Genomic DNA, 69252 nt, shown 5'->3' with positions numbered 1-69252 from the left:
CTCGTCTGATCTCGGAAGCTTAGCAGGGTCGGGCCTGGTTAGTACTTGGATGGAAGACCGCCTGGGAATACCAGGTGCTGTAAGCTTTTTTGTTTCATTGTGAGGAAAGGGCCTCTTTGAGTCTTTGGGGACCAGCATGAGCGAGCTTCCCTCACACACCTTTTCTTGAAGCGCCCTCCACAGCTTTGGAATGGAATGTCATGCAGTGGTTAATTTGAAGTAGACAGATGGCAGATGCAGTACTTTTCTCTAGATGACATCAACATTCTTTTCTTTTATTGACAGGACACCGATTTGGCGTGTGAAAAGACCCTGAGGCTGTTGCGCATCACTTTTTTTCTGAGGTTGTAAATTGTGTGAAATGGATATAGAGCCCATGTGTGTGAGAGTCAAGGGCTTACGGCCATACCACTCTGAACACGCATGCGCCAATCAGACGGTACGCTGACAGCACGACACACGGAGGTCGCGGACTCCGCTTTTCCCATTTCTTTCGTTTTTTTCAGCCTTTTTCATTGTTCTTCCTTATTTTCCGTGCATTTTTGGTTCGTTTTTAGAGTGAACATTTTTTCCCCCCGACAGTTTTTATACTGATCGGGGGAGGTCAATTTGAGTTTTTTTTTTTTCCTAATGGAAAACTTTCGGACGGACCAAATGGATTTGAACTCTGCAAACGGATTTCAGATTACGAGCATGGAAAACGGACTTGACATAAACGCACAAACAGGTGAAGAAAATGAAAAATGGTTGCTTGTTAAAAGAAACAATCAGAAACGAAACATGAAGAAGTCGGAAGGAAAACTGCCGGAGGGAAATGCGAGAGCGGCTTCCGCAGCGACAGCGGGGGAAAGACGGCGAGCAGCGGCTGATTCAGAGGAGATGAGCGCTGGAGCCGGTCCACAGGCAACGAGAGCTGGTGGCCTGAAGAACAGAGCTGAAGACGTGGTTCCGAGAAGACCTGGGCAGCGAGGAGCTACTGGAGAGGCGGCGGAGAGTGAGAGAGAATTGGCGGCGGAAAGAGATGCGGCGTCTGGTGGGGAAAGGCAGCTGCAGCAGCGACATGGAGCGGCGAAATGTGCGGGTGGCGACCACAAGTATGACAGAGAACTGACGGTCAGTGTCGAGGTAACTGGGCAGGATGAAGTCCCAGTTCTCGAATTAATGAGATGCATAAGAGCACTGTGTGGAGGTTTAATAGCCTGTAGGGCGACAGGGCCGCAGAAATATGAAATTACCATGTCACACATCAAAGGGAAAGAGAGAATCCTAGATGGTTTCAAAATTGGGGACAACACAGTGCATGTCAAAGATCTGTGTAATGATGAACTCATGGTTTCTTTTTTAAGCTTACCAGCTTACATCAGAGATGAGGAAATTTTACAAAAGCTAGAAGGGTGGGGAGTCTCAGCTGCATCAACTATAAGGAGGAGGATGTGGCCGGGTACGCAAATTGCTGATGGGACGCGGTTTCTCAAAGTAAAGTTTACAGATAAAGTCCAATCTCTGCCTTATTCAGCACGGTTTGACACAGCAATGGGACCGGAATATTTCAGGGTCATACATGATAGGCAGGCTAGGGTGTGTAGGATGTGCCTCCAGCCGGGGCACATCCTAAGGGACTGTCCTGAGTTCTCCTGCCATAAGTGTGGTGTCCAGGGGCATTATGCAAGGGAGTGCAACAGGAAACCTAATAAGATACAGAAATGTGAGGTGTGTTGGAACAAAATTGATGAATGTAATTGTAATTATAGTGATGAGGATATTGTGGTGGAATCTGGATCTGAGGAGCTGTACAGTGAGATGGAAGGTTTAAGTGAGGGAGGAACGGAGGATGAGGAGGAAGATGACGAGGTGGGTAGTGGCGCCGCCAAGCAGGCTGCTGGTGAGGGTTACGCCCCTCAGAGAACCCAGAGCCCTCCTAAAGTGGTGCAGAGCCCAGGCACAAGGCTTGGTTCAAGTCTGAATGACATGAGCACTGACTCAGGCCCACAGCAGAGAGGAAAGGATGGAGGAGGAAACGGGTCCGAAAAGGAGCCGGAGCCTTCTCAACTCCTGGAATCAATGGAGGTGGGGGATACCCCAAGAGAATTGCAGCCGGCGGCAGCCACATCCACCAGGGTACCTACCTTAAATGTGCCCTCCACCTTCCCTCCTCAGAGTAGATCAAACAGTGACTCGGAAATGGACTTTGCCACAATAAAAAATATTCGGAAAAAGCACACCTCAATAAAAGATGCTGCGATGAAGAAAAAACAGAAGAAAGAAGGAGGGAGAGGTAAAAAATCTTGAGGGAAAATTGGCTGTTTAAAGGTTTTTTTGGTCTGACCATGTTTCTGCTGCACTCCCTTAATGTCAATGGACTCCGCACTTATGGCAGGATGACCGCCATTTTACTTAAAAGCAAGTGTGACATTCTCTGCTTACAGGAGACAAGGTGGGAAGGGGATAGCGTGGCGGCAGCAAGCAAAATGTGGGAAGGAGATGTCTTTTTTAGCAACGGCACAAGTAAATCTTGTGGCGTAGCTATTTTAGTAAAAAAGACTATAAGTACCAATAGCAAGTTAATATATCATGACAAGAAAGGTAGAATACTTATTATAGATGTTTGCATAAACAATAGAACATACAGAATTGTTAACATATATGCCAGTAACTGTGAAAAGGAAAGGAAAATGTTTCTAAATAGTATAAGCAGATGGATAGATCATAGAACCATAATAATAGGAGATTTCAATATCGCATTAACTAAGGATGATATATCAATTAACAATGTATACAAGAATGACACAAGCAGAACTGAGCTATATAATTTAATGAATATTCACAATTTGACAGATGTATGGAGAATTCACAACCCATTCAAGAAAGAGTACTCCAGAAGACAGGTTGTGCAGGGAAAAATGAAACAAGCCAGAATAGATTTATGTCTAGCGGCCCCTGAAGCAACAAAACAGATCAATAAAATACAATATAATTATAACGCATGGAGTGATCACGCAACAATTGAGTGTTACTTGGGTGCTGCAGGAGGTTTCAGGGGGGGAGGTACCTGGTGCCTCAACTCCAGCCTCCTGGCAGATTCAACTTACGTTAAAAAAATCACAAAACTGCTTGATTATGCAAAAATTGAAATGAAAATAGAAAATAATTTTATAGAAAAGTGGGAAATTCTAAAGCAAAGAATTAAAAGAAGTAGTATAAATTATAGTAAAGAGAAAAAGTGGAGAGAGGAGCTGGAAGAAAATCGACTAAGAAAATTAATCAATCATGAAATAGCATTATTTGATAAAGAACCTAACAGAAACACAGAAAACTATGAATTATATAAAGCAAAACTAGGAAACATAGAAAAAATAAAATGCAGAGGTGCAATGATAAGAAGCAGAGTTAAAAATTTAGTAGAAGGAGAAAAATGCACCGCATATTTTTTGGGGCTCGAAAAGCAAAAACAAAACAAAACTATAATAGAAAAAATCAACGATATAACTGGAAAAGAATATGACGATCAAGAAAATATACTAAGAGTAACTACAGAGTTTTATAAAGAATTATTTGATAATGGATATAGCAATAGCGAAGAGGTAGACAAGTTGTTATCAAATATCCAAACTAGTATTTCAGTGGAGGATAAGGAATGGTCTGATGCACAAATTACTATTAATGAGATAAAGACGGCAATAGATAGCTTAAATAAAAACAAAAGTCCAGGGGTAGATGGTTTAACAGCAGAATTTTATATTTGTTTCAAAGAGCAGATAGCTCCCCTGTTGCTGTCATTGTACCACTCAATGGAACGGGAACAGAGAACATCCAATACATTCACTGCAGGAATAATTTCACTTATCTACAAAAATAAAGGTTCAAAACAGGATATAACAAACTATAGACCAATAAGTTTACTCAATACAGATTACAAGATACTGACCAAAACACTGGCAAACAGGCTTAAACTTACAATAGGAACCATTATTGGTAATACACAGGCATACGGCATACCAGATAGAGACATCATAGATACGATCCTTACAATAAAGGATACCGTCAGGACAATGGCAGCACAGGGGGGGTATCTGCTCGGAATTGATTTGGAGAAAGCATTCGACAGAGTAGAACATCTTTTCTTATATAAAACTTTAAAAAGATTTGGATACGGTGAAGGCTTTATTAGATGGATTAAATTATTATACGATAACGCATACAGTCAAATAAAGATAAATGGACAACTAACAGAAAAGATCAAATTAAAAAGATCGGTAAGGCAAGGATGCCCGCTTTCAGCTCTTTTATACAGTATTGTTGCTGAGCCACTAGCTTTAAGTATAATGAATGATAAGAATATTATAGGTATAAAAACATATAGAGACAAAGTCGTTAAAATAGCACAATTTGCGGATGATATCAATATAATGTTTAAAAATGAAGAAAATTTAAATTATATTATAAAACATCTAGAAAGATATGAAAAAGCATCAGGAGCTAAGGTTAACAGAAATAAGTCAGAAATGATGGAATTCGGTAAAAATAGTTTAAAAAATAATTGGGGTTTTAGCACTAAAGAATACAGGAAAATACTGGGTGTATACATTGGTAAAAATGAAGGGGAAGCCAGGGACTTAGGGTGGAGAGAACTTGTAAAAAAGGTAGAAAATACACTTAATTTATGGAGAAGTAGGGGTTTAAGCCTGAGAGGAAAGGTAATTGTCATCAATGCCTTAATACTGTCAAAAATTAATCATGTTTTGGGGGCCTGTGAGCTACCGCAGTGGGCACTAAATTCGCTCAATGAAGCGATCTCCTCCTTCCTTTGGAGGGGAAAGGGAAATTCGATCGCTCATCGGGTGATAATTGCTAATAAAAGGGAGGGGGGATTAGGACTAATTGACATCAGTGCAAAAAAAGATGCACTCAGGGCCAAATTAGTTAGAAATTTTCTCGATTGGAACAGGCAGTACCCCTGGGAGGACACAATGGCGGGCTACCTGGCTGAGTACGGGGAGGGGGAGAAACTCCCTCTTTATCACCTCCTTCCTGGGAAAAGCCATGGCTCGCTACCGATGTTCTACCAGGAGGTGCTAGAGGCATGGGGCAAATTCCTGCCCCACCTCAGGCCTAAGTGCAGTCAGAAAAGTCATGTGCTGCAGTTACCTTTTCTCGAAAGCACCTTTTTCACACACAATGGTAGGACACTTAAATGCAGGGCACTTCAGCAACATAATATAACAAGGGTCGGTCAAGTGGTGGGGGAAAGGGGTCTGTTCAGTCTCAGGAAAGTCACAACCCAACTCAAAAAAACAGGGACACCGTGCAGAAAGGATTACCTAAATGGACTAGGTAACAAAATCAACAGAAACATAACCTCACTGTGGAGAAACTTAATCATCACGGACAAATCGAGAGCAGACCCCGAACTCCCACCGCTTGAGCTTGTCACACAGTACACAGGGAAAGAGCTGTCACAGGTGAAAACAAAGGACTGGTACACCATAGGGATTAACTCAATTAAACGCACTCCAAAAGCAGAAAAACACTGGGCACAATTATTCAAGGGAATACCGATAGGAAAAATCTGGCAAAACCTTAACATACCTTACATGGACAGCAATACTTTCAAGCTAGAATTCAATATCAGACACAGGAGAATTTTCACAGGAATCAAATTACACCAGATTAATAAGGAAAACTACAGTAGGACATGCCAAATCTGCAATAAAGAACCGGAAGACCAGGAGCATCTATTCATCAACTGCAAGGAATCGGATAAATTCAGGAATTTCATCAGGATGCTACTGCAAGAGCACTGCAATTTCAGTTTGACAGATGAAACACTATGGACATGGACTCTTCTCTTTGGTACAACACTGAAACAAAAGGATCAGAACAGGACTCTCATAAATACCATACTCACTTTTGCAAAAAAATCAATATAGACAACTAGAAACTACGCTCTCTATGAAAAGAAGAAAATAAACATATTTGGGGTTTTTTACACAACACTCTTGACGCACCTACAAATCTTACATGACATGGACAAGGATATTTTTGAAAACACTTTCTGCAGGAAAAACACATTTTTCAACATAGCAAATGGCAAAATTGAAATAAACAAGATTGACAATGGTATGTTTTCTCTTCAAATTCCCAGCTAAGTAGTCTCTTTTTTTTATAAAGCAAAGTATTTTTCAAATTTAATAAAGGGGTGAGCAAATTGGGTGGTTTATGTTTTTGGTGTGTTTAACATTTCATTTTGATAAAATTTCATTTAAAAAAAAAAAAAAAAAAATTGTGTGTGTGACACTTCACGACAGGAATTTGTTCTTTTTAGTCCCATGAGTTTTTTTTGTCTCTCTTTAATTTTTATTTATTTTTTTTTGGAATGACCTGCATTGCTCCAGTGGCTGTAGGCACATAGTGTTGGTTTATTTGTCTAAATTTAACTTAATTAAAAAAAAAAAAAAAAAAAAACTCTGATGGTGTTTTCATCAAGTTCGAGGTGTATCAAGGGTGGGGTTTTTTTTTTGGTAAGATTTCTTTCCTGAAGGAATTTATTTTTTATATAATTGTTAAATTTTGTCATGTAAATAAGAATGTACAGTTGGTAAAAATGTATGATGTATTTTTGATAATAAAAGACAAAAAAAAAAAAAACACCCCCGATCTCGTCTGATCTTGGAAGCTAAGCAGGGTCGGGCCTGGTTAATACTTGGATGGAAGACCGCCTGGGAATACCAGGTGCTGTAAGCTTTTTTATTTCTTTGTGAGGAAAGGGCAGCTTTGAGTCTTTGGGGACCAGCATGAGCGAGCTTCCCTCACACACCTTTTCTTGAAGCGCCCTCCACAGCTTTGGAATGGAATGTCATGCAGTGGTTAATTTGAAGTAGACAGATGGCAGATGCAGTACTTTTCTCTAGATGACATCAACATTCTTTTCTTTTATTGACAGGACACCTATTTGGCGTGTGAAAAGACCCTGAGGCTTTTGCGCTTCACTTTTTTTCTGAGGTTGTAAAGTGAGTGAAATGGATATAGAGCCCATGTGTGTAAGAGTCAAGGGCTTACGGCCATACCACTCTGAACACGCCCGATCTCGTCTGATCTCGGAAGCTAAGCAGGGTCGGGCCTGGTTAGTACTTGGATGGGAGACCGCCTGGGAATACCAGGTGCTGTAAGCTTTTTTGTTTCATTGTGAGGAAAGGGCAGCTTTGAGTGTTTGGGGACCAGCATGAGCGAACTTCCCTCACACACCTTTTCTTGAAGCGCCCTCCACAGCTTTCGAATGGAATGTCATGCAGTGTGTAATTTGAAGTAGACAGATTGCAGATGCAGTACTTTTCTCTAGATGACATCAACATTCTTTTCTTTGTATTGACAGGACAACTATTTGTCGTGTAAAAAGGCCGTGAGGCTGTTGCACATCACATTTTTTTTGAGGTTGTAAAGTGAGTGAAATGGATATAGAGCCCATGTGTGTGAGAGTCAAGGGCTTACGGCCATACCACTCTGAACACGCCCGATCTCGTCTGATCTCGGAAGCTTAGCAGGGTCGGGCCTGGTTAGTACTTGGATGGGAGACCGCCTGCGAATACCAGGTGCTGTAAGCTTTTTTGTTTCATTGTGAGGAAAGGGCAGCTTTGAGTGTTTGGGGACCAGCATGAGCGAGCTTCCCTCACACACCTTTTCTTGAAGCGCCCTCCACAGCTTTCGAATGGAATGTCATGCAGTGGTTAATTTGAAGTAGACAGATGGCAGATGCAGTACTTTTATCTAGATGACATCAACATTCTTTTCTTTTATTGACAGGACACCTATTTGGCGTGTGAAAAGACCCTGAGGCTGTTGCGCTTCACTTTTTTTCTGAGGTTGTAAAGTGAGTGAAATGGATATAGAGCCCATGAGTGTAAGAGTCAAGGGCTTACGGCCATACCACTCTGAACACGCCTGATCTCGTCTGATCGCGGAAGCTAAGCAGGGTCGGGCCTGGTTAGTACTTGGATGGAAGACCGCCTGGGAATACCAGGTGCTGTAAGCTTTTTTGTTTCATTGTGAGGAAAGGGCAGCTTTGAGTGTTTGGGGACCAGCATGAGCGAGCTTCCCTCACACACCTTTTCTTGAAGCGCCCTCCACAGCTTTCGAATGGAATGTCATGCAGTGTGTAATTTTAAGTAGACAGATTGCAGATGCAGTACTTTTCTCTAGATGACATCAACATTCTTTTCTTTGTATTGACAGGACAACTATTTGGTGTGTAAAAAGACCGTGAGGCTGTTGCACATCACATTTTTTTTGAGGTTGTAAAGTGAGTGAAATGGATATAGAGCCCATGTGTGTGAGAGTCAAGGGCTTACGGCCATACCACTCTGAACACGCCCGATCTCGTCTGATCTCGGAAGCTTAGCAGGGTCGGGCCTGGTTAGTACTTGGATGGAAGACCGCCTGGGAATACCAGGTGCTGTAAGCTTTTTTGTTTCATTGTGAGGAAAGGGCCGCTTTGAGACTTTGGGGACCAGCATGAGCGAGCTTCCCTCACACACCTTTTCTTGAAGGGCCCTCTGCAGCTTTGGAATGGAATTTCATGCAGTGGTTAATTTGAAGAAGACAGATGGCAGATGCAGTACTTTTCTCTCGATGACATCAACATTCTTTTGTTTTATTGACAGGACACCGATTTGGCGTGTGAAAAGACCCTGAGGCTTTTGCGCATCACTTTTTTTCTGAGGTTGTAAAGTGTGTGAAATGGATATAGAGCCCATGTGTGTGAGAGTCAAGAGCTTACGGCCATACCACTCTGAACACGCCCGATCTCGTCTGATCTCGGAAACTAAGCAGGGTTGGGCCGGGTTAGTACTTGGATGGGAGACCGCCTGGGAATACCAGGTGCTGTAAGCTTTTTTGTTTCATTGTGAGGAAAGGGCAGCTTTGAGTGTTTGGGGACCAGCATGAGCGAGCTTCCCTCACACACCTTTTCTTGAAGCGCCCTCCACAGCTTTGGAATGGAATGTCATGCAGTGGTTAATTTGAAGTAGACAGATGGCAGATGCAGTACTTTTATCTAGATGACATCAACATTCTTTTCTTTTATTGACAGGACACCTATTTGGCGTGTGAAAAGACCCTGAGGCTGTTGCGCTTCACTTTTTTTCTGAGGTTGTAAAGTGAGTGAAATGGATATACAGCCCATGAGTGTAAGAGTCAAGGGCTTACGGCCATACCACTCTGAACACGCCCGATCTCGTCTGATCGCGGAAGCTAAGCAGGGTCGGGCCTGGTTAGTACTTGGATGGAAGACCGCCTGCGAATACCAGGTGCTGTAAGCTTTTTTGTTTCATTGTGAGGAAAGGGCAGCTTTGAGTGTTTGGGGACCAGCATGAGCGAGCTTCCCTCACACACCTTTTCTTGAAGCGCCCTCCACAGCTTTCGAATGGAATGTCATGCAGTGTGTAATTTTAAGTAGACAGATTGCAGATGCAGTACTTTTCTCTAGATGACATCAACATTCTTTTCTTTGTATTGACAGGACAACTATTTGGTGTGTAAAAAGACCGTGAGGCTGTTGCACATCACATTTTTTTTGAGGTTGTAAAGTGAGTGAAATGGATATAGAGCCCATGTGTCTGAGAGTCAAGGGCTTACGGCCATACCACTCTGAACACGCCCGATCTCGTCTGATCTCGGAAGCTTAGCAGGGTCGGGCCTGGTTAGTACTTGGATGGAAGACCGCCTGGGAATACCAGGTGCTGTAAGCTTTTTTGTTTCATTGTGAGGAAAGGGCCGCTTTGAGTCTTTGGGGACCAGCATGAGCGAGCTTCCCTCACACACCTTTTCTTGAAGCGCCCTCTGCAGCTTTGGAATGGAATTTCATGCAGTGGTTAATTTGAAGTAGACAGATGGCAGATGCAGTACTTTTCTCTCGATGACATCAACTTTCTTTTCTTTTATTGACAGGACACCTATTTAATTTGAAGTAGAAAGATGGCAGATGCAGTGTACTGGGCTTCTCTCTACTCCTCTCTCTCCTCCTATATGTGTCATACATTAATTATACTCATAGGTATTACTAACTTGTCTCCTTTTCTGGAGCCTTTTTGGCTCCTCTCATTCCAGATCTGGGTGCTGCTGGAGGAGGCTGCAGAGCTGAAGAGGCTCAAGCTGCCACCCGTAGCTCCACCTACTCACATCACCGTCTTTCCATCAGTCTCTCTCTCTCTTTATCTCTGTCCCTCTCTTTCCTTCTACATATCCGTCTTCCTCCATTATCTGTTTTGTTCCTGTTCTCTTTCCCCCCAATCGGTCAAAGCAGAAGGCCGTCCCCATTGAGCCTGGATCTGCTCGATGTTCCTGCCTGTTAAAAGGAAGGTTTTTGTCGCCGCTTTTGCAGGATGTGCTTGCTGATGGAGAATTGTTGGGTGTAGATTCATTGAAGCAGTTTGGTACTGGACCTGCTCTACCTGTAAAGTGTCATGAGATAAGTTTTGTTGTGATTTGGTGCAATATAAATAAAATTAACTTGACCAGTGTCATTTGTGGTCTTTCGTTAATTGCATGCCACATGAAATTATTATTAGTCACTTTTATCTCACATTTGACCTGCAGCTGCAGTCTCACAGTGGCAAGACGAGAACACTTCTACTTCTGATGATAACAGTTTGTTCAACAATGAACTTCATCCAGTACCATGTTGTTAAACACTGGAACACCAGCATAGCACCTGAACAGGGACTTTAACCCTGGACCCTCAGATTAAAAGTCTGATGCTCTACCGTCTGAGCTACTCAGGCTCTTCCTTCAGCATTTAGACAGGAAAAGAAACACCTGTGAAGGTCAAACTGCTGCTTTCTTGACTTGTTCAATCCTCCATGTTCAAGTCCACCATGCTTTTGATTGGTTCTGATTCTCTGTGGCAAAATCCAACAAGAGGCTCCAAAAATGTCTTGAATGTCATAAGAATGCACAGGACAAGATGTTCGTTTCCTTCATGTCTGCAGTTCCTCCACTGGAAAGTAAAGTCAATGCTGTTCCTCTGCTGAAACCTGGGATCGGACCAGGGACCTTTAGATCTTCAGTCTAACGCTCTCCCAACTGAGCTATTTCAGCTCTGAGGGAGGGCCCTGCTTCTCTCATTTTATAATCTCTTCCACTCTCACTAGAACTTAGAGAGGATTTGAGCTTCTGAAGTCATGACACATTGAACAGTTCGACAGGACCATTTTTGATGAATGTCTGAATCAAACAAGCCTCTTTTGTTTGTCTTCTTCCCAGTTGCCTCAACATTGTGTGAGCCAATAATTCCACATCTGTACCAGACACACCTCTGGTTGGTGGGTTTTATGGATCTTTCTGTTCTAACAGTGTCTTTTATCTTAAATATGCCACTTTCACATGAAAACATCAATAACAGGACAATATCAAAACTATTATTGCTGCTGTTGCTGTTGTTGGTTGTGTGTCTGTCTTCCATCCCCCTGTCCCCCTGTCTTTCTCTCTGCTTGTCTTTCACCCTCATCTTGTTCCCATCTTTTTGTCATTCTCTCCCTCATTTCTCTCTGTCTTTTGTCTTTTCTTCTCTATATTTGTCTTCTGCTGCTCCAGGATCAGCTCCTATCACACAGTGGTCCAGAACCATTATGAAGCCTGATCATGAATGTGAGCAAAGCTCTTAGAACAGGCCTGCTGCCACCACAACTAAGATCCTGCAGGTCACTAGAAACTCCAGTGTCCAGCTGACAAGTGGACTTTCCTCTGATCTGTGGTGGTGCTGAGTTTAGCAAACATCTCCAACAAGAAGATGAAGGAGGCCATCAACTCCTCCAAGCTCAACATCTATACTGGCTTTACTGGGAGATCAGGAGGTCAAAGCAGATCTTCACCCTCCACCTCAGATGGTTTCTACTCACAGAGATGAGGGACCAGTTCAAACCAGCTACCTGGAGCTCCCTTAAGCCATTGTCCCCATCAGCTAACATCTGGATCTGGACCTGCACCGGTGCTGATTTGTGTCTTGAGTCCCCAGAGTTTGTTGAACCACAGAAGCTTCAACTGGTGACGGTCGTACAACCAAGTGTGAAGGTGAGCCTGCATTGTCTGATCTGGAGCTAACAGGGGAATTAGCAAGTGCTCTGACTGTTCTAGAGTTGCTGCTTAGTTGAATTTGAATTTATTTGTTGAAATGTTCCAGTTTCTATGAGGTCAGGGAAGATTTGTGTGGATCTAAAGGTCCCTGGTTGGATCCCAGGACATTGTTTTGGCTCATTTGAACATTTTCAAACCCTCGTTGCTCAGATTTTACATGAATTTGATCATGACTTTTGGACAAATGTCTTGTTTATTAATTAAATAATCACTTCAGTTATGAATTTAGTGAGTCACCCAGACTTGGTCAATAACAAAAATAAGTCTGGTTATTATTCAGTTTCCAGTCAGTAGGGACACACGCACACACACACACACACACACACACACACACACACACACACACAGCCTGTCTTTGGTATAAAATGGTCTGTCACGTTCACGTTGGAAGATTTCTCTGACTCAATTGTGAATAAAGAGATTCTTCATCTGACACCTGAGTCTTGATCCACTGATTCCTCTGATCCACCTCTTTCTGCTCCAACAAGGCTGACATGGATCAGGTGGGTCCATGTCATCCAATCAGTAGGTTTCTCTTCTCAATTAATTTTCTTCATCCCAGTTTAGATTGATTCTTCTCAGCCTCATGAAGGAGCATCTGATCAGGTGTTTGACTGCTTGTTGGTTGTAATTCCATAGATTTTAATTTCAGATGTTATAGAATTAATAAGAACATCTTAAAGACCTTTGTCCAACACTTGAAACTCACCTGTCTGTGGAGGCCCAACTGGCCTTTGGTCGTGAGGTGGTGGATGCATGTGAATGAAATGAGGCTCGTGTTGCTGTGAGGAGCCACTAGAGGGAGACACCTGTCGTTCCTCCCAGCTGACAATGAGGCTTCACAGCTGCATTTGAAGCTGTCCTTTATGAGTCACAACTGTCTTGAGCTCAGGAGCCAAACTCACCGAAAAAATATGCAAGTGGCTTTGGACAAAAGCGTCTGCTCAATAAAATTGTAGGATTGTAGAATTCTATAAATGTATAATATAATTGTAGAAATGCTCTCTCTCACCACTCCCCAAAGTCTGTGCCAGGGTCTCTGGCCAGTGGTCAATGGCTCCTATCACCTGCCCAGGATGGATCCAGCTTGCTTGTCTTTGTAATTCTGCACTTATTAGAGACCTGGAAACAAAGGAATGCGGAAAAAGAGAAAATAGGACCTCACACAAATGGGCTTGTGACACAATTTTAAAGAGTTGTGTCAATGTGAATCTTTTACAAATGTGTGTGTGAATGTGGTTGTTGTGGCCGAGTGGTGAAGGCGATGGACTAGAAATCCATTGGGGTCTCCCTGCTCAGGTTGGAGTCCTGCCAACAACGTTAAAGTGTTGATGTTCTGGAGGAGACAACATCTGATCTTTTTAGATCCACGAGTCAAAGGTTTTCTTTAAAGTGCTGCAGCAGCTGAGGATGAGGGAGAGACAGAATTTCAAACCATCTTCGTGAGGACATTTTGAAAAATGATGATATTTGCCACAGTTATTATTGACTTGGAACACTGCAAAAATATCCCCTCTCCAAAAACCCTCCTCTTCAACTTTGTACCCAAGTTGTCTCCTCATCAGGCACCACAGTGTCCAGGATGTTCAGTCAAAAAGTCATTAATGATTTTAAAAATGTCCATCAAACACAAAATAAGGCTTCAAATAGGTAAAATCACCATCTGTAGACTGGACCAATATGCTGATGTGATCCTTTGATTAGTTTAGGATCAGTCAGAGATCAAAGACTGAAGCAGGAGATCAATGCTCAGAACCCAGAGATCAAAGACAGAATTCAGACATCAGAGAAAGAATTCAGACATCAAACACATACCTGATGGAGGCTCCACCCCCCCCCCCAGACAGTTTCCATGTAAGTCGTAAGTTTTATTTTTAAAGCGCCAAATCACAACAAGTGTTATCTTCTTTTTATTCTTTTTATTAAAGATTGAAGCTCCATACAAGACAGTTTGTAGACAAGAACATCACAGCCTGGGAAGCTTTCACTTCTTTTGATGGACAGCTTTGATTTCAGGTTCTACCTCTGTAAAATTGAAAGTAAAGTAAATGAAGCACCTGTGAAGGTAAAACTGATGATGTCATGACTTGTTCAGTCCTCCAACGTTAAAGTCCAACAAGCTTTTGATTGTCTCTGATTCTCTGTGGCAAAATCCAACAAGAGGAAACAGAAAATCTTGAGGTCATTTTCTATGATTTTCTGGAGGTTCATTTGATCATTTTTTTAACTGAAATCGAGGGTTTACTGACTAAAAAAAGGTCCAGAGGCCCACAACAAAATATTCCAATCAATATTTCCATGGATAAGGAAGCCTAACAAGGTAACCGGGAGATGGGAAACAACTTGGATGATAGAAAATTGTTTTTAGTTTATTTTACAGCTGATTGAAGACGAGGGTCAAAACTGACCTGTTAACATCAGAGATGGGAACAGAAAGCTAACACAAGAGGAAGGTTGAAGCTATGAAAAAGGAGTTTGATAAAAATCTTGAACTGACAGTAGAAATATCCTTTTGTGTGTTTACCTTTGTTGACAGAAGTCACTTTAGCTTGGCAGTGAAAAGAATCTCTGCTAGCTTGACAAATAAGTGCACAAACTAGGTTCAAGCTGGACTTTGGACACTGGTATCTGCAACAACTCCCATCAACTCCTAATCTAGCATCTCTGCTGTGGTCAAACTATTTTACAGAACATTTGACAGACCTGTGGAGCAGTGAGGACAGACATGAGTTGATGCACATGATCCACTGAAGCGCCATTTTACCCTGCCACTGAGGTCACCAACATGAGCTGGAGTTGGGACTCTTGAACTGAACCTGGTATCACAGCGACACCTACTGCTGCAAAATGGAACAGCAACATTGAACCCAAGTACAGGATTGGAGGGAGACTGATGGTCGCTGTTTGGGTTTTTGAAGAACAAGGAGGGCGTTGGTTCAAGCTGGATTCTCAGAGACTATTTCCCCAACCTCTACATTGGCATCTACACTGTCATCCAGTCATGTGACTGAAGTCATCCAGTCATGTGACTGAAGTCATCCATTCATGTCAGTGATGTCACTTGGCAGGACTGTCATTGCCTTCACATTCTAGAAAAGAACCCAGACTCCACATTTCCTCCTATCTATTATTGTGTCCCACCCTCCTGGTCCTTACTCTGAATTCTCAGAGTTTATATCCAGTTCAGTCCTCAAAACAGATGAAGTCATGAGTGTAGATAAATTTCCTTTTCTCCACTGATTATATGTCAAGGTTTGTGTGTGGGGGTGGAGCCTATCCCAGCAGCCTTCGGACAAGAGGCGGGGTTCATCCTGGACATGTCACCAGTCCATCACAGGGCCAACACATACAGGCAGACAACCATTCACACTCACAGCCACACCTACGGTCAATTTAGAGTATCAATCAGCCTCGTCCCCTCTTGATGTCTTTGGACTGTGGGAGGAAGCTGGAGTACCAGAGAGAACCCACACAGACACAGGGAGAACATGCAGACTCACACAATTGGGGCTCAAATCTGGAACCTTCTTGCTGTGAGGCCACAGTGCTGACCACTGCACCATTGTGTCCCCTGAAAATGCCACCAGATCGTTTGGATTGTCTATAAAATCAAGTACACATGAACATGAAGAGGTTTTCACAGGGCTGGTGATCCAATGGATAGCATGACTGACTACTGTCAGAAGATTCTAGGTTCAACTCCTGGCTCGCTCACTTAAAATTTTATACTGAGAAGCTTTCACACCTGAAGTGTGAACCACTGCTAAAAGTCCCTGAAATCCTCCAAGGTTTCCTCCTTGTCTGCTGTAAACATGAACACATGCATGGATCCTGCTACCTCTCACATGTTAAGCTGGCACTTGACAGTGACAGCAGGAGAACAAGAAATCCCAGTGTGTCATCAACATTTCCTGGAAACTAAATGACAGAAGCCAGTGGCGGCTGGTGAAAAAAATTCTTGGTGGGGCTGGTGTGCCAAAAACATTTCCGTGCCTAGTCTAGTATAATCATTCAAAAAGAGCAGCCGAACAATTATTAAATGTTTTAAAATAGTATTTACTTTCCTTCTTAAAATCGACAGTTTCAAAGACAAAAAAAACAACAACAATTTACAACTACAGTAAATTTTATGCGATCAAATATTATACAATGATGTTAACTTTACAGAAGGTGATTTGAGCTTAATCTATACGATACAAATCAACAATGTGTGTGTCTCTCTCTCTCTGTCTCTCTCTTTGTTCATCTGTGTCTGTCTCTGTCTCCTTCTCTGTGTCTCCGTCTTTGTGTCCTTTTCTCTGTGTCTCTATCTCTGTTTGTCTGTCTCTTAGTGTGTGTGTCTCTCTCTGTCTCTCTCTCTTTGTGTCCGTCTCTCTTTCTCTCTTCGTCTACCTGTCTCTCTCCCTCTGTCTCTCTGTCTATTTGTTTCAGTCTTTCTGGGTGTGTGTTCGAATTCAGCAGTCATTTGTACAGGAACTTTGCTCGTCTCTCTTTCTGGGAGGCAAATTTCTCAATGACCCTGGTGTTGAAACCAGGAATGTTTTGTGTCAGTTTTTTCTCAATGGAGAGCATAGCCAGAGCGTTGAGCCGATCTTGTGCCATGGTATTTGTAAGAAAAGTTTTTATCCTCTTCAAAGTGGAGAAGCACCTCTCAGATTCTGACGTTGTCATTGGTGTGGTGATGAGGATGTTGAGCAGACTTACAGTTTCAGTGAACGTGTCTTGAAGGTTATTTTCCATCAAAACCTGATAGAGAGCCAGTGCACCACTGCAACTCTGAAACTCTTCGTTCCCGTAGATCAGAGACAGCTCTGTTTGAAGTCTGGCCTTGTCCAATGAGGGATAGGCTTCCACTGTGGTTTTCAGTGCTGAATCTGGGAACTTTCGGCTGTGCTGTGGGAACAGGTCTCCTTGCAGGAGTGTGGCGCTGACAAGATGCTTGGTGAAACTAAATCTCTCCTTGGCATGGCTCACAATGGTGTCACATACCTATGCAATGATATAATTATACAAAATAGGAATTATTGCATCTTCACTTGTCTTAATACATTGACCTGATGAGCTAGCCTACATTATGTAATAAACATACTGTAATGATTCATATCATCATAAAACAATATACATTTAAGTCTGGACCACTGTATCATATGGCCAACATCTTATTTTGATTTGATTTAATAATGTGATTCAAATCACACTAAGAAGCAAGTTCTTACCTCCAGTGCCAAATGGTGCAGTGTGTCTTCTCCCAAGGTTCTGCGTCTCTTTACGGGTGGCTCCTGAGCAGGTCCCCTGAACTCCTCATCCTCAGCCAGAGTAGGCACATCCTCCCTGACCCAACACATAAGTTTCATGAGTAAGTTCTAAAAACTGGTTAGGGATACATTAACAAAACCAAAGGTGGATGTCATTACTGTCAGTTATATTATACAGATAAATCAATTCTTTAAATAAGATGATATATAAGCATTTAAGTCTACATATACAGAGAAATTGAGGTTAGGCTACAAATTAATTAATTTAGCATACCTGATAGCCTGCATGTGGTCAATGAATGTCTGGGTGACTCCTGCCATGTAGACAGCATCAATGTTTCTCTTCTGCAGCTGGTTGTAAAGGATGTCCACATGTGGCATGATTTTGTGGAACAGGGCCAGTAAAAAACAAAAAGTTTCATCTTCCAGCATTCTCACATAGCCACCAGCTTCTCTCTTTGTCTGGCTATCAAACCCTTCACTGTTCCGGATAGCCTGAAAGCAATTCACCAGATCCTTCTTGTGCTCATAAACTGTGTTAACACGACTGTTGAAGTTCCAACGTGTTGATGATGCACTTGGAAGTCGGTGCGCAACCATCTCATCAAGCACTGCAGTTCTCTTGCTTGACTTAGAGAAAAGAGAAGCAAATCCCCCCATGTCAGAAAAAAAGTGACTGATCTGAGGGATGTGGGAGGTTGCTTGCTGCAGTATCAAGTTTAACTGATGGGCATAGCAGTGAACATAGTGAGCGTTTGGATAGATGTCTTGTACCTTTCGCTGCACTCCTCCTTTGGCACCCCTCATCACAGCTGCCCCATCACAGGCCAGGGCAATCAGCTTCTTTTCTTGTCCCTCAGAAAGGATGCTGTGCAGCCTCTCCAATAAGGCACTGGCTATTGCATCCGCACAGGTGTTGGGCAGTTTCAAAAATTCAAAGAACCGCTCTTGAATATTGTGGCGGTCGTCAATGTATCTCAGAACTAAGACTAACTGACACTGTGTTGAAACGTCAGTAGTTTCATCAGCCTTGATTTCAGGCTTGTCCGGTCCCAGCTCCTTAACGCGGATTTTTTCCGCCATGGTCCTCCTCGCAAAAGGGACATTTAAAAGGGATCTCACCGAATTTGGTGGAAACTGCTGCTCTTGAACTTCGATCGTTGTTGTCGCCATTTTCTCTCTCACTCACTTCTCGCGGTATTTTCTTCGTAGGGCATCGGAAATCTGGGAATCTCACTACGCAAAAAGAATATGGCGGGCTCCTCAGCTAGCTTTAGCAATCCAAACCTTCACGCATTTTACGTTGGCGTAGGGGCGACTTTTCCAGCGCCCCTACGCCGTTAAATTTGGCGATGTTGATTGGCCAATTATTCATTATTTTTCCCTAGCAACCATACAGGATTGGCTAATTAATTGCAGGTCTGGGGGGCGCTTTGACGAGCGCCCCTAAAGACAAATTATACAGTCTATCAGAGTAAATTCACTATTAATTGAATGAGTCAGTTGGCGTAAATGTTGTTTAAATGACCCATATTGCATGTAGACACACACAATTAAGTAAGGCTGACACTGACGATACAAATTGTAAACATATGCACATATATATGTATAAATACATGTAGAGATTTTCCTCTCCACAGCTGGTGGGGCGGCGCCCCAGCGCCCCCTATGAGCCAGCCGCTGCTGATACTGGCTTTACTGGGAGATCAGGAGGACAAAGCAGATCTTCACCCTCCACCTCAGATGGTTTCTCCTCACAGAGATGAGGGACCAGTTCAAACCAGCTACCTGGAGCTCCCTTAAGCCATTGTCCCCATCAGCTAACATCTGGATCTGGACCTGCACCGGTGCTGACTTGTGTCTTGAGTCCCCAGAGTTTGTTGAACCAGAGAAGATTCAACTGGTGACAGTCGTACAACCAAGCGTGAAGGTGAGCCTGCATTGTCTGATCTGGAGCTAACAGGGGAATTAGCAAGTGCTCTGACTGTTCTAGAGTTGCTGCTTAGTTGAATTTGAATTTATTTGTTGAAATGTTCCAGTTTCTATGAGGTCAGGGAAGATTTGTGTGGATCTAAAGGTCCCTGGTTGGATCCCAGGACATTGTTTTGGCTCATTTGAACATTTTCAAACCCACGTTGCTCAGATTTTACATGAATTTGATCATGACTTTTGGACAAATGTTCTGTTTATTAATTAAATAATCACTTCAGTTATGAATTAAGTGAGTCACCCAGACTTGGTCAATAATAAAAGTTAGTCTGGTTATTATCCAGTTTCCAGTCAGTTAGGACACACACACACACACACACACACACACACACACACACACACACACACACAGCCTGTCTGTGGTATAAAATGGTCTGTCACGTTCTCTCACATTGGAAGATTTCTCTGACTCCATTGTCAATAAAGACATTCTGCATCTGACACCTGAGTCTTGATCCACCGATTCCTCTGATCCACCTCTTTCTGCTCCAACAAGGCTGACATGGATCAGGTGGGTCCATGTCATCCAATCAGTAGGTTTCTCCTCTCAATTCATTTTCTTCATCCCAGTTTAGATTGATTCTTCTCAGCCTCATGAAGGAGCATCTGATCAGGTGTTTGACTGCTTGTTAGTTGTAATTCCATAGATTTTAGTCTCAGATGTTATAGAATTAATAAGAACATCTTAAAGACCTTTGTCCAACACTTGAAACTCACCTGTCTGTGGAGGCCCAGCTGGCCTTTGGTAGTGAGGTGGTGGATGCATGTGAATGAAATGAGGTTTGTGTTGCTGTGAGGAGCCACTAGAGGGAGACACCTGTCGTTCCTCCCTGCTGACAATGAGGCTTCACAGCTGCGTTTGAAGCTGTCCTTTATTAGTCACAACTGTCTTGAGCTCAGGAGCCAAACTCACCAAAAACATATGCAAGTGGCTTTGGACAAAAGCGTCTGCTCAATGAAATTGTAGGATTGTAGACTTCTATAAATGTAGAATATAATTGTAGAAATGCTCTCTATCACCATCCCCCAACGTCTGTGCCAGGGTCTCTGGCCAGTGGTCAATGGGCTCCTATCACCTGCCCAGGATGGATCAAGCTTGCTTGTCTTTGTAATTCTGCACTTATTAGAGACCTGGAAACAAAGGAATGCTGAAAAAGAGAAAATAGGACCTCACACAAATGGGCTTGTAACATAATTTTAAAGAATTGTGTAAATGTGAATCTTTTACAAATTTGTGTGTGAATGTGGTTGTTGTGGCCGAGTGGTGAAGGCGATGGACTAGAAATCCATTGGGGTCTCCCTGCTCAGGTTGGAGTCCTGCCAACAACGTTAAAGTGTTGATGTTCTGGAGGAGACAACATCTGATCTTTTTAGATCCACGAGTCAAAGGTTTTCTTTAAAGTGCTGCAGCAGCTGAGGATGAGGGAGAGACAGAATTTCAAACCATCTTCGTGAGGACATTTTGAAAAATGATGACATTTTGCCACAGTTATTATTGACTTGGAACACTGCAAAAATATCCCTTCTCCAAAAACCCTCCTCTTCTACTTTGTACCCAAGTTGTCTCCTCATCAGGCACCACAGTGTCCAGGATGTTCAGTCAAAAAATCATTAGTGATTTTAAAAATGTCCATCAAACACAAAATAAGGCTTCAAATAGGTAAAATCACCATCTGTAGACTGGACCAATATGCTGATGTGATCCTTTGATGAGTTTAGGATCAGTCGGAGATCAAAGACTGAAGCAGGAGACCAATGCTCAGAACCCAGAGATCAATGACAGAATTCAGACATCAGAGACAGAATTCAGACATCAAACACATACCTGATGGAGGCTCCACCCCCCCCCCCCCACACAGTTTCCATGTAAGTCGTAAGTTTTATTTTTAAAGCGCCAAATCACAACAAATGTTATCCTCTTTTTATTCTTTTTATTAAAGATTGAAGCTCCATACAAGACAGAGTTTGTAGACAAGAACATCACAGCCTGGGAAGCTTTCATTTCTTTTGACAGACAGCTTTGATTTCAGGTTCTACCTCTGTAAAATTGAAAGTAAAGTAAATGAAGCACCTGTGAAGGTAAAACTGATGATGTCATGACTTGTTCAGTCCTCCAACGTTAAAGTCCAACAAGCTTTTGATTGGCTCTGATTCTCTGTGGCAAAATCCAACAAGAGGAAAAAGAAAATCTTGGGGTTGTCTCACTTTTTTTCATAGAAACTCTGCATAGGACAGTGATAGGATGCTTGTTTCCTTGGATGAAAAAGTCTGGTACTCTCATCTTCTTAAACATTTACTTGTTCAATCAGGACAAGAGAATCTGAGCTTGGATGTCATTTTGTAGTAAAAGGTGAATTAAACTTGTAAACATCAGCTGGTGTTCACTCTGATGATGTGTCGATGGTCTGTATTCTGCCTTCTGTAGCACGATGCTGCTGGGAAGAAGCCTGATTATGTCAGAGTTGTGTTCAGTGGCTCCTGCTGGGTCCATTTCTGACAAATAGGCTCCAAAGAGTTCAGCTGTTTAAAGGTGAGGGTTGCCATAAGCAGACGAGGTGGCCGAGTGGTTAAGGCGATGGACTGCTAATCCATTGTGCTCTGCAAGCATAGGTTTGAATCCCATCCTTATCCCAAGTGACTCTGGTTTCTACTTCTAGATTATTGAATTACTGTGAGGCTTTTCTTTTTTTTGGAACTTATTTTTTATTTAACATACATACAGCACAGATAGAACATGACAGAGATGCGCAGACAAATATTCCAGACAAGTGTTCAGATACTTATTCCAAGATACACATGAAAAAAAATAAATAAATAAAAAAATTTAAAAAAATGTTGTTGTTTATAATTCCAATCCTGTTTTCACTGGTGCCCATCTTTCAGCAAACTGTCCTGTTTTCAGCTGTAACCTTGCTGTGATTTTTTCCATGATGTATACATTTTTTACTCTATTCCTCCATTGTGATATGTTTGGAGGTTCTGGCTTTAGCAAGCAGGCTGTTATTGTCTTTTTAGCGATCAGAATCAAAATCCTCCACAAAGCAATCAGGTTTCTGTCTGTCAGATTCTCAGGTGCTATGCCCAGGATAAACATTGCTGCGTCCAAAGCAAAATTAATGTCCAAAATTTGCCCAATCTCCTTCCGACCATTCTCCCAGAAGTTCAACAGCTGTGGGCAATCCCAGAATATGTGCGTAAAATCTCCTATTAACTGACATCCTCTCCAACACAGTTCAGATGTGTTGCTATATTTTGAAGTCTTAGATGGAGTGTTGAAATATCTCATCCTCACCTTCCAGTCAAACTCCCTCCACATTGGGCTGCTTGTTAATTTGTGTCCTGCTCTGAATGTTTCCTCCCAATTTTCATCTGGTATAATCGTATTTGTTTCTAATTCCCATTTTTCCTTAACATCCAAATTGTTGTCCTTACATTCATGTTGTAGTACTCTATAGATTTTTGATATTAACCCCTTTTTAGTCTCCCCCTCCAAATACGACAACAGCAATTCCTCCAGCTTAGATGGTGTTCTACAAATATTTTCCCACTCTCTGTGCTTCTGAAGGTAGTGTCTTCATTGTAGAAATTTGTAGAAGTCATGGTTCGGTAAGTTAAACTCTTTTTTAAGTTGCTCAAACGACTTCATATACTGTCCATTGAAAACTTGTGCAATATAAATTAACCCCTTACTTCTCCATTTGTTGTGCCCTGCATCCATAACAGATGGTAAAAAGTCTGGATTTCCTGCTTTTTTGGTGATTCTACTTATTGAGTTAGATATTTTCAGTTTTTTTCGCACTATTGACCATACTTTTATTGTTACCCTAATCCAGTCATTACGCAGCCCCTCTTTTTTCTGCATCTTCTCTTTCAAAAACGGGAGTACCTCCAAAGGTGTTTTCTGACAGGAATTTTGTTCCATTCCCACCCACATTGTGTCTGTCTCCTTCGTGATCCACGTAATAATCGCTCTAAGTTGTGCTGCCCAATAATAATTTTTTAGACCAGGTAAATTTAACCCTCCCTTCTCTTTTGGGCAAAGAAGGATTTTGTATTTGATTCTAGCTTTTTTATTTTGCCAAACAAATTTAGATATGATTTTGTCTAACATCTTAAAAGTTGAACTAGAGACCATAATTGGCAGTGAGTCGAACAGAAACAACAATCTGGGTACAATGTTCATTCTCATTGTTTCGATTCTTCCCACCATCGACAGGGGCAATATCTCCCATCTGGCCAAATCCTTCTTTATTTCTGTAATCAGTTTTCCATAATTTTCTTTAAATAGCTGTGATATAATGGGAGTAATAATGATGCCAAGATATCTAAACCCTGTGGTGGTCCATTTGAAATTGAACTTTCCCTCTAATTCAGTTGGATATTTGTCTGAAAGCATCATTGCTACTGACTTAGATTCATTAGTTAAATAACCTGATAATTCTCCATATTCATTCAGATTGTTCAATAAAGCTGGTATAGTTAAGGAGGGTTCACTTAGATATGTTCATATATCGTCAGCAAATAAAGATATTTTATGCTCCACTCCCCCTTCATCTCTTATTCCCTTAATATCCTTATTTTGTCTTATTGATTCGGCTAATGGTTCAGTACTTAATGCCAACAGCAATGGACTCAGACAATCCCCTTGTCTGACCCCTCTTTTGAGGGGAAAGAAATCTGAACAGCATCCGTTAACTCTAATCCGTGATTTGGGGTTTTTATAAACCAATTTTACCCAATCTATAAATGTTGAATGAAACCCAAAAACTTCTAATGTCCGATATAGGAAGCTCCATTTTACCTGGTCAAATGCCTTTTGTGCATCTAAACTGAGCATCAAAGCGGGCTGTCTGTTGTTTTTAGTACATGATATAAGATTTAATGTTCTCCTAATATTGTTAGCTCCTTGTCTACCAGGGATGAACCCTGTCTGATCTGGTTTGATTAATTTTGTTATATATATCTGTATCCTATGTGCTAAAATATGAGTCAATATCTTCAGATCACTACATAACAAGCTGACAGGCCTGTATCCTTCACATGTGGTTGGGTCCTTTCCTTCTTTATGTATGACTGAGATAATGGCTTCTGACCAAGATGTTGCTGGGTCACCTGATGTCAGGGCATAATTAAATCCTTTAAAAAGGGCTGGTGTAATCTCCTTCGCAAAACACTTATCAAATTCTCCCGAGAGCCCATCCGTGCCAGGGGATTTATTATTTTTAAGTACCTTAATTGTATTAGCTATTTCCTGTACTGAGATTGGCCTAACCATTTCAGATGCCTCCTCTGTTAATAATGACGGTAAGTGCAATCTTTTGAGGAATGCCAGTGTTTTATTTTCTAGTGATTGCGAGTCAGGGTCATCATATAGATTTTTATAATATTCTGCAAACGCTGCTGCTATCTCCGTTGGCTTTATCATATATTTTTTAGAGTTAGGATGTCTTATTTTATTTATCGTCCTATTTGCCTGGGCTTTTCTAAGTTGAAATGCTAATAATCTGCTGGCTCTATTCTCCATCTCATAATATCTCTGATTCGTAAACCTTAAAGCCCCCTCTGCTTTGTAAGTTAATAGTTCATCGAGCCGTTGTTTGATTTTTTTCAGTTCGATAAGTGTTGAGTTACTTGATGTTCTTTTGTGTTCCAATTCCAACTCTCTAATTTTATTCTCTAACATATTTTGTTGCTTTAATCGGGCCTTTCTCATTCTGGAAGATATCTCTATTATTTTCCCTCTAATAACTGCCTTCCCCCCGTCCCATAAAATTGAAGGTGAAACTTCCCCATTGTCATTAGTTTGAAAGTATTCCTTTAAATTTTGTTTTCGTTCCTTTACCACACTCTCATCTGATAACAGAGATACATGAAGTCTCCAGTATTTGAAAAAAGATTCATTACCCATATCTACCGTTAGCGTAATAGGAGCATGATCACTTATAGTTATGGTGTCTGTGCCACAGTCCAGCACTTTATGCATATGTTGTTGTGAAACGCAGAAAAAATCTATCCTTGAATAACTCCCGTGTGGGTTTGAGTAAAAAGTCAAATCCTTCCCTCTAGGGTTATTTCTTCTCCATGGATCAGTAAGACCTCGCTCTCTTATGACATTATTTAGTACCTTCGATTTTTTTGCACTTGGTCCCTGTTCTGGAGGCAATCTATCCAGCTTACCATTCTGCACTGTGTTAAAATCACCCCCAATCACTATCATCCCTTTCCCATTGTTGGCAATTACGTTGGCTATATTTTTAAAGAATGCCGCATTTTCCTCATTTGGGGCATAAACATTTAGTATGGATATTGTCATATCGCTTATGGAACCAACCATCATTATATATCTTCCCAGATGATCTTTTATCACTTTCTCTGTATGAAATTGCAGGGATTTATTTATTAATATGGCTACTCCCCTTCTTTTTCCAAAAGAAGCATGAAATACTTGGTTTACCCATTCCCTTTTCAGTTTGTTACATTCGTTGTCATCCAGATGTGTTTCTTGTATCAAAGCTATTGAACATTGCATTTTTTTCAATTGACTCAGTATTTTCTTTCTCTTTATGGGGTGATTCAACCCATGGACATTATATGACACAAGGTTTAGCCTACTCATATTTGTTTAAGTGGAAACCCAGTAACTTTACATCTCTTATTAACTAATATAACTGTGCAAAAAGTAGCACAGCGAAAAAGACAAGTCTGCATCTCCTCAAGAACTAATACACAATAACAAGAAAAACAAGACTCCCAACTGTCCCCTGACCAGAGAGTTGTGACGAAGGCCCTCTGGTGGTTCGCACTATGTGCACTTGTAACTTCTCGGATGTTGTGTAAAGTTGCCATTTGCTCCACAAAAGCAGTGATTTTGCTCCAAAATAGAACCAAAACAATATTTTGTCTGTTGTTTTTTTTTTTTTTTTATAAGTAGTAAATTACCTCTTAACCAGCTCCATTTGTCTTCGTGTATGTCCTTTTTAACAGACACTTTTATTGATCATGTATATTTCAGGGCATCCTCTTCGTATGAAATACTTCACTTGATAAGGGCCCGTAGATCCGTCTCTGTGATGTTTGGCTGCTGTCTTCTCCCCCTCTGTCCCGTCATGATGGTCCAGCTGCCTTGCGCCATCACTCTCTGTAGTCTCTCGGTCTCGTCCTCCTCCTCCACCTGAATCCCCATATTCCTCAGCATGGGTGCAGCATCCATTAATGTGGCAAACGTCTTTGTCCCGTCTTCCAGAAAGACTTTCAGCTGTGCAGGATATGGAGATTGTGCCTTCACGTTCTTCTCCTTTAGTTTCTTTATAACTTCCCTTACTTGTTTCCTCTTTTTTTGTACTTCATTTGTGTAATCCTGGTTAAAGTAGACGTTACGTCCCTCATACGTGAGCTTTTTCTTCCATGCTTCTTGAATCAGCCGTTCTTTCACCCTGTAGTTGAGGAAGCGAACAATTATTGCTCGCGGGGGGGCCGTGTTTTCTCTCGGCTTCGTAGTCAGTGATCGGTGCGCTCTCTCGAAATGAACCGCCATTTTATCAGGGAAGTTCATTGTGGACTGAATAAAATGAGTCACAAATCCTATGGTGTCGTTTTTCTCAGCACCCTCTGGGATTCCGTGTATTCTTATGTTGTTTCTTCTTGATCTTGATTCCAAGTCCTCGCATTTCGCGGACAGCCTTGCCTCGTGTTGAAGTAGAAAAGTGACCATTCTTTCCAGCCTCGCCGTCCGGCCTTCCGTGTCGTTAATCCTCTCTTCCATCTCATCTGACCGCTGCTCCAACTGAGCCATTTTCTCCCCCATTTCAGCTATTTTAGCTTCTAGTCTTGCTAAGGCTCCTTTGTTTTCCGTCACCGCGTCTGCATGTTCTTGGCGTAGTTTACGGAGCTCCGCTAATATCATCGATACCTCGTCTCCGGACATCGCCATCCCCGGTGCGGCGCTCCGCGCTCCACCGGCGCCTGTATCATTCGCATTTTCTTTCTTAGCTGACTTCCCTTTTTTGTCCATTTTATTTCTCTTATCTTTAGTCTCTGATTATCCGCGTCCTCGACCCCTTTCTGCTGCTAATATCACGTTAAAGAGCTATTTTTACATAAGTTTTCTCTCGGAGCAATTCTCCCTCGTGTCTTCTACATCATGGCGTCACCGGAAGTCCCTTCACATAATTTTCATTCAGAAACAATAGAATTGTCAAAAACCACAACAGTTTTCAGCTTGCTGGTAAACAACACACACACACACACACAAATAGTTTGTGTTTGTGAGAAGATAAAAAAAATCTACTGTGCTTTGATGAAGATAAATTGTTGAATATCAGTCCTCTACTCATGTGTGTGGGAGTGTAGTTGTTGTGGCCGAGTGGTTAAGGCGATGGACTAGAAATCCATTGGGGTCTCCCCGCGCAGGTTCGAGTCCTGCCAACAACGTTAAATTGCTGTTCCAGGGGAGACAACATCCGCTCCTACTGTAGGTCCATGTGTCAAAGGTTTTCTTTCAAGGGCTGTAGCAGCTGATGATGAGGGAGAGAGAGAGGATTGGTAGCATGTTGTCTTGTCTCAACCATTCTGGTGTTGACCAAAATCTTTGTTGATACTCCAGTGGTGGTGAAGTTGATGGAAATGTTCCAAGTGGGACGGTTCCATGTTCAACCAGTTTCATCTGGAACTGAGGTGGAGCTTTGGGTTACGTAGGAATTGGTTTGGTTTAGTCCCTGGGAATGTCAGTTGGTGTGTGTGTGTGTGTGTGTGTGTGTGTGTGTGTGTTTACATGCAGACTTTCCCTTGTGACAGCTGATTTGGTTTGGAATCCATCTTAGGACATTTTGAGAAATTCTAGCATGTAGTTGTAGTTACTTTGATTTACAACACTGGAAAAAAAATCCCCTCCCCTCCAAAAACCCTCCTCTTCAACTTTGTACCCAAGTTCTACAATTCTACAATTCTACAATTTCATTTAGCAGACGCTTTTGTCCAAAGTGACGTACAACACAAGTAAGAATTTAGACTTAATTAAGGAAAAGTCCATAGGAAGCGCAAAAGTGCTTCAGTTGTGATTTGGTCACAGCTACCGCCATCTAGTGGCAGAAGAAGTGTCGCCCCCCCCTCCCTTTTTTTTTTTTTCTTTTTTTTGACAGACATACAACATCACACAACACAGTTAGTGCTACATAATCACTAAGTGCTGGGTCTTGGACCCTCTGACTTATTCTACCCCACAGCACAAAGAGGAGAAGAGTCAGGTCAAGTGCCTCGGTGCTCTCTGAACAATTGAGTCTTCAATTGTCTCTTAAAAGTAGAAAGGGACTCAGCAGAACACACAGAGTTCGGTAGTTTGTTCCACCATTTGGGAACAACAGAAGAGAAGAGTCTGGCTAGAGATTTGGAGCAGCGCTGGGCTGGAAGCACCAGGCGTGCTGCTGCATTCTGGATCATCTGCAGAGGCTTGAATGAGCATGCAGGGAGGCCTCCCAGAAGAGAGTTGCAAGTTGTCTCCTCATCAGGCACCACAGGATCCAGTAGGTTCAGTTAAAACAAGTCATTAGAGATTTAAAAAAAAATGTCCATCAAACACAAAATAAGGCTTCAAATAGGTTTCCAATTTTATTTCATGTTGACACATTTTGTCCATTTGACATCAGGACTGCTCCCAGATCGTCTCCATGACCTCATCCCAGCACCAAAGACTTTGCTGTGACACAACAGCAGACAGCAACAAGGACTGCTGCAGTGCACTTGGTAATTGGATGCACTGAAGTCATCCATTCATGTCAGTGATGTCACTTGGCAGGACTGTCATTGCCGTCACTTTCTAAAAGGATCCAGACTCCACACGTGGCTCCCATGATAACTGATGGACCTCTGGTTGGAGGCTGGATGATGATGTTTGGTCTGGGGGGGGTTAAGATGGTGGGGGCTGTTTCAGTTCTAGTGCTGAAGGCTTTCACCATGACAGTCAGACTCTCATCTGTCCTTCATGTTCCCTCAAATGTGCAGTGTGGACCTCACACTCTGAAATTAGCCTGAAAACTCTTCATGAAAAGCAGGAGACTCAGAGTCTCTGTGGCTCAATCGGTCAGTGCGCTCGGATGTTAACCGAGAGGCTGGTGGTTCGAGCCCACCCAGGGAGGATGAGCAGGTTCTACTGGTGCTTAGGACCCTGTTGATCAGCTGCTGAGTTGCTACTTGATGTCAACATTGGTCTGTTTCATCCTGAGTAGTTTGATCATAGCACAGTTGTTGCATCAATGATCTGAATGTGGACAGACAGATTGACCCTCCACAGCAGATGCATGTGACAGATCTCTTGATGAGACACTTTGTGGTAAAGCCAGATTCTGCCAGTCCCACTGACATATTTCAATCACACATGTTCAGAGATGATTTTGTTTTCCTGAATACATTTATTATTTTCTGATCACCTTGTGGATTTTTCATCATTCTCCTCATTACCATACTTTAGGTTGCAGTATGTACACCTTAGTTAGTCTTGGGTTTCATAAATCACACAGCATACAAATAATAGCAGGTTGAAATATATTTATTTAAAAGAATTTAACATGGTTACACACACACACACACACACACACACACACACAGAGCCTGTCTTTGGTATAAAATGGTCTGTCACGTTCTCTCACATTGCACAACAACAAAACAAACAAAGACGGCCATGTCCAGTGTGGTCCTGGATATGACGACTGGACTGCAGGGTCCCAGTATCACTGTGACAATTCTTTTACCAGCTATGACCTTGGACAAGAACTTCTCAGGAGGAAACTTAACATGGTGGCACAGTGAAGAAAACTGGACCTGAGCTGCTTGCTGAAATCTTGCAGGTGAAGGACAGAGCTCCAACTCTTTGACAGACACCACCACTGTTGGCTCATGTTGTCAGTTTTTGACACACACGAATCTGAACACACACACATACACATGCATGTTCTTGCACACAGAGCCTTTTCCTCTGTTTTTGTTTTTTACTGGTTTTGGAACCAGTAGTTGGTTTCTGTTGGTTTGATTTGCTTGACTGGTTGTTGTTTGTTTGACCTTGCAAATCCATATTTTGGGTTCTGGCTTGTTCTGCTTTTCATTTTGTGTTTGTATCATGTGAAAGTGGCATAATTAAGACAAAAGACACTGTTAGAACAGAAAGATCCAGAAAACCCACCAACAAGAGGTGTGTCTGGTACAGATGTGGAATTATTGGCTCACACAATGTTGAGGCATCTGGGAAGAAGACAAACAAAAAAGGCTTGTGTGATTCAGACATTCATCAAAAATGGTCCTGTAGAACTGTTCAATGTGTCATGACTTCAGAAGCTCAAATCCTCTCTTAGTTCTAGTGAGAGTGGAAGAGATTATAAAATGAGAGAAGCAGGGCCCTCACTCAGAGCAGAAACAGCTCAGGTGGGAGAGCGTTAGACTGAAGATCTAAAGGTCCTTGGTCCAATCCCAGGTTTCAGCAGAGGAACAGCGTTGACTTTACTTTCCAGTGGAGGAACTGCAGACATGAAGGAAACTAACATCTTGTCCTGTGTATTCTTATGACATTCAAGACATTTTTGGAGCCTCTTGTTGGATTTTGCCACAGAGAATCAGAGCCAATCAAAAGCCTGGTGGACTTTAACATGGAGGATTGAACAAGTCAAGAAAGCAGCAGTTTGACCTTCACAGGTGTTTCTTTTCCTGTCTAAGTGCTGCAGAAAGAACCTGAGTAGCTCAGACGGTAGAGCATCAGACTTTTAATCTCAGGGTCCAGGGTTCAAGTCCCTGTTCAGGTGCTGTGGATGTTCCAGTGTTTGACAACATGGTACTGGATTAAGTTTAGTGTTGAACAAACTGTCATCATCAAAAGTAAAAGTGTTCTTGTCTTGCCACTGTGAGACTGTCACTAGAAAAGTGACCAAAAATAATTTCATGTGCCATGCAATTAACAAAAGACCACAAATAACACTGGTCAAGTTAATTTTATTTATTTTGCACCAAATCACAACAAAACTTATCTCATGACACTTTACAGGTAGAGCAGGTCCAGTACCAAACTCCTTCAATGAATCTACACCCAACAATTCTCCATCAGCAAGCACATCCTGCAACAGTGGTGACAAAAACCTTCCTTTTAACAGGCAGGAACATCGAGCAGATCCAGGCTCAATGGGGACGGCCTTCTGCTTTGACCGGTTGGGGGGAAAGTGAGCAGGAGAGCGGGGCTAATTCTTGCTTTTGGAGCTTCCTTCAACAACTATCAAGCCTCCTGGGTACTGTAGGAAACATGGTCAAGTTCTTCTTACTTTTCAGTAACGTCCTGCTCACATTGGTCTGTCTTCATTTTGACTCCTCCCACTGCCACAATGACAAGCCTTTATACACTTGGTGACTGGGGCCCTGGTTGCTGCAGGCCTCAACACCAGCCTGTGGTTGTGAGCAGGGCAGAACAGAACTGACAGTATCTCACATGCAGGACCTGGGTCAGATCCTGGTGCCAGCTGGGGCACAGCTTTAACCTGGACCCCCTAGAAGATCTTCTCCAGGAAGTCGCCTTTTTGGTTCCATCAAGGCCTGTGAGGATGGTGAAGAGTGATCCACCACCAGGCAGCACAGTCAGCAGCAGCCATTTTGTTCCACTAGACTCAAATATGATAGTGAAAGACTGGTGAGTTCTTGCTAACTAACACTTCCTGTTTTTATTGCTATTCTTCCATGAATGTGCTCTTGTTGGTTTGTCCCCAACCACAGTTTCAAAGCCATGATGACATCTTTCATTAACAATCAGACTTATTTTTTCTCCATTTGGACAAATAAGGTTTCAACTGACACGGCTGGCCAACGTCCTGGAGTTAATTCAGCCTGTAGAACCAGGTGCTGGTTCCTTCTTTTACCAGGCAGGAACAGGCAGCAGATCCAAGATCAGTAGGTGAAGATGTCTGCTTTGACTGGTAGGAGGAAAGAGAGCAGGAGAGCTGGTCAGAGACAAAGACAGATAATGAAGAAGGACTGCTGTATTCTGCTAGCACATGCTAGTCACAGTCAGAGATAATGAGTCTCAGCAGGTAAAGATTCATCACTGATTTCAGAAGATAATTGGACGTTCACTGGAAGACTATGAATGTTTGTGGGTCAGAGGTGAAAAGAGTACAAGTGCACCTGTTGTGTGTGATGGGGCACCAACATGCAAGAAGTTGTCATCCATTTTGAATGAAACAGTGAAACTTCAAGTAAAGAATTGAAATTATTGAATTCAGTGTTTAACTACCAGGCCTCTGGAATAAAACACCAGGAACAACTGACTACCTCACCATTGACTTCACACTGATAACCAGGAGGTAACGTGGTAGTCAGAGCAGCGATGCTCAGGTCTGTGGACTCAGAGGAGGATTCTTCTTCTGGTCCTGGGTTTGAAGACATCAGCAGCCTTGTTTGAGTCAACTGGGATGTTCCTCTCAACAGACAGCAGCATTAAATCAGAGAGCCTGTCTGCTCCATGTCTCCTCCTGGATCAGCTTCAGTTTGGAGAGTCACCGTTACACTGAAGCAGAGGTCACTGGCAGTGTTACATAAATTGGGAGGATGTGCCCATGTTGTTGGCTTGAAGGTAGCTCAGCATTACTGCACATTGTTGTTTTGGAGAGTTCAAGATGAAGACAACTCTTCCAGTTCAGGACATTTTCTTCCCACAAGTGAATATAGCAGCCAACACCTCCCCCACAGAGAGGCTGTAAGAGACCTGCCACACCTCTCCAGTAACCTGGGATATGATGGCAGTGGTGGGATTTGAACTCACACCTCCTCAGACACTGGAGCCTTAATCCAGCCCCTTAAACCGCTCGGCCACACTACCTCAATTTGCTAGTTAGTGAGTTGGTCTGTGAAAGGCATGTTGAAGAGGAAGTAACATAATGATATAAAACTTACTCTGAAGGGGGACCCCTTTCCTCCCGCGGTCACAGGAAGTGACGACAGCGCCGCTAGAAGCACCCAGGAAAGAAATGGTAAAAGGACTCAATTTGTACAGCTCCTTTCTACCTCAGCACGCCACGCTAGCAAACCCCCTTTTGTTTGGTTTGGTTGTTGTTCAGTGACTGTGGATGAATACACAGGAGATGTTGAGCATGAATTTGTGTTCCCTGTTCACTTGAATATATGCAGGAGTATGAGGTGGAAATAATACTGTTTATTTTTTATTTTCAATTTTTTTTTTAACCTGTCCTGTTCAGTAGCTGAGGCAAGCAGCATCAGTGTTCCTGGTGCCTTGTTGTACTGAAGCAGTTTTATTCTGCATAGGAGGAATCTGATAAACTCCTCCTATCGCCATTTATGTTTAATTTTATTAGGAATGGTGTTGGTTCATTGATAAAGCTACCGGACTGAGGCTCAGGAGTGGACAGGAAGAGAGAACAGGGACAGGACAGCGAAGATAAGGGGGAGGGGGGAGACAAAAACAACAACAGCAATAGCAGAAAACAACAATAAAAAACACAAAACAAACAAACAAACAAAAACCAAATAAACAAACAAAGAAAAAGTAACAACAACAAAAGAAAAAGAAAGAAAAAACATTGGTTGCAGAATTTCCGGTGCAGGCTTACCATTTGGTTTAATATAATTTTAAGATAAATTTCTGAGTGTGTGTTTATGGGTCAGTTGTGCGCTCCATGCATGTATGTGTGTATACGCGTGTGTATACGCGTGTGTATACGCGTGTGTATACGCGTGTGTATGTGTATGTGTGTGTGCTACGGTTTGTCTTGGATGCTGTGCGTAGCTGGCTGTAGCTGATGTGAGGGGCCAGGACATTCACACCCCCAGTCCAGGATAGCAGGTAGGTCAGGACCAGGTCACCAGAGCACCCAGAAACCCCCAGAACATGGGGAGCCCCCGGCCACCCCTTCCCCAGGAAACAGCCACAGGCCCAACCCATGCCAGGACCCATAGGAAAGCATAGGAGCAGCAACCCCCACTCAGAAGCAACCCACAGAGAGACGGGGCAGAGATGACCCTGTTCCCGCCGGGCACCCCCCCCACACACACACACAGCATGAGCAGAGCCCAGGGGCACAGGGCCCCTCTGGCCCGAGACCCGACCAGAGCCCCCCAAGAGGTCCACCAGCGGCGAGGCCGACACCCATCCACACCCCACACCCAGGCGGGGCAGCCACAGCCCACCACAACGACCAGGCCCACCGCCTCCGAACAGAGGACCACCCCCCCCAAAGAGCCCCGGCCAGGCCCCCAGGCCTGCAATGGTGCAGTTAGCAAAGGAGGCAGCACTGGACCCACTCCCTGCCCCAGTTGCCCCCCCATCCCAACATGGTGCAGGGTGCGTGTTGTGCATGGGAATGTAGATGTGATGATGTGGATGACTAGAATGTAGTTAAAATTGGCGGAGGCACCCAGGGCATGGGAGCCCCGCCGGTTGCAGACGGCAGAGTTTCCCAGTACATCCTCATGCACTCCCCCAAGCCCTAAATGTCTACGATGTGATTAAAATTGGGGGGTCCAGCCCCTCAAGGCCTAGTGATACATAAGATGTGATGTGATGGGACAGAGAGGCAATGAGAGGAGCTGAGGAATGGGCCAGACCTGCAGGGGGCCAACTTCCAGACTGGCCCCGCTGACCACCCCGTCACCACTGCAACCAGCCGAAAGGGAGTCTAGCCTCCCTGGTCCAGGGGTCAGATTGGAGCACCAAGGGGCACTGTCCGGAGATCTGGGCAGAAGGCCCACCACCGTGCAGTGCAAGGGCAGGGAGGGCCCAGGCCCCCAGTGCACAGCAGAACCCCCAGCCAGCAGCCCATGGTCAGTGCCCCCAGTTCGATCAGCATCAAGGAGGTCAGCCCCCATCCCTCAGACGTCCCCCAGCATCCTCCCTTTGTCCGGAGTGGCGGCAGTCCAGGACACCGCGCCAGGGCCCAGCCCGCCCGAGGATGGGCCGAGGTTAGCAAACCCCTCCCAAATGTGGGTGCGACCCCCCCCCCCCCCCCCCGGGGGAGCGGCAGGGCCCCAGGCCAGCAAGTCCCAGGCGCCAAGCAATCCACCTCTACCTCACTCTCCAGCCCCTTACCTCCCTCCCTCCCGACCCCCCTCCCCCTCCCCCCCGACCCCCCTCCCAGTCAAACCCCACCTAACCTTCCTTCCCCACCCTCCTCCCATCGTCTGGGGGCAAATATGCCCCAGCCGCCAGGGCAGGCCCCAGCACGCCCCGCCAGTGCCCGGTGACCTGGCGACCACAGCCCCCCCACAGCAGGACCCCACCACAGGACCCCACCGGGGGACCGGCGCGAATCCCCGGCACCAGAGCCCAGGGCCCCCCCCCCCCCTGCAGGGTCCCAATGTCACTGGTGACAATTCTTTTACCAGCTATGACCTTGGACAAGGACTTCTCAGGAGGAAACTTTTCATGGTGGCACAGTGAAGAAAACTAGACCTGAGCTGCCTGCTGAAATCTTGCAGGTGAAGGACCGAGCCCCACCTCTTTTACAGACACCACCACTGTTGGCTCATGTTGTCCAAAAAAAAGTGTGTCAGGTTTTGACACACACGCATCTAAACACACACACATACACATGCATGTTCTTACACACAGAGACTTTTCCTCTGTTTTTGTTTTTTACTGGTTTTGAACCAGTAGTTGGTTTCTGTTGGTTTGATTTGCTTGACTGGTTGTTGTTTGTTTGACCTTGCAAATCCATATTTTGGGTTCTGGCCTGTTCTGCTTTTCATTTTGTGTTTGTATTAAAGTTCATTTGCTGAAAAAGAGACTTTTTTTCCTTTTTGTTGAGGTCAATATATGAGGGTCGAAACTGACCCATAACACCATGGATGTTACAATAGTTAATAATATTAAAATGAATAATAAATCAAACCAATCCATGTCAGAGATGTGTTCTAACACCCCTCAGTAATGGTCAGGAAACACAACAACCTTTTGTTTATTTCTATGATTTTCTTGAGGTTCATTTTATCATTTTTTTAACTGAAATCGAGGGTTTACTGACTAAAAAAAGGTCTCTCTATGTTGGCCCTGCGATGGACTGGCGACCTGTCCAGGGTGAACCCCGCCTCTCGCCCGTTGATGCTGGGATAGGCTCCAGCCCCCCCGCTACCCTTAATGTGTAGGAATAAGTGGAAGATGACAGTGGATGGACTATACTATACTAATAGTACTGACAACGAACATTAAAACAAAATCGCTGTTCACTATAAGCTGACGAGTAAAAACGTGATGAAAAGGATGACGGCGGCCGGTCGGACTCTCAGGGTTACAACCATCCTGAATGCCTTGATTTCTTTTCTTTTGAACCAATAAATCATCTCAAAATAAATTTGAACTCTCAGTCCGACTTTTTGATTGGCGGGCCCCGACCCCACACCCGCCCCGCCCTCCGCGGTGTTTCAGTGCACGTTGCAGAGACGCTGTGTAGACGAGCAGCAGACCTTCACCTGTGGCGGCAGCGTGGAAAGTTGGAAGAAAAAGACGAGCGGATTTATGGACGCATTTCTGTTATCATCCTGCTGAAAAGAAGACGGAGTGTGTTGTTCCTGACAAGGATGGGGAGCGTTGTGGATCTTAGATTAGTGGAAAAAACACGACCAGTTTGAAAAGACACATGAAGGCCCGCCATCCCGCAGCTGGAGCTTTACTCTTGTGGCTTCTCAGTCAAATACAGAAAATAAACAAGAACTTGCACTTTTTCTAACAGGCTTCTGACGTTTCATTATTATGATCATGATCCTTATTGACAAGAGCAATGTGCTTCAATCTCAGTTTAAATGACAGTTTCATGTTTGCTTTGTATGGAGTTTTATAGAACATCACATATCCCTTTGCAACATCTCAGGAAAATGAAACATTGCTTCAGACTAAAATGAGACTAAAACTTAAGACAAAAGACTAAATTTAAACTAAAACTTTTCTAAACTAAAAGGCTAAGATGGGAATTTAACTGAATCCAGTCTTCGATGACTGATGATAACTAAAACAAAGGAAAAATTCTTGTCAAAAAGAATCTCTGCTAGCTTGACAAATAAGTGGCACAAACTGGGTTCAAGCTGGACTTTGGACACTGGTATCTGCAACAACTCCCATCAACTCCTAATCTAGCATCTCTGCTGTGGTCAAACTATTTTACAGAACATTTGACAGACCTGTGGAGCAGTGAGGACAGACATGAGTTGATCCACATGATCCACTGAAGCGCCATTTTACCCTGCCACTGAGGTCACCAACATGAGCTGGAGTTGGGACTCTTGAACTGAACCTGGTATCACAGCGACACCTACTGCTGCAAAATGGAACAGCAACATTGAACCCAAGTACAGGATTGGAGGGAGACTGATGGTCGCTGTTTGGGTTTTTGAAGAACAAGGAGGGCTTTGGTTCAAGCTGGATTCTCAGAGACTATTTCCCCAACCTCTACATTGGCATCTACATTATCATCCAGTCATGTGACTGAAGTCATCCAGTCATGTGACTGAAGTCATCCTGTCATGTGACTGAAGTCATCCATTCATGTCAGTGATGTCACTTGGCAGGACTGTCATTGCCGTCACATTCTAGAAAAGAATCCAGACTCCACATGTGGCTCCCATGATAACTGATGGACCTCTGGTTGGAGGCTGGACGATGATGTTTGGACTTGAAGGAAAACTCCTTGTCCAAATTCCATTGTGTTCAAATTTAAAGTCCCACAACAAGAAGTAGCTGAATCTGACAGGTGAAGGTTTGGAACTACAAGATGGTTGATGTTTTCTTGACTTGATGCCCTGACTGTCAGGGTAGATGACAGCTTCTTTCTGCTGCTGCATCTGAGTGGCTATGATGTGAGGTTTTACCTCCCAAGGTTGTCTGGTTCCAGGGGAAATTTGAAAATTTCAGTCCCCAATCTTGGCTGTTCTGAAACTCTTCTCCTGAATCACTCCTGAGCTGCAGAAAGAAAAAATACCAGTGCCCAACCAGATCAACTTCATGGCTGCTAACAGCCTCAGACACTTGATTTCCATCAATCTGGAGCCAAGAAGGCCCTCACCTGTGGTTCTCCTCCAGGAGGGTCCAGGTTCTGCCATTGTGGCTCCTTGTGCCACTGCCAGAGAGCCTCAGCTGCACACTGCAACATTTCAACAGGAGATTTACATTCCTTCAAATGTCCTGACATCTTATTCCAATGGTTCTGTTCCATATTTATATTTTAAAATCAATCACACAATGAAAGCTGCCACAGCTGGTTTAAGTGAGAGAACACGCTAAGAGATTTGAAACCAGTAAAATATGCTTTTCTGTGTGCAAACTAGTGAGGGGCATGGAAGGATATTTTAGCACCAATACAGAACCCAAACTTTAGTCATGTGATGAGATGGCGACTGTGAAGAGTGATTATGAAGTTAATGGACAAAATGTGAATTGAAAGAAAATACATTAAAAAATACTAAATAAACAAATAAATAAAAGAAGCAGCACAAATGAAATTTTTCTGCACAAATTTACTGGTATTAGACTGCATTTTTGGTTCATGAGTAGATGAAAGAGTATCACATATATATTATATACATGTGATACATGCACGTGGCTTTGGACAAAAGCTGAAAGAAATTGTAGAATTATTTAAATGTACCAAGTGGACTGTTTCAGGTTTCTTGAAGACGCTTCAGCTCTCATCCAAGAGGCGTCTTCAGTTTTCTTCACTGATGGGAGGATTTATAGCTCTGTGGGGGCGGGACCTTCTACAGAGGTGATTGACATATGTGAGCTCTGGGTGTCAGAGTTGTTTTGGTCAGGTTGTGAAAGGGAAGTTGACTCAACTGGTATCTGTGTCAGTTAAAAGCCTCACAGTAATTCCATAATGTTGGAGTAGAAACCAGAGTCGCTCACGACGAGGATGGGATTCGAACCCATGCGTGCAGAGCACAATGGATTAGCAGTCCATCGCCTTAACCACTCGGCCACCTCGTCTGCTGACAGCAACCCTGAGCTTTTAAACAGCTGAACTCTTTGGAGCCTATTTGTCAGAAATGGACCCAGCAGGAGCCACTGAACACAACTCTGACATAATCAGGCTTCTTCCCAGCAGCATCGTGCTACAGAAGGCAGAATACAGACCATCGACACATCATCAGAGTGAACACCAGCTGATGTTTACAAGTTTAATTCACCTTTTACTACAAAATGACATCCAAGCTCAGATTCTCTTGTCCTGATTGAACAAGTAAATGTTTAAGAAGATGAGAGTACCAGACTTTTTCATCCAAGGAAACAAGCATCCTATCACTGTCCTATGCAGAGTTTCTTTAAAAAAAAAAAGTGAGACAACCTCAAGATTTTCTGTTTCCTCTTGTTGGATTTTGCCACAGAGAATCAGAGACAATCAAAAGCTTGTTGGACTTTAACGTTGGAGGACTGAACAAGTCATGACATCATCAGTTTTACCTTCACAGGTGCTTCATTTACTTTACTTTCAATTTTACAGAGGTAGAACCTGAAATCAAAGCTGTCCATCAAAAGAAGTGAAAGCTTCCCAGGCTGTGATGTTCTTGTCTACAAACTGTCTTGTATGGAGCTTCAATCTTTAATAAAAAGAATAAAAAGAAGATAACACTTGTTGTGATTTGGCGCTTTAAAAATAAAACTTACGACTTACATGGAAACTGTCTGGGGGGGGGGGGTGGAGCCTCCATCAGGTATGTGTTTGATGTCTGAATTCTTTCTCTGATGTCTGAATTCTGTCTTTGATCTCTGGGTTCTGAGCATTGATCTCCTGCTTCAGTCTTTGATCTCTGACTGATCCTAAACTAATCAAAGGATCACATCAGCATATTGGTCCAGTCTACAGATGGTGATTTTACCTATTTGAAGCCTTATTTTGTGTTTGATGGACATTTTTAAAATCATTAATGACTTTTTGACTGAACATCCTGGACACTGTGGTGCCTGATGAGGAGACAACTTGGGTACAAAGTTGAAGACGAGGGTTTTTGGAGAGGGGATATTTCTGCAGTGTTCAAAGTCAATAATAACTGTGGCAAATATCATCATTTTTCAAAATGTCCTCACGAAGATGGTTTGAAATTCTGTCTCTCCCTCATCCTCAGCTGCTGCAGCACTTTAAAGAAAACCTTTGACTCGTGGATCTAAAAAAATCAGATGTTGTCTCCTCCAGAACATCAACACTTTAACGTTGTTGGCAGGACTCCAACCTGAGCAGGGAGACCCCAATGGATTTCTAGTCCATCGCCTTCACCACTCGGCCACAACAACCACATTCACACACACATTTGTAAAAGATTCACATTGACACAATTCTTTAAAATTGTGTCACAAGCCCATTTGTGTGAGGTCCTATTTTCTCTTTTTCCGCATTCCTTTGTTTCCAGGTCTCTAATAAGTGCAGAATTACAAAGACAAGCAAGCTTGATCCATCCTGGGCAGGTGATAGGAGCCATTGACCACTGGCCAGAGACCCTGGCACAGACTTTGGGGGGTGGTGAGAGAGAGCATTTCTACAATTATATTATACATTTATAGAATTCTACAATCCTACAATTTCATTGAGCAGACGCTTTTGTCCAAAGCCACTTGCATATTTTTTCGGTGAGTTTGGCTCCTGAGCTCAAGACAGTTGTGACTCATAAAGGACAGCTTCAAATGCAGCTGTGAAGCCTCATTGTCAGCTGGGAGGAACGACAGGTGTCTCCCTCTAGTGGCTCCTCACACCAACACGAGCCTCATTTCATTCACATGCATCCACCACCTCACTACCAAAGGCCAGTTGGGCCTCCACAGACAGGTGAGTTTCAAGTGTTGGACAAAGGTCTTTAAGATGTTCTTATTAATTCTATAACATCTGAGATTAAAATCTATGGAATTACAACCAACAAGCAGTCAAACACCTGATCAGATGCTCCTTCATGAGGCTGAGAAGAATCAATCTAAACTGGGATGAAGAAAATTAATTGAGAAGAGAAACCTACTGATTGGATGACATGGACCCACCTGATCCATGTCAGCCTTGTTGGAGCAGAAAGAGGTGGATCAGAGGAATCAGTGGATCAAGACTCAGGTGTCAGATGAAGAATCTCTTTATTCACAATTGAGTCAGAGAAATCTTCCAACGTGAACGTGACAGACCATTTTATACCAAAGACAGGCTGTGTGTGTGTGTGTGTGTGTGTGTGTGTGTGTGTGTGTGTGTGTGTGTGTGTCCCTACTGACTGGAAACTGAATAATAACCAGACTAATTTTTGTTATTGACCAAGTCTGGGTGACTCACTAAATTCATAACTGAAGTGATTATTTAATTAATAAACAAGACATTTGTCCAAAAGTCATGATCAAATTCATGTAAAATCTGAGCAACGAGGGTTTGAAAATGTTCAAATGAGCCAAAACAATGTCCTGGGATCCAACCAGGGACCTTTAGATCCACACCAATCTTCCCTGACCTCATAGAAACTGGAACATTTCAACAAATAAATTCAAATTCAACTAAGCAGCAACTCTAGAACAGTCAGAGCACTTGCTAATTCCCCTGTTAGCTCCAGATCAGACAATGCAGGCTCACCTTCACACTTGGTTGTACGACCGTCACCAGTTGAAGCTTCTCTGGTTCAACAAACTCTGGGGACTCAAGACACAAATCAGCACCGGTGCAGGTCCAGATCCAGATGTTAGCTGATGGGGACAATGGCTTAAGGGAGCTCCAGGTAGCTGGTTTGAACTGGTCCCTCATCTCTGTGAGTAGAAACCATCTGAGGTGGAGGGTGAAGATCTGCTTTGACCTCCTGATCTCCCAGTAAAGCCAGTATAGATGTTGAGCTTGGAGGAGTTGATGGCCTCCTTCATCTTCTTGTTGGAGATGTTTGCTAAACTCAGCACCACCACAGATCAGAGGAAAGTCCACTTGTCAGCTGGACACTGGAGTTTCTAGTGACCTGCAGGATCTAAGTTGTGGTGGCAGCAGGCCTGTTCTAAGAGCTTTGCTCACATTCATGATCAGGCTTCATAATGGTTCTGGACCACTGTGTGATAGGAGCTGATCCTGGAGCAGCAGAAGACAAATATAGAGAAGAAAAGACAAAAGACAGAGAGAAATGAGGGAGAGAATGAAAAAAAGATGGGAACAAGATGAGGGTGAAAGACAAGCAGAGAGAAAGACAGGGGGACAGGGGGATGGAAGACAGACACACAACCAACAACAGCAACAGCAGCAATAATAGTTTTGATATTGTCCTGTTATTGATGTTTTCATGTGAAAGTGGCATATTTAAGATAAAAGACACTGTTAGAACAGAAAGATCCAGAAAACCCACCAACAAGAGGTGTGTCTGGTACAGATGTGGAATTATTGGCTCACACAATGTTGAGGCAACTGGGAAGAAGACAAACAAAAGAGGCTTGTTTGATTCAGACATTCATCAAAAATGGTCCTGTAGAACTGTTCAATGTGTCATGACTTCAGAAGCTCAAATCCTCTCTAAGTTCTAGTGAGAGTGGAAGAGATTATAAAATGAGAGAAGCAGGGCCCTCCCTCAGAGCTGAAACAGCTCAGTTGGGAGAGCGTTAGACTGAAGATCTAAAGGTCCCTGGTCCGATCCCAGGTTTCAGCAGAGGAACAGCATTGACTTTACTTTCCAGTGGAGGAACTGCAGACATGAAGGAAACGAACATCTTGTCCTGTGCATTCTTATGACATTCAAGACATTTTTGGAGCCTCTTGTTGGATTTTGCCACAGAGAATCAGAACCAATCAAAAGCATGGTGGACTTGAACATGGAGGATTGAACAAGTCAAGAAAGCAGCAGTTTGACCTTCACAGCTGTTTCTTTTCCTGTCTAAATGCTGAAGGAAGAACCTGAGTAGCTCAGACGGTAGAGCATCAGACTTTTAATCTGAGGGTCCAGGGTTCAAATCCCTGTTCAGGTGCTATGCTAGTGTTCCAGTGTTTAACAACATGGTACTGGATGAAGTTCATTGTTGAACAAACTGTTATCATCAGAAGTAGAAGTGTTCTCGTCTTGCCACTGTGAGACTGCAGCTGCAGGTCAAATGTGAGATAAAAGTGACTAATAATAATTTCATGTGGCATGCAATTAACGAAAGACCACAAATGACACTGGTCAAGTTAATTTTATTTATATTGCACCAAATCACAACAAAACTTATCTCATGACACTTTACAGGTAGAGCAGGTCCAGTACCAAACTGCTTCAATGAATCTACACCCAACAATTCTCCATCAGCAAGCACATCCTGCAAAAGCGGCGACAAAAACCTTCCTTTTGACAGGCAGGAACATCGAGCAGATCCAGGCTCAATGGGGACAGCCTTCTGCTTTGACCGATTGGGGGGAAAGAGAACAGGAACAAAACAGATAATGGAGGAAGACGGATATGTAGAAGGAAAGAGAGGGACAGAGATAAAGAGAGAGAGAGACTGATGGAAAGACGGTGATGTGAGTAGGTGGAGCTACGGGTGGCAGCTTGAGCCTCTTCAGCTCTGCAGCCTCCTCCAGCAGCACCCAGATCTGGAATGAGAGGAGCCTAAAAGGCTCCAGAAAAGGAGACAAGTTAGTAATACTTCTGAGTATAATTAATTTATGACACATATAGGAGGAGAGAGAGGAGTAGAGAGAAGCCCAGTACACTGCATCTGCCATCTGTCTACTTCAAATTACACGCTGCATGACATTCAATTTCAAAGCTGCAGAAAAGCGCTTCAAGAAAAGGTGTGTGAGGGAAGCTCGCTCATGCTGGTCCCCAAAGACTCAAAGCTGCCCTTTCTTCACAAAGAAAAAAAAAAAGCTTAAAGCACCAGGTATTCCCAGGCGGTCTCCCATCCAAGGACTAACCAGGCCCGACCCTGCTTAGCTTCCGAGATCAGACGAGATCGGGCATGTTCAGAGTGGCAAGGCCGTAAGCCCTTGACTCTTACACACATGGGCTCTATATCCATTTCACTCACTTTACAACCTTAGAAAAAAAGTGACGTGCAAAAGCCTCAGGGTCTTTTCAAACGCCAAATACGTGTCCTGTCAATACAAAGAAAAGAATGTTGATGTCATCTAGAGAAAAGTACTGCATCTGCCATCTGTCTACTTCAAATTAACCACTGCATGACATTCCATTCCAAAGCTGCAGAGGGCGCTTCAAGAAAAGGTGTGTGAGGGAAGCTCGCTCATGCTGGTCCCCAAAGACTCAAAGCTGCCCTTTCCTCACAAAGAAACAAAAAAGCTTACAGCACCTGGTATTCCCAGGCGGTCTCCCATCCAAGTACTAACCAGGCCCGACCCAGCTTAGCTTCCGAGATCAGACGAGTTCAGAATGGTATGGCCGTAAGCCCCTGACTCTGACACACATGGGCTCTATATCCATTTCACTCACTTTACAACCTCAGAAAAATGTGATGTGCAACAGCCTCACGGTCTTTTCACACGCCAAATAGGTGTCCTGTCAATACAAAGAAAAGAATGTTGATGTCATCGAGAGAAAAGTACTGCATCTGCCATCTGTCTACTTCAAATTACACACTGCATGACATTCCATTCGAAAGCTGTGGAGGGCGCTTCAAGAAAAGGTGTGTGAGGGAAGCTCGCTCATGCTGGTCCCCAAAGACTCAAAGTGGCCCTTTCCTCACAAAGAAAAAAAAAAGCTTACAGCACCTGGTATTCCCAGGCGGTCTTCCATCCAAGTACTAACCAGGCCCGACCCTGCTAAGCTTCCGAGATCAGACGAGATCGGGCGTGTTCAGAGTGGTATGGCCGTAAGCCCTTGACTCTCACACACATGGGCTCTATATCCATTTCACTCACTTTACAACCTCAAAAAAAATGTGATGTGCAAAAGCCTCACGGTCTTTTTACACACCAAATAGTTGTCCTGTCAATACAAAGAAAAGAATGTTGATGTCATCTAGAGAAAAGTACTGCATCTGCCATCTGTCTACTTCAAATTACACACTGCATGACATTCAATTTCAAAGCTGCAGAAAGGCGCTTCAAGAAAAGGTGTGTGAGGGAAGCTCGCTCATGCTGGTCCCCAAAGACTCAAAGCTGCCCTTTCCTCACAAAGAAAAAAAAAAGCTTACAGCACCTGGTATTCCCAGGTAGTCTCCCATCCAAGTAGTAACCAGGCCCGACCCTGCTTAGCTTCCGAGATCAGACGAGATCGGGCGTGTTCAGAGTGGTATGGCCGTAAGCCCTTGACTCGCACACACATGGGCTCTATATCCATTTCACTCACTTTACAACCTCAAAATAAATGTGATGTGCAACAGCCTCACGGTCTTTTTACACACCAAATAGTTGTCCTGTCAATACAAAGAAAAGAATGTTGATGTCATCTAGAGAAAAGTACTGCATCTGCCATCTGTCTACTTCAAATTACACACTGCATGACATTCAATTTCAAAGCTGCAGAAAGGCGCTTCAAGAAAAGGTGTGTGAGGGAAGCTCGCTCATGCTGGTCCCCAAAGACTCAAAGCTGCCCTTTCCTCACAAAGAAACAAAAAAGCTTACAGCACCTGGTATTCCCAGGTAGTCTCCCATCCAAGTAGTAACCAGGCCCGACCCTGCTTAGCTTCCGAGATCAGACGAGATCGGGCGTGTTCAGAGTGGTATGGCCGTAAGCCCTTGACTCGCACACACATGGGCTCTATATCCATTTCACTCACTTTACAACCTCAAAATAAATGTGATGTGCAACAGCCTCACGGTCTTTTTACACACCAAATAGTTGTCCTGTCAATACAAAGAAAAGAATGTTGATGTCATCTAGAGAAAAGTACTGCATCTGCCATCTGTCTACTTCAAATTACACACTGCATGACATTCAATTTCAAAGCTGCAGAAAGGCGCTTCAAGAAAAGGTGTGTGAGGGAAGCTCGCTCATGCTGGTCCCCAAAGACTCAAAGCTGCCCTTTCCTCACAAAGAAAAAAAAAAGCTTACAGCACCTGGTATTCCCAGGCGGTCTTCCATCCAAGTACTAACCAGGCCCGACCCTGCTTAGCTTCCGAGATCAGACGAGATCGGGCGTGTTCAGAGTGGTATGGCCGTAAGCCCTTGACTCTGACACACATGGGCTCTATATCCATTTCACACACTTTAAAACCTCAGAAAAAAAGTGATGCGCAACAGCCTCAGGGTCTTTACACACGCCAAATCGGTGTCCTGTCAATAAAAGAAAAGAATGTTGATGTCATCGAGAGAAAAGTACTGCATCTGCCATCTGTCTTTTTTAAATTAACCACTGCATGACATTCCATTCCAAAGCTGCGGAGGGCGCTTCAAGAAAAGGTGTGTGAGGGAAGCTCGCTCATGCTGGTCCCCAAAGACTCAAAGCGGCCCTTTCCTCACAATGAAACAAAAAAGTTTACAGCACCTGGTATTCCAAGGCGGTGTCCCATCCAAGTACTAACCAGGCCCGACCTTGCTAAGCTTCCGAGATCAGACGAGATCGGGCGTGTTCAAAGTGGTATGGCCGTAAGCCCTTGACTCTGACACACATGGGCTCTATATCCAATTCACACACTTTACAACCTCAGAAAAAAAGTGATTCGCAACAGCCTCAGGGTCTTTTCACACGCCAAATAGTTGTCCTGTCAATACAAAGAAAAGAATGTTGATGTCATCTAGAGAAAAGTACTGCATCTGCCATCTGTCTACTTCAAATTACACGCTGCATGACATTCAATTTCAAAGCTGCAGAAAGGCGCTTCAAGAAAAGGTGTGTGAGGGAAGCTCGCTCATGCTGGTCCCCAAAGACTCAAAGCTGCCGTTTTCTCACAAAGAAAGAAAAAAGCTTACAGCACCTGGTATTCCCAGGCGGTGTCCCATCCAAGTACTAACCAGGCCCGACCTTGCTAAGCTTCCGAGATCAGACGAGATCGGGCGTGTTCAGAGTGGTATGGCCGTAAGCCCTTGACTCTCACACACATGGGCTCTATATCCATTTCACTCACTATACAACCTCAGAAAAAAAGTGACGTGCAACAGCCTCACGGTCTTTTCAAATGCCAAATAGGTGTCCTGTCAATACAAAGAAAAGAATGTTGATGTCATCTAGAGAAAAGTACTGCATCTGCCATCTGTCTACTTCAAATTACACGCTGCATGACATTCAATTTCAAAGCTGCAGAAAGGCGCTTCAAGAAAAGGTGTGTGAGGGAAGCTCGCTCATGCTGGTCCCCAAAGACTCAAAGCTGCCGTTTTCTCACATAGAAAGAAAAAAGCTTACAGCACCTGGTATTCCCAGGCGGTCTTCCATCCAAGTACTAACCAGACCCGACCCTGCTAAGCTTCCGAGATCAGACGAGATCAGGCGTGTTCAGAGTGGTATGGCCGTAAGCCCTTGACTCTCACACACATGGGCTCTGTATCCATTTCACTCACTTTACAACCTCAGAAAAATGTGAAGCGCAAAAGACTCACGGTCTTTTTACACACCAAATAGTTGTCCTGTCAATACAAAGAAAAGAATGTTGATGTCATCTTGAGAAAAGTACTGCATCTGCAATCTGTCTACTTCAAATTACACACTGCATGACATTCCATTCGAAAGCTGTGGAGGGCGCTTCAAGAAAAGGTGTGTGAGGGAAGCTCGCTCATGCTGGTCCCCAAAGACTCAAAGCTGCCCTTTCCTCACAAAGAAACAAAAAAGCTTACAGCACCTGGTATTCCCAGGCGGTCTTCCATCCAAGTACTAACCAGGCCCGACCCTGCTAAGCTTCCAAGATCAGACGAGATCGGGCGTGTTCAGAGTGGTATGGCCGTAAGCCCTTGACTCTGACACACATGGGCTCTATATCCAATTCACACACTTTACAACCTCAGAAAAAAAGTGATTCGCAACAGCCTCAGGGTCTTTTCACACGCCAAATAGGTGTCCTGTCAATAAAAGAAAAGAATGTTGATGTCATCGAGAGAAAAGTACTGCATCTGCCATCTGTCTACTTCAAATTACACACTGCATGACATTCCATTCCAAAGCTGTGGAGGGCGCTTCAAGAAAAGGTGTGTGAGGGAAGCTCGCTCATGCTGGTCCCCAAACACTCAAAGCTGCCCTTTCCTCACAAAGAAACAAAAAAGCTTACAGCACCTGGTATTCCCAGGCGGTCTCCCATCCAAGTACTAACCAGGCCCGACCCTGCTTAGCTTCCGAGATCAGACGAGATCGGGCGTGTTCAGAGTGGTATGGCCGTAAGCCCTTGACTCTTACACACATGGGCTCTATATCCATTTCACTCACTTTACAACCTCAAAAAAAATGTGATGTGCAACAGCCTCACGGTCTTTTTACACACCAAATAGTTGTCCTGTCAATACAAAGAAAAGAATGTTGATGTCATCTAGAGAAAAGTACTGCATCTGCCATCTGTCTACTTCAAATTACACACTGCATGACATTCCATTCCAAAGCTGTGGAGGGCGCTTCAAGAAAAGGTGTGTGAGGGAAGCTCGCTCATGCTGGTCCCCAAACACTCAAAGCTGCCCTTTCCTCACAATGAAACAAAAAAAGCTTACAGCACCTGGTATTCCCAGGCGGTCTCCCATCCAAGTACTAACCAGGCCCGACCCTGCTAAGCTTCCGAGATCAGACGAGATCGGGCGTGTTAAGAGTGGTATGGCCGTAAGCCCTTGACTCTGACACACATGGGCTCTATATCCATTTCACTCACTTTACAACCTCAGAAAAAAAGTGACGTGCAAATGCCTCACGGTTTTTTCAAACGTCAAATAGGTGTCCTGTCAATACAACGAAAAGAATGTTAATGTCATCGAGAGAAAACTACTGCATCTGCCATCTGTCTACTTCAAATTACACGCTGCATGATATTCAATTTCAAAGCTGCGAAAGGCGCTTCAAGAAAAGGTGTGTGAGGGAAGCTCGCTCATGCTGGTCCCCAAAGACTCAAGGCTGCCCTTTCCTCACAATGAAACAAAAAAGCTTACAGCACCTGGTATTCCCAGGCGGTCTCCCATCAAAGTACTTACCAGGCCCGACCCTGCTTAGCTTCCGAGATCCGGCGTGTTCAGAGTGGCAAGGCCGTAAGCCCTTGACTCTGACACACATGGGCTCTATATCCATTTCACTCACTTTACAACCTCAGAAAAAACGTGATGCGCAACAGCCTCAGGGACTTTTCACACGCCAAATAGGTGTCCTGTCAATATAAAGAAAAGAATGTTGATGTCATCTAGAGAAAAGTACTGCATCTGCCATCTGTCGACTGTCGACTTCAAATTACACGCTGCATGACATTCCTTTCCAAAGCTGCGGAAAGGCGCTTCAAGAAGAAGTGCGTGAGGGAAGGTCGCTCATGCTGGTCCCCAAAGACTCAAAGCTGCCCTTTCCTCAAGCTGAAGTTAAAAGAATTGCAAATTAATCCTTCACAGGTACTTGTTCACAGAGATGGATGAAATAAAAATTGAATATATTCTAGTATTATAAAAATACAATGAACAAAATTATTAACAATGAGTAAGAGGATTTTCAAAACAAAACAAACAGTGTCTTTCTTGGTTCTGAACTTTCGTTTCACTGAAAATAAAAATCTTTTTTAATTAGATAGTTTCACATAAAATACCCTCAAGTCATCCTTTACACCTCAATTGTAAGGAAAAAAAGTTTCCTCTTCAAAAGATAACCCTTTTGTTTTTATTAAATATACATCATATTTAATCCCTTTCAGAATCCTTAAGTTACCTTCTAAAACGGTATTCTTTAATTTACAACAACTAAAACTCAATATTTTACCTGTGGGCACACACACATTCATATGAAACACCTTAAATTAAATTTTTACCTGTTTCAGGCCTGTTTATTGAAGCTCGTGTGCGGTCGGGGCTTCACAACTGTAACGGCCGCTTCACTCGCAGCTGAGCACACAATAAAAGCAAGTGCATGTGTATGTTAGTCCTCACAAATCCAGGGTTTTATTAGAAGGGGGAGAACGGGAATGGAGGATGAGAGTCTGAATGGTAATGGCAATGGCGGTGGAAGTCACAATCCAAACACTCACACGCAATGGCGGGACAGCGAAAGTCACGAAGAAGAAAACACAGCAGGACAGGGCACAGCAGAACAGCAGAGCCATCGGATGGAAACCCGTCTCTCTCTCTCCAATGTCCGTCTCCTTCAAGCATATTATCTTAATTTAGCCACAATTATCAAACATTATCTCGTGTCGAATTCGCATTACCTTTACTTTCGCTCCAAAAATATTACAACGCTAAAGCTACGATCTGCTGGCACATTAGCACGGAATGCTATCCCTAGCTAGCACGTCGCAAACCATGTACACATCCAGTCTCTTTTCACTATAACAGTTAGATAAAGCGCAAATACAGGCATAAATATTCACCTCTCGAAGGTCACACAGAAGTTTACGTCAGGACCACCAGTCGTCGACCTCCAAAATAAACTTAAATGCTCTCCACACAAACGATGCCTCCCCTCTTAACTCTCTGATCATTGCCTCTGTTTCTCTCCCCATGCGCGCTAACTACTCACCTCACAAACCTGCGCCACTAGTCCCACCCCTTACACAGTAACTTTCCTCTCATTGGCTTTTGCGGTCTTAATACACCCAAAGATAAGACAGGAATGAAATGATTGACAGGTAACAATTGAGGTTACATATAAACACGGCTTCTTCCCCTCTCCTTATTCTCAGATCACTGATCTTTTACAGACTCAGAGAACTTAAAGACCTTTATATGAATTTATTTTTTAACTGTAAATAGTTTTACTTTTTAAATGTTACATATTATATTTATGCTTTTAACCTGCTCACATTATAACCAATTTTAAAGATCATGAACTCTATTTATTTTTGAACTTTTTAACACATCTTTTTATGCTTTTTATGCGATGTAATTTATTTGATTTTTGTACAGGGCTACGTGTTGTATGATAACAAGAGTGTATATTGTTTACAATGTGTTACAGTCAATGGGTGGCACAGTGGTACCGTGGTTAACAGTGTCGCCTCAAAGCAAGTTCAAGTCCTGGCTCGAGCACAGGTTCTTTCTGTGTGGTGTGTGCATGTTCTCTCCGTGCCTGCGTGGGTATTCTGTCTGCAATGGACTGGCTACCTGTCCAGGGTGAAACCTGCCTCTCACCTGAAAGCCACTGGGAAAGGCTCCAGCCTCCCCCTGCAACCCTTAACAGAAATAAGCTGGGATGCATGGAAGTATAGAAAGCGGATACAATGAAGCGCATACAAATTTTTCGAATGCACGAAAAAGTCTCACCTTTTGTTTTTTTCATATTGGTTAGTTTGGAAGCATGGAATTTCTGACAAAGCCTCAGTTTGTATTGTTTATTCACTGATTTTTCTGACAATTTACAAACAAAGCTTTCAAAACTGAGAGGACAAGCAGTGGTGTTTAAGATCAACACCCAACATGGGGCTTGAACCAACAACCCTGAGACTAAGAGTCTCATGCTCAACTGACTGAGCTAATCAGGTTACGTCAGTGTAAGTCCCATAGCATGAAGCGGTCAGAGTGAGAGACTCACAGTCCTGTGAGTGATCACCCACCCATCTATCCATCCATCCATCCATCCATCCGTCCATCCATCCATCCATTTTTCCGCTTATCCTGTTAAGGGTCACAGGGTGGGGCTGGAGCCTATCCCAGAGGGGACATTACCTTGGACAGGTCAGTGGTCCGTCGCAGTCCACCGCAGCCAACAAATATTGACAGACAACCATTCACACTCACAGCCATACCTACGGTCAATGTAGAGTTGCATTTCCATTTGCATGTCTTTGGACTGTGGAAGGAAGCTGGAGTACCTGGAGAGAACCAGCACAGGGAAAACATGCAGACACTCTCAGGATTTATTCCAATGAAGCGCCTAAAAAAGGAGTGTTGGAACTCACTCAGATGAATGAGACATTATAAGCCATCAAATATATACATGTAGATATAGTGTTGGAGATCCAAAAAAACAGGGAGAAAAGAGAAGAGAAGAAGAAGAAGAAAAAAACAGCTTCTTTGACCAGATAACATAGTTGTCTATTTCAATGTTTGAGGTCTGAAAAAATAACTGATTAACTGTGAAATGTGATGGACAGGCAAGTACTTACTAGGATCAGGGCAGCTGGAAAATAGGCTCCTGCATCTGTAGGCAATATCAGAGACAAAGAAAAATCAACACAAATGAGCAGGCACTTGAACGATGCTAAAACCACTCTTTTTTAAACAAATACAACCACAGCTTCTGCTCTATGGCCTTAACTACACCGTAATCATGCCATCAGACAGACTCATGCCAGAGCAGTAGCCTAGCACAAGATGGAGGAACGTAATTGCATGTAAACACAGTCAGTGTGCACTCATCTTAATATGAACCGACTTAACTGTTGTGTGACACGTATATTGTGTGTACTGTAAAATGGTTCAGACTATCAGAAAGCTTCATGAATTCACAGGCAAAATACAGATGTCGCACACATTAATTTGTGGAGGCTCGAGATGTAAAAAGTAAAGTCAACTCTCTGTGTTTTTTGGATTAATTTGCAAGCATTTTCAACATTTTGGCTAGCTGCTAAATCTGGCTAGCATGATGTGCACCGAGTGTAATTATCAATGCAAATGTGGCAGGATGAGAGGTCCCATCCTAGCAGTGAGACTGGTTGGTGATGCCTGACTTGGCTTGTAGCATCATTAGCCAACCAGTGTGAGGCGCTGCTCTATAAATAGGGGCAGCATCTACCTGGTCAATCTCTTGCTCTTGGGGTCCGCGGTCCTCCCACTTCCTGGTCATCTCGCTTCCACCTCTGATCGCCTCACGTCTGCCTTCTCGCCACCGTCTTTGCTGGTATGTAGCAGTAGCTCCCTGTAGCTCGTGTTGCATTCTGATCATGCACGTTTTTCATATTCACGTGTTTAATTGTAGGCGTCCGGCTTTTGGGACACGGTCCCTTAATCGCCGCTAGTGGGGAAACCACCCCCCCCCCCATCTGACGTGCAGAGGCTGTTTGCCACAGCATACTAGCAGTGAAACCCTTTGCTCTGCATGCGTGCGATCTACACCTGATTGGCACAGCTGGTGAGCCGTGACACTGAGGAACAACTAGCTGCTGCTTTGCTACCGGGCGCTGTCTTGCCAGACTATCTTGCTTTGCTAGATGCTCCTGCTTTGCTCTGGCTGCTGTTTGCTACAGACTACCCTGCTTTGCTCTGGCTGCTGTTTTGTTACAGACTACCCTGCTTTGCTCTGGCTGCTGTTTTGCTACAGACTGTCCTGCTTTGTTACAGGCTCCTGCTCTATTAGCCTGCTCTGCTACTAGCCTGTTCTGCGACCTACTGGCCATCTACACATGTTTTGCTTGTTTGTTTGTTCACTGGAGTGCTCTGCTTCTGTGTTAACGAATTGGAATCCGCTGTGTGTTGAACTGGAGGTTGTTTCAGTAATTCACCTTGTTTAACCAGGGTCTGCCAGATCCTGATGTCCACCGTGTGGCGCCACTGAACTGTACTTCATGGTGCTCTGAAGGTTTGGATCTGCATAGTTTCCCATTCCTCCGCTTGGGCTTCAGGGTGTAGCAAGCTGCTGGACGGCTATCTGTTAGCTCCCTGGTCTAGCAATGGAGAAATGAACTCGTTTCTGGTTATTTTGGGTTGTATTATTTTTCCTTGCTAATTTGTGTTTAATAATTAAATCTTGTTTCTCGAATTAATTTTTAAATTGTGGTTTGGTTCTGGTTTTTGTTTGTTTTTTTTAGTTTTGGTGTTAAATTATAATTCTTGTCATTTCGTTTCAGGTACTGGAAGCTCACGGTCCTGGCGGCGCTTTGCCTCGTGTGCTGTGCACCCCTGTTTTGCTTTAATCATGTGTGTTTTTAAATGTGATGTCCCAATTGATCAGGGTGTCTTCTGCCTTGGGATCCCTCACCCCCACTGGTAAGCTCCAGACTTGTTTAGATTCATTCTTGTTCTCTTTTTAATCTGCTGGCCTGTTTACAATAAAATATTTTTGTCATGGAACCACATCTCCTGCCAATTAGTAAATGAACCTGTGAGTGCCTTTTGGTCGGTACGTTAACTATTTCCTTGGGCAAAATTCCCAAGGTGGCGTTGTCCGGCTTTGGTCACTATTATATTTTAATAAGTGCACCCCCCACTCGTGTGTGTCGCCACACAAACTGGAAACTTCACTTAGCCTCCACTGGCCTACAGACTTTGCGCCAGTGTCTACAATAAATGCAATCGCTACTCACCAAATGACTGTGATTGAGATGGATGACGAAAACCAAGGCTCTGACCTCACGTGCAGATCAGGAGATTCTCCTTGCGTCCATAATGCAAAGATACTGCATGATACTGTTTGATTTACAGTGAAGTACTGTATTTTAGCATTACAGCATAGTTCTGTTACAGTCATGGGGTGTAATTTAACAGATTCCTATTAGAATTAACGGCAAAGTACTGTAGTTTTATAAACGGTGATACTATTGAAATCTTGTAGTAAATTTACAGCAGTTGCTTGCAGTGTACAAGTCCCACCGCTTTCATAAAATTCATCACTGGATTCAGGACGACCCCTGCTACTCGGCCCCGGTGGGCAGGAGGAGGCTCAGGCCCAAACAACGCTGACTGCAGCTTTAATTTAATCCTAGGTTTATGGAATACTCTGATAAATCAGTGGTATTTCATGATTTTCATACGAATAAGTTAAGAACAAAATGCCAGTTCATGGTTAACTTAAAATTTACATAATAATTATATTTACATATAAGTATTTGTTATGAAGAAGATATTAAAATGTATAAAATTTGTTTAAAATTAGTAACTTTCAAAAAAACATCATTTCATGGGGTGTGAATGTCTTTCAAAAATGTTAAAGTAATTCTATTACGTTAGGTTACGTGCGTGAGTTCATGACCTTTAGTGTTTACACTTCCGGGAGAAACGAGCGCGAGGAAGGAGCATCGTGTGAATGGCGTAACGTTATCGGAGTTTGGAGACTGTGTGTCGTCGGAGAGGAGTTTTTATCGGTAACGGACTGTGAACTGTAATTGACCGACGTGATCGGAGTGCGTGAGTCGGATTCTCCGCCACCGATTGTGTTTTGAGCACCAGGCAAGTCCAGTTACAGAAGCTAGCGGGAGCTAGGCTAACGCTGTCCACGCTGAAGGGAGACGACGCTGCACGGACGGGACAGGAGCTTCGGATAGTCGCCTCGGGAGAGAGTCGTTAACGGAAGACGCGTCACTGCTGCCGACGGAGTCGGAGGACGGGTCGTGGTTGCCGACGGAGCCGGAGGATGTGCCGCTGCTGCCGAGTCACGGAGGTCTGTTGCTGCGGGCTGCTGCGAGCGGGACGGTTGCTGCCACAACGAGCGAGGGATTCATCGGCTGCGGTCCGGTATTGTTGACGTCACCGACACACGGGGGGATCTGGTAAAGGTTTCCATCATGAGCTCCAACTAAAGCGCGCCAACGAAAGTAAACATGAGTGCACTCGAAATAAAATTAGACAGTTGAAGGAAACACAAACAATATACCCCAGGGTTCTTCTTTTTATTTTCTATAGTCTTGTTTGTTCAAGGTTTGAATGTGTTTTTCTGCAAGCTTTTAATACATTTTCTAAACTGAAATCTTGTGTTGTTTCATTGAATTTGTGTGTTGTTACTGAAGCTTTACAGCAGAGTTTAAAGGTCAAGTGTACTCCCCATAGCCTCCATTTGAATATTTAAGAGTGAGAATCATACATTGCCCTAGATTGATATTAATATTCCAGATAGGACTTTTACCATACAAGATATTTGAAATGAGTTAAAGTGTTCCCTGTAAGCCTAAGGTGGGTTTTAATATTGGAGCCGGTGGTAAAAGGGTTACATTTGGAAATCTAAACCCCTGCTACCATGAGCACACATGGAAATAAAGACTCAACTGACCGCTCGGTCTACTTCAGCTAGCACACTGAACAATACTGTTGTTTACTTGCTAGCTGATAAGTGAGCAGCTGATGTTTGCAATAACATTGAAATAAACTCAAAATAGAGTCAATAGCTCAAATCCTATCACCACCAAAGGAGCCACGTCTTTAACACTTCAATCTCATAGCGACTCCTCAGGATTTCTTCTTCTCTCCATTGCATTTTGTAGGAGGCTCCTGCCGGTCCACACTGCCTTCCCCCTAACAGATTCAGCTACTGAGACTAAAGTTCGTTAGTAAGCTCAATGCATGAAAGTGACTTACTATTTGTTGAAAACTAAATAGGCGTGAAGCTGCAACCTCACATGAACACTCGAAGTCTAGATTTCAGCTGCATGTGAAGAAATCAGCATAAAATCCTTGTGTTGGTGTTTAAACCTGGACTACCAGAACCAGGCTAAGAGGTGTTTGTCTGTTAGCTGTGAAGCAAACTGAAACATGAAGGCTTTGAGGCTTTGTTCTCAACACAAAGAAAGATTCAATGCTCAAACTGCCAACTCTGTAAAAAAAAAAACATTTTTACAAATCTCAGTTTATTTCTTCATGAAGATCTTAATGAGGCAATCAGCACCAGAGCACTAAAGTTAAAATTAGTAACACCGTCACTAACGATGGATTTATTTGACCCAATGTAGTTTTCCTGATCAAATATAGTTTTCATCAAAATATATTATTTTTTTTTATAATTATTTCCCAATATGCAACGTCACATAAATGAAAAAATGGAGGACCCTATAAAATGACCTGACGTCAGTGTTCAAGGGTGAAGTCATTTTTGGAATGAAGAAGAGTTCATCCAGCTTTTTTTGCCTCGTGTCTCTGAACCAGCTCATTTGTTGTGTCCACGCCGTTCCGTGTTTAACATGTTTTATGTAACATGAATAACATATTAATATACAAATATATACATGACAAATTATATATAGACACAGATAAACATCAATAACCAGTGAGAGAAGTCATGTGATTCTCCGACCTCTCTAAGCTGCATCGCAGTGCTGGAGGAGTGCTGACATCATCATTTATGGTTCCTTGCTGGATGAAGGCCTAAACTATGGAGTGAAATCTACTGCCTTGAACTCACTCTTCATTTCTGCTCAGGCTTTTCCTGCCAGCAAGGCAGTGGCAAGAAAAGCAGTCAGCTGATGTCCACAGCTCAACATGAGAAGGACACATTTCTTTTGAAGAAAAAACATTTCAAGGAGTTTTTCCTGCCAATACAGGACAACACCCACTCACAAACCAGTGCTGGACAAGTTCCTTCAAAGCTGTAATGCCTTATTTCTTACTTGTTACTGTCATTTTAAAATAATTGGTTCCATTACGATTGTGTCTTCCAGCGCTTGGTGACTGTACAGGAGGTCTGTGGACCGCAGGGCCACAACAAGCCCATTTCCTCAACTCTCCATTTAGTACAGAGGTCCCCAAGTATGGACCAGTGAGGATAAATGTGATCGTGGAGAAGTCCTTTTGTTCTTCAACTGGTCCAACTTGATGGTGAGTCTCCTTTTATCAAGGATTACTGAATGCTTGTGTTATTTATGGCATTGTTAACACTTTATAAACCCTTCATTCAGAGCTGTAAAGAACCTTTAACCTCATATCCCAGACATCAAAGTGGGCCACTAACTGGTGAGATGAAGCTATGCTATGCTGCTACATTCTGAAGAGGTAAAGTCGCAGGTTCTGAGAGTGATGGCTAACCTGGATGTGTTCATCTCCTACTTTAATATCAGCGTCCCAACTTGGAGCTCTGACCACCTCCAGCTTTTTGTTCCTGTTTCTGCTTCAGTCAACAGGGAACTCAAACCTGCAATAGAATCATCAACAACAATGGAATAGAAAACAGAGGAAGACAAAATATCATAAACTTACAAAGCTGAGAAATGTTCATGAAGAATAAATGCACACATTATGATTGAGGCCAGAAAGTAAAACTCCACACCAAATGTATTTTGACATGTAGGGATAATGAACTTGAATGTGTTGAAATAGCAGATAAATGAATCCACTATCACACAGCAAGATGATGACCCACTACCACAAGATGGCGTCACAGATCCTGATGCTCTGAGCAGGAAACACCGAGCAAAACATGACTAAAAAGCTCCTGTTGTTCCCTCCATGAAAAACTGTGGCACTGATGAGAAGAAGGATCCCAGCATCCTCTGAGGATCCATCGCCGCACCATTCGGTAGAAGGATGATAGAGTCGGCACCAGGAGAAACCCTTGTGTCTCCGATGCAGGGAAGATGGAGCACTGAAGAGGCCACATTGTGGCGTCCTAAAGAGGACATTTGGTGGAGCCTGAGACAGCAAACATCATGCCGCCCTTCATCAGAAGAACCACAGCACCAGAAGAAAGAATCCTGGCAGTGACGACAGGGAGGATCAGGGTGTCCTCCTCACCACCACCTTTAAACCTTCAAATGAACTTTCAAAAGCTTCAGAGTGGTGAATGATTTTTTTAAACCTTTTTTTTTTTGTTTTTCCTTTCATTCTCATTTGTGCGATTGTCTGATTCATTAGAAATAAACACTGTCTGCTGGGTTTAAGTTGACTGTGATTCTCTTTTTGCATGCAAGTTGAAAGTTATGTTAATAAAAACCACAAGTATTTGAAGACCAAAGGAAGAACCCCCAAGGTCAGGACCCTGAGATCAAAGTGAGCGCTCTGATCTCAGAGGTTTGGGATATTTCACATCCCATGGCCCTTCAAATAAGAGCCCTGTGTCACTGTCTACAAGTTGTAAACCGTATTTGTTTGTGAAAATTAAAACCAGACGACCACTGTGGTCCTTTTTACACGGTAAGTAAAGCCCAGATGCCATGGTGGACCTGTTAGCACCCTGGACTTTGAATCCAGTGACCTGAGTCCAAGTCTCAGTTCCAGCAGGTTTCCTGCAGCCTTCAGAAGAGCTGCTATGTTTCTCTGTAGTTAACTAAGTGATGCTCTCAGCAGGTTGAGGGCACCACCAACAAGTGAGGTTATGAACCTCTGACTTGTAGGAAGAAGGTCGGAGATCTCCAACAGGATCCTTCTTTCCTCTGTCCTCCTTGGATCTCATGGATCATCACAGTCAAGTAAGTAAGCAGTAATTAACTGATAAATTAAGGAAGGCCTGGCCAGTCTTTGCTCACAGGTCATACGATGTAGTTAGAAGGTCCTGAATTAATCTGGAGTTCCATGATTTCCTTGTGGTTCATGTTCCTTTTGGCAATGTAGTCTGGAACAAGAGCAAGATGAACCTCCAAATATCAACAGTTTGGATTGCAGGTGATGTCAAGTTGTATTTTGAGGAAACTCCTCCTTGTGTTTGGTTCCATGGTGAAATGGTGAGCACTCTGGACTCTGAATCAGTGGTCAGAGTTCAAGTCTCAGGGGGACCTTCCTGTCTGGAATGTGTCCCATGGAACAAACTGATAAAGAGATATTATGAGGTTCTAATGTTCTGGTTCATTTCTTGTCCTTTAGAAAAATTAAATTAATTTCTTACTGCCATGAACACAGACTGTGTGTTTAATGTTAACAATAAATGCAACAACTCAGGAGCCAGTAGCTCCAGTGGAAAAATTCTACTTTGTCAATGAATTAATTCATTTCATATTGCAGTCTGCAACTATAAGTTTCTGTCAGGATGGCCGAGCGGTCTAAGGCGCTGCGTTCAGGTCGCAGTCTCTCCTGGAGGCGTGGGTTCAAATCCCTCTTTTAACAAAGGATGTTTTCTCCACATTCCTATGCATCCACAATGGAAACTTCCAAACCAAGTTGAAGCTGCTCTCCACTGATGGGAGTGAGTGGTCGTCTGCCAAAGTTGGTTGAACTGGCAGCAGAGGAGGCAAACGAGTTTCCCTGTGACGTTCCAACATTGGCCTGGTTTCCTCCAACATGGAGCAGCCACCAAAATCTAACTTCAGATGTTGGATCAAAGTCTACTGAAGAAATGCATTTTCTTTCAATTCACATTTTGTCCATTAACTTCATAATCAGAGTCACCATCTCATCACATGACTAAAGTTTGGGTTCTGTATTGGTGGTAAAATATCCTTCCATGCCCCTCACTAGTTTGCACACAGAAAAGCATATTTTACTGGTTTCAAATCGCTTAGCGTGTTCTCTCACTTAAACCAGCTGTGGCAGCTTTCATTGTGTGATTGATTTTAAAATATAAAGATGGAACAGAACCATTGCAATAAGATGTCAGGACATTTGAAGGAATGTAAATCTCCTGTTGAAATGTTGCAGTGTGCAGCTGAGGCTCTCTGGCAGTGGCACAAGGAGCCACAATGGCAGAACCTGGACCCTCCTGGAGGAGAACCACAGGTGAGGGCCTTCTTGGCTCCAGATTGATGGAAATCAAGTGTCTGAGGCTGTCAGCAGCCATGAAGTTGATCTGGTTGGGCACTGGTATTTTTTCTTTCTGCAGCTCAGGAGTGATTCAGGAGAAGAGTTTCAGAACAGCCAAGGTTGGGGACTGAAATTTTCAAATTTCCCCTGGAACCAGACAACCTTGGGAGGTAAAACCTCACATCATAGCCACTCAGATGCAGCAGCAGAAAGAAGCTGTCATCTACCCTGACAGTCAGAGCATCAAGTCAAGAAAACATCAACCATCTTGGAGTTCCAAACCTTCACCTGTCAGATTCAGCTACTTCTTATTGTGGGACTTTTAATTTGAACACAATGGAATTTGGACAAGGAGTTTTCCTTCAAGTCCAAACATCATCGTCCAGCCTCCAACCAGAGGTCCATCAGTTATCATGGGAGCCACATGTGGAGTCTGGATTCTTTTCTAGAATGTGACGGCAATGACAGTCCTGCCAAGTGACATCACTGACATGAATGGATGACTTCAGTCACATGACAGGATGACTTCAGTCACATGACTAGATGACTTCAGTCACATGACTGGATGACTTCAGTCACATGACTGGATGACAGTGTAGATTCCAATGTAGAGGTTGGGGAAATAGTCTCTGAGAATCCAGCTTGAACCAACGCCCTCCTTGTTCTTCAAAAACCCAAACAGCAACCATCAGTCTCCCTCCAATCCTGTACTTGGGTTCAATGTTGCTGTTCCATTTAGCAGCAGTAGGTGTCGCTGTGATACCAGGTTCAGTTCAAGAGTCCCAACTCCAGCTCATGTTGGTGACCTCAGTGGCAGGGTAAAATGGCGCTTCAGTGGATCATGTGGATCAACTCATGTCTGTCCTCACTGCTCCACAGGTCTGTCAAATGTTCTGTAAAATAGTTTGACCCAGCAGAGATGCTAGATTAGGAGTTGATGGGAGTTGTTGCAGATACCAGTGTCCAAAGTCCAGCTTGAACCTAGTTTGTGCACTTATTTGTCAAGCTAGCAGAGATTCTTTTCACTGCCAAGCTAAAGTGACTTCTGTCAACAAAGGTAAACATACAAAAGGATATTTCTACTGTCAGTTCAAGATTTTTATCAAACTCCTTTTTCATAGCTTCAACCTTCCTCTTGTGTTAGCTTTCTGTTCCCATCTCTGATGTTAAACAGGTCGGTTTTGACCCACGTCTTCAATCAGCTGTAAAATAAACTAAAAACAATTTTCTATCATCCAAGTTGTTTCACATCTCTTGGTTTCCTTGTTAGGCTTCCTTATCCATGGAAATATTGATTTGAATATTTTGTTATGGGCCTCTGGACCTTTTTTTAGTCAGTAAACCCTCGATTTCAGTTTAAAAAATTATCAAATGAACCTCAAGAAAATCATAGAAATATACAAAATGTTGTTGTGTTTCCTGACCATTACTGAGGGGTGTTAGAACACATCTCTGACATGGATTGGTTTGATTTATTCTTCATTTTAATATTATAAACTATTGTAACATCCATGGTGTTATGGGTCAATTTCGACCCACATATATTTACTTCAACAAAAAGGGAAAGAAGTCTTTTTTTCAGCAACAGAACTTTAATACAAACACAAAATGAAAAGCAGAAAAAGCCAGAACCCAAAATTTTGATTTGCAAGGTAAAAAAAAACAACAACAAGTCAAGCAAATCAAACCAACAGAAACCAACTACTGGTTCACAACAAGGAAAAAACAAAAACAGAGGAAAAGTCTCTGTGTGCAAGAACATGCATGTGTATGTGTGTGTGTTTAGATGCGTGTGTGTCAAAAACTGACACTTTTTTTTGACAACATGAGCCAACAGTGGTGGTGTCTGTCAAAGAGGTGGAGCTCTGTCCTTCACCTGCAAGATTTCAGCAGGCAGCTCAGGTCCAGTTTTCTTCACTGTGCCACCATGATAAGTTTCCTCCTGAGAAGTTCTTGTCCAAGGTCATAGCTGGTAAAAGAATTGTCACAGTGATACTGGGACCCTGCAGTCCAGTCGTCATATCCAGGACCACACTGGACATGGCCGTCTTTGTTTGTTTTGTTGTTGTGCAATGTGAGAGAACGTGACAGACCATTTTATACCAAAGACAGGCTGTGTGTGTGTGTGTGTGTGTGTGTGTGTGTGTGTGTGTAACCATGTTAAATTCTTTAAAATAAATATGTTTCAACCTGCTATTATTTGTATGCTGTATGATTTCTGCAACCCAAGACTAATTAAGGTGGACATACTGCAACCTAAAGTATGGTAATGAGGAGAATGATGAAAAATCCACAAGGTGATCAGAAAATAATAAATGTATTCAGGAACAAAAAACCATCTCTGAACATGTGTGACTGAAATATGTCAGTGGGACTGGCAGAATCTGGCTTTACCACAAAGTGTCTCATCAAGAGATCTGTCACATGTGTCTGCTGTGGAGGGTCAATCTGTCCATCCACATTCAGATCATTGATGCAACGACTCTGTTATGATCAAACTATTCAGGATGAAACAGACCAATGTTGACATGAAGCAGCAACTCAGCAGCTGATCAACAGAGTCCTTAGCACCAGTAGAGCCTGTTCATCGTCCCTGGGTGGGCTCGAACCACCAGCCTCTCTGTTAACAGCCGAGCGCGCTGACCGATTGAGCCACAGAGACTCTGAGTCTCCTGCTTTTCATGAAGAGTTTTCAGGCTAAATGTCAGAGTGTGAGGTCCACACTGCACATTTGAGGGAACATGAAGGACAGATGAGAGTCTGACTGTCATGGTGAAAGCCTTCAGCACTAGAACTGAAACAACCCCCACAATCTTAACCCCCCCAGACCAAACATCATCGTCCAGCCTCCAACCAGAGGTCCATCAGTTATCATGGGAGCCACGTGTGGAGTCTGGATTCTTTTCTAGAATGAGACAACAATGACAGTCCTGCCAAGTGACATCACTGACATGAATGGATGACTTCAGTGCATCCAATTACCAAGTGCACTGCAGCAGTCCTTGTTGCTGTCTGCTGTTGTGTCACAGCAAAGTAAGGAAACAGCCTGACGGTCCTCAGGAGGAAATTCAACAACCTCCAAAGATGGAGGTGAACCTAGACCTGCTCATGTTTGCTGTCCTTGATGAACTTGGGCGGTACTCTGGTGCTGGGATGAGGTCATTGAGATGATCTGGGATCAGTCCTGATGTCAAATGGACAAAATGTGTCAACATGAAATGAAATTGGAAACCTATTTGAAGCCTTATTTTGTGTTTGATGGACATTTTTTAAATCTCTAATGACTTGTTTTAACTGAACCTACTGGATCCTGTGGTGCCTGATGAGGAGACAACTTGTGTACAAAGTTGAAGACGAGGGTTTTTGGAGGGGAGGTGATTTTTTTTTCAGTGTTGTAAATCAAAATAACTACAACTACATGATAGAATTTTCTCAAAATGTCCTCAGATGGATTCCAAACCAAATCAGCTGTCACAAGGGAAAGTCTGCATGTAACACACACACACACACACACACACACACACACACACACACACACACACACACACACACACACACACACACGCACGCACGCACCAACTGACATTCCCAGGGACTAAACCAAACCAATTCCTACTTAACCCTAAGCTCCACCTCAGTTCCAGATGAAACTGGTTGAACATGGAACCGTCCCACTTGGAACATTTCCTTCACCTTCACCACCACTGGAGTATCAACAAAGATTTTGGTCAACACCAGAATGGTTGAGACAAGACAACATGCGACCAATTCTCTCTCTCTCCCTCATCATCAGCTGCTACAGCCCTTGAAAGAAAACCTATGACACATGGACCTACAGGAGGAGCAGATGTTGTTTCCTCTGGAACAGCAGTTTAACGTTGTTGGCAGGACTCGAACCTGCGCGGGGAGACCCCAATGGATTTCTAGTCCGCCACCTTAACCACTCGGCCACAACAACTACACTCCCATGAACATGAGTAGAGGATTGATATTCAACAATTAATCTTCATTGAAGCACAGTCGATTTTTTTAATCTTCTCATAAACACAAACTATTTGTGTGTGTGTGTGTGTGTGTGTGTGTGTGTGTGTGTGTGTGTGTGTGTGTATGTTGTTTACCAGCAAGCTGAAAACTGTTGTGGTATTTGACAATTCTATTGTTTCTGAATGAAAATCATGTGAAGGAGAATCATGGAGACATCCTAAAAATGGCTGAGGTCTGCTGAGCTGCAGCAGGTCTGAGCTGCTTTTGATGCTCAGATGATGAGGAGGCAGTGAATGTTGGGTTTGGTGGAGCTGAAAAAATGCTGCAGGTGTTGAGAGGTCTGCTGGTGTCCAGGACTTCCTCTCCAGGTCTCAGCTTCTCCCTGCAGTTCCCACAAACACCACAACAGTCCTGGAACCCCTGCAGATGGTGGAGGACCATGATGACCCGATGCACCATCAGGCCATCAAAAACCAGTCCTGATGATCAAAAAGGTCCCTCCACTCATTCAGGGTCAACTCTAGAAGAAGCTTTTGTAACAGATGAGCAAACACTCTCAAATAGAAATCATGATTTAAACACAATGTTGATTTTTACAATTTCCTTCAATGTTTTAAAAACCATTAAAGTGGACAGAAGCCCAGATGGTCCAAACCTGTTTCCTGTCTCCTGCCATTGTGGAGAGCCTCTGTTCTGTCCTGCTGCTGTCCAGTAGTCTCTACTGAGCTCCTCTGCTGGTTCCACCTTGAAGAGGGTCTGAGCTAAAATTGAATCTTGGGGAACTTCAACCTTTGATCTCAGAGTTTTGTGTTTGATCTTAGAATGGATCACGGCAGCATGAGACAAATTTCTGGTGTGTACCGATGGACACAAACCAAGCTGAAATTTCCCACAATGCAATAGGGCAGTGTTTGGTCAGTTTCTTCTCAATGCTAATGTCTGCTAGCTTAGTCTGCTACTTTGATGGCTCTGACTACAAAAAGGTCCAGACCCCTGGATATGGTGGTTCCTCCCTAAACGTAGATTCTGTCAGCTCATGTTTTGAAATCAACTCACCATGAACACAAGTAGATTTCAATGGACTGCAAATGTGTCTCATTTAATGGTAAACATGTCAAATATAAATTCCATCACCTGAGGAGGTCTGCTGCTGGAATTAAGCTCCAGATATTCACAAGATATTCTAGATCTTTAAAATAACCCTTATCCCAGTGGCTTTCAGGTGTGAGACAGAAGAACATGGATGGATGGAAATATAATATTTAATATATTGCAGGATATTTTCCAATATATTCCACTATATTTACTATATTTTAGGTCTTGTTTCAATGTTATTACATTAAGCTCATCTTAGTAAAACAATGAAGTTACCTGAACTAAATTCTTGAAAAAAATGACTGTCACTGACTGAAATAAATCAAATCTACTTCAAAGTTCCTTCTGTTGTCATAAGTCAGCCATTTTAAGTGTACTTGTAGTTCCAGAGCATTCCAAGTGGAGATGATATGAATCATTTTGTTCGATGAACTCAGTTCCTCTGCTTTGATGTTGGTGGACTGAGTGGAGTTTGCCTGAACCTGCTTGAACCTGTTTGCTCCTGCTCAGTCCCTCACTCAAGCCTCACTCAGCCTCAGCAGCACCGCTCCACTGAGGACTGATTCAGGTTCCTAGCAACCAAATACAGAGGAGAGCCCAGCCTCACGGCAGGTCTTTGCAGAATCAATTTTCACAATCAAAGCTCCCACAGCTGCAAAAAGTGAGAGGACAAGCAGTGATGTTCAAGATGAACGCCCAACATGGGGTTTGAACCCACAATCCTGGGATTAAGCATCTCATGCTCTACTGACTGAGCTAGTCAGGCTACATCTGAGTACCTTCAATAGCATGAAGTGATCAGAGTGAGAGACGTTACAAGCGCTTCATCTGCAAAAGAAAAGAACAGCGCCATCTGGCATACACGTGACCACAGTCACATGAGCAATCACATGATTAATGAATGACAACAAACACACCTTCATCTTTGACAAAACAGTAAAATAAAAGGTGAATCACAGATGAGACACCAGTGGTAAAAACACTAAAGTGCTGTCAAGGAGAAACAGGATACGACCAAACACACGCACAAGTTACAGAGAGAGAACTCTCCCAGAGGGAACCACTCAAAGGAGAACCATAGACATCATTTGGGTGTATGACCTCATCAGTATGAGACAGGGGGATAGGAAACAAGCTCAGAGATGTCAGAAACATGAGATCCAAGTGGTGAGAAAGCTTCAACTGGTGAGGTTACAGAAGAAGACTGAGAGATCAAAGACAATTTGTGTCCACAAAGAAATCATTGAGAAATCAAGGTGAGATCAAAGAAGGAATTCTAAGATCAAACACAAAACTCTGAGATCAAAGGTTGAAGTTCCCCAAGGTTCAGTTTTAGCTCAGACTCTCTTTAATATCTCTATACTGCCACTTGTCATCAGGAGACTCAGTATAAACTTCCACAGTTCTGCTGATGTCACATAGCTGTACATCGCCGTGTCTCCTGATGACTTCCTCCACGTCACCTGTTGATGTGACAGGACTCGACCAAATGTCATGTTTTGAAGAAGAGGGTGTGAGTCTGAGTTGAAGTTGAAGGTTGAAGTTCCCCAAGGTTCAATTTTAGCTCAGACACTCTTCAAGGTGGAACCAGCAGAGGAGCTCAGTTGAGACAACTGGACAGCAGCAGGACAGAACAGAGACTCTCCACAATGACAGGAGACAGGAAACAGGTTTGGACCATCTGGGCTCCACCCACTTGTATTTATTAAAGGAAATTGTAAAAATCAACAAAGTGGAAACATTGGTTTTGCCAGTGGGTTTAAATCATGATTGATATGTTAGTGTTTGTTCATCCATTTATTTGTCCAAGAGAAGAAGAAGTGACTCTGAGTCAAACTGGAGTCCTTTGAGGTCTGGCATCTCAGGAAGGAGGAGCATTCAGGCTGAGGTCATCATAACAGTCAGGATGTGCTGACTCATCATTAGTGGGAATCTCAGTGTCAATGTTGTGTAGTGAGGGACAGCACTGTTGCTGTGGCCTGATATGTAGATGAAGGAGTCAATGAGACACCATGAAGACAGACAGCATTGCTGGACAACACCTTCTTTTATTACTTCAGCATTGGCAAGAACTGGAAGCATCAGCAGAACCACCACAGAAGAAGAACACTTTTTTTTTTTTTTTTTTTACAGATTTTTCATGTCACCAAGCACTCTATGAGCTAAACTGCCCCCTTCTGGTGTAACTACGCATGTACAGGTGAAACAATGAAACTCTTACCAAAAATAACAGAAAATCATGGAGCTCATTATGACATCACACTAACTACTTTCACTCCAGAAATCAGGTCATGACATCATAAAGAAGAATAGAAGTCTCTTCCTCACAGGTGTCACAGAACAAAATCTCTCCAACACTAAACAGTAGTGAGAGAGCAAAGCTGGTAAGAAGACAGGACTGTTGGAGTAGGAAACCTCTCAATGTTCCAGAGGTGTTTCAGTGGAAGACATCACATTTGGGAGGGAGGTTCTTGACATTTTCATCCATTTTTATTTTGGTCAGATGAACACATCATGAGCTCTACTTGGACAGAATACGCCTTCAAACAGGCAGGGGTGCTGAGGCTCAGAGACCAACAGTTGAACAACATCAGAGCTCATCAGAACAAAGACCAAGGTGTCTGTTTTCATTTCAAAAGATTTGTTGTCAGTGAGTCTATTATATTTTTCATCAACACCTGAATGAAGGATGGTTTCATGAAAAACTGTCATTTTTTAACGAAAGCTGAGAAAAACAGTTTTGTCAAAGAAGTGGTTTTCCAGCATCAAACTGGACTTCATTTTGTTTCCATCTCTCATTTGGTGACTTCAAATGTTCACTGTAAAAATCCAGCCTACTAATCAGGAGGAGGCCCAGTATTGGACCATGAGCTGATCTCTGCTATGCTGGAAGATGGGAACTTGTTTAAAGTTGATTTTGTGATTATTTTTCATCAAAATGTGCTCAGACGGCTCCTCAACAGTTCTGATGATGAACAGAACCTCTGTCCTCATGGGTCATGTGACAGGATGTGACCTCTACTTGAGCCAGAAGCAGTGAACGCACCCCTGCACAGCAGAACATGTTCACTTGACCTGCTCTGGCTACTTGTGGTTAGCTTGCTGCTAACAAAAGTGGGTACAAAAATGGAATCATGGTCCCTTCAGACTTTCCATCAGTTTTATTCTGTCAGTGGAACGAGTCAGTTTGGGCTGTAGAGACTAAAACAATGAATCCAATGTTTTACAGCCACTTCTTCTTGGATGTTTATGGGAAAAAAGTATTTTGGGGCCACAGTGCATCACGTGGTGGATGGGGGAGGGGCATCCAAATCTGAGGAGAGGTTTCCATTGGATGGAAAATGAGTCGACACCACTGAGGGAAGGATGAGTCCTCAAATGTTTGGATTGTTTTAACAGGAAGAGAAAAAAAGAAAAACCGGGAGTTCGATGTGAAAACACTGGAAAAGTTTTTGGTTTGTCATGTGTGGAGAGATAAATGAGCCATGACCACAGAGATGCAGGATCAGAACTGAGAACA

The 69252-nt window shown here is 43.2% G+C and overlaps 22 non-coding genes and 4 pseudogenes across 22 annotated transcripts in view; 10 read left to right on the top strand and 16 right to left on the bottom strand.

The window, feature by feature from the left end:
• LOC147266658 (5S ribosomal RNA) overlaps positions 1-86 on the top strand; it is a 119-nt gene extending 33 nt beyond the window's left edge. The window contains exon 1 of the ribosomal RNA XR_015114071.1: positions 1-86. This exon is cut by the window's left edge and continues 33 nt beyond it. This is a non-coding gene — a ribosomal RNA (5S ribosomal RNA).
• Positions 87-7050: 6964 nt separating this feature from the next.
• On the top strand, positions 7051-7169 carry LOC147266657 (5S ribosomal RNA). Its single transcript, XR_015114380.1, has one exon. It is a non-coding gene; the product is annotated as a 5S ribosomal RNA (ribosomal RNA).
• A 310-nt stretch (positions 7170-7479) lies between these two features.
• Positions 7480-7598, top strand: LOC147266656 (5S ribosomal RNA). The gene has a single exon (XR_015113544.1). It is a non-coding gene; the product is annotated as a 5S ribosomal RNA (ribosomal RNA).
• Positions 7599-7907: 309 nt separating this feature from the next.
• Positions 7908-8026, top strand: LOC147266655 (5S ribosomal RNA). The gene has a single exon (XR_015114752.1). It is a non-coding gene; the product is annotated as a 5S ribosomal RNA (ribosomal RNA).
• A 310-nt stretch (positions 8027-8336) lies between these two features.
• Positions 8337-8455, top strand: LOC147266654 (5S ribosomal RNA). Its single transcript, XR_015114070.1, has one exon. It is a non-coding gene; the product is annotated as a 5S ribosomal RNA (ribosomal RNA).
• A 309-nt stretch (positions 8456-8764) lies between these two features.
• On the top strand, positions 8765-8883 carry LOC147266653 (5S ribosomal RNA). The gene has a single exon (XR_015112816.1). It is a non-coding gene; the product is annotated as a 5S ribosomal RNA (ribosomal RNA).
• Positions 8884-9192: 309 nt separating this feature from the next.
• LOC147266652 (5S ribosomal RNA) lies at positions 9193-9311 on the top strand. Its single transcript, XR_015114585.1, has one exon. It is a non-coding gene; the product is annotated as a 5S ribosomal RNA (ribosomal RNA).
• A 310-nt stretch (positions 9312-9621) lies between these two features.
• On the top strand, positions 9622-9740 carry LOC147266651 (5S ribosomal RNA). The gene has a single exon (XR_015114068.1). It is a non-coding gene; the product is annotated as a 5S ribosomal RNA (ribosomal RNA).
• A 1275-nt stretch (positions 9741-11015) lies between these two features.
• On the bottom strand, positions 11016-11088 carry trnaf-gaa (transfer RNA phenylalanine (anticodon GAA)). Its single transcript has one exon. It is a non-coding gene; the product is annotated as a tRNA-Phe (tRNA).
• A 16627-nt stretch (positions 11089-27715) lies between these two features.
• Positions 27716-27797, top strand: trnas-aga (transfer RNA serine (anticodon AGA)). The gene has a single exon. It is a non-coding gene; the product is annotated as a tRNA-Ser (tRNA).
• Positions 27798-39233: 11436 nt separating this feature from the next.
• Positions 39234-39315, bottom strand: trnas-gcu (transfer RNA serine (anticodon GCU)). Its single transcript has one exon. It is a non-coding gene; the product is annotated as a tRNA-Ser (tRNA).
• Positions 39316-43208: 3893 nt separating this feature from the next.
• Positions 43209-43281, top strand: trnak-uuu (transfer RNA lysine (anticodon UUU)). Its single transcript has one exon. It is a non-coding gene; the product is annotated as a tRNA-Lys (tRNA).
• Positions 43282-44157: 876 nt separating this feature from the next.
• On the bottom strand, positions 44158-44276 carry LOC147266646 (5S ribosomal RNA; annotated as a pseudogene).
• Positions 44277-44586: 310 nt separating this feature from the next.
• On the bottom strand, positions 44587-44695 carry LOC147266645 (5S ribosomal RNA; annotated as a pseudogene).
• Positions 44696-45004: 309 nt separating this feature from the next.
• LOC147266644 (5S ribosomal RNA) lies at positions 45005-45123 on the bottom strand. Its single transcript, XR_015114067.1, has one exon. It is a non-coding gene; the product is annotated as a 5S ribosomal RNA (ribosomal RNA).
• Positions 45124-45434: 311 nt separating this feature from the next.
• Positions 45435-45553, bottom strand: LOC147266643 (5S ribosomal RNA). Its single transcript, XR_015114187.1, has one exon. It is a non-coding gene; the product is annotated as a 5S ribosomal RNA (ribosomal RNA).
• A 311-nt stretch (positions 45554-45864) lies between these two features.
• Positions 45865-45983, bottom strand: LOC147266642 (5S ribosomal RNA). Its single transcript, XR_015114185.1, has one exon. It is a non-coding gene; the product is annotated as a 5S ribosomal RNA (ribosomal RNA).
• A 311-nt stretch (positions 45984-46294) lies between these two features.
• Positions 46295-46413, bottom strand: LOC147266641 (5S ribosomal RNA). The gene has a single exon (XR_015112718.1). It is a non-coding gene; the product is annotated as a 5S ribosomal RNA (ribosomal RNA).
• Positions 46414-46722: 309 nt separating this feature from the next.
• LOC147266640 (5S ribosomal RNA) lies at positions 46723-46841 on the bottom strand (annotated as a pseudogene).
• A 311-nt stretch (positions 46842-47152) lies between these two features.
• On the bottom strand, positions 47153-47271 carry LOC147266639 (5S ribosomal RNA). The gene has a single exon (XR_015114798.1). It is a non-coding gene; the product is annotated as a 5S ribosomal RNA (ribosomal RNA).
• A 311-nt stretch (positions 47272-47582) lies between these two features.
• LOC147266638 (5S ribosomal RNA) lies at positions 47583-47701 on the bottom strand. Its single transcript, XR_015115384.1, has one exon. It is a non-coding gene; the product is annotated as a 5S ribosomal RNA (ribosomal RNA).
• Positions 47702-48010: 309 nt separating this feature from the next.
• On the bottom strand, positions 48011-48129 carry LOC147266637 (5S ribosomal RNA). The gene has a single exon (XR_015114867.1). It is a non-coding gene; the product is annotated as a 5S ribosomal RNA (ribosomal RNA).
• A 309-nt stretch (positions 48130-48438) lies between these two features.
• On the bottom strand, positions 48439-48557 carry LOC147266636 (5S ribosomal RNA). Its single transcript, XR_015114369.1, has one exon. It is a non-coding gene; the product is annotated as a 5S ribosomal RNA (ribosomal RNA).
• Positions 48558-48868: 311 nt separating this feature from the next.
• Positions 48869-48987, bottom strand: LOC147266635 (5S ribosomal RNA). Its single transcript, XR_015114229.1, has one exon. It is a non-coding gene; the product is annotated as a 5S ribosomal RNA (ribosomal RNA).
• A 310-nt stretch (positions 48988-49297) lies between these two features.
• LOC147266634 (5S ribosomal RNA) lies at positions 49298-49406 on the bottom strand (annotated as a pseudogene).
• Positions 49407-64529: 15123 nt separating this feature from the next.
• trnas-aga (transfer RNA serine (anticodon AGA)) lies at positions 64530-64611 on the bottom strand. The gene has a single exon. It is a non-coding gene; the product is annotated as a tRNA-Ser (tRNA).
• Between the last annotated feature and the right edge of the window lie 4641 nt (positions 64612-69252).

The sequence above is a fragment of the Aulostomus chinensis genome, chromosome 4, assembly GCF_037954235.1.
Source record: "Aulostomus chinensis isolate RoL2024-O1b breed Wild chromosome 4, RoL_Achi_v1.0, whole genome shotgun sequence".
Taxonomy (NCBI): domain Eukaryota; kingdom Metazoa; phylum Chordata; class Actinopteri; order Syngnathiformes; family Aulostomidae; genus Aulostomus; species Aulostomus chinensis.
Note: the sequence above shows the minus strand (reverse complement) of the source record. Positions and strands in the feature narration are given on the sequence as shown.